The sequence below is a fragment of the Cygnus atratus genome, chromosome 5 (assembly GCF_013377495.2).
Source record: "Cygnus atratus isolate AKBS03 ecotype Queensland, Australia chromosome 5, CAtr_DNAZoo_HiC_assembly, whole genome shotgun sequence".
Lineage (NCBI taxonomy): Eukaryota > Metazoa > Chordata > Aves > Anseriformes > Anatidae > Cygnus > Cygnus atratus.
In genome coordinates this window covers 60,272,082-60,341,983 of record NC_066366.1, presented here as the reverse complement: position 1 = coordinate 60,341,983, position 69,902 = coordinate 60,272,082, and the positions used below count along the sequence as shown (strand labels likewise).

Sequence of the window (69,902 nt, the reverse complement as noted above, 5' to 3'; positions counted from 1 at the left end):
GGGGGCTTTTCCTGGTCTGTGGTGGGTCTGGGCTGGTTGTGAAGCTAAAAAAGCTGGCTTTACTGAAGTCCTTGAGGTCCTTCTACAGTTTAGGGAGACTGTGCTGGGCTGTGTGGGACAGGGATGTTTGTTTCAAGGTGTCTCAGGATCTGTATGAGGTAACCCCTCTGGAGATGGTTCACTGAGATGGGAGATGGAGGAGGAGCAGAGACAGCTTCAGTGATGTGGATCCCAGCCCCATGGCCACCAGATGCAACACATCCTGTCATGAGCCATCGTGAGTACTGGACCCTCCAGTCTCCTAACCCCACTGTACCCTTTCTATCACACACTTGCTCTTGGTTTTAGGTGAGTTACCAGCCCTGAGTGGGTTGCAACCCTTTGGGCTATGGGAAATATGTGAGTTGAAACCTTATTCCCTGTGATGTTCTCTTTATGAGAAGTTTCTTTGTGAGCTTAAGTTGGGCAGTGCTGTCAGAAATGCTTATTCCCACAGACAAATTTGAGCACCTGAGCCCTGTTCAGAAGAAATTTGCCCGGACTGGTGTACGTAGAGTTTCTGCACAGAGAAAGAACTATATTTCACAGGGCTCTGGCCCCTTAAACTATGCCAAATATGCATCTCCTGGCCTGACTTCCCAAGACGTTACTCTGTCCCAGTGTTGCAAGGATTGCTGGGTGTCTATGAATGGGCAGCTCACATCCCTCAGACGCAGATTTCCTGTAGCTTTTAAGTCACCGGTGCCATGAGCAGAGCAAAGAGTGGCCTCATACAAGGATCTTTTTGTGGAAGGTCATACCTCCACAGAGCCTGGTAGTGGCACACACATCACGATTTGCCAGCTAGTCACAATTTGCCAGGCAGAGGCATCCTCAGCCCCTGGTGATTCAACATTTTATTGCATCGAGGAGCAGCTGTGGTCAGATTTGGAAAAGACAAGACTGTCTTGCTGTCAAGTGCGAACCCCAAGAATCTCCAGAGTGCTACAAGGCTGAGTAGGGAAGTCATGGGATTTTCTTTGGACCACCACTGCTTCCGCATGGGCCTTGATGGATGGCACATTTGCTAAGCTCTTTTCTCGCAGTGCCAGGGCCTTTTGCTGGAGCTCTCCAGGCTCATCCTCCCAATGATGTCTGTACCCCCCTGTCACCAAGTCAGTGACATGCCACCCATACAAACTGCCAATGCTTCTTCAGGATTAGGCTGGTCTTCAAGGGCTTGGATTTAAACCCCAGGCAAGTCCATGGAGAAATTCCTGATTGTTTCAGCTTTGGATCTGGTGCCAGGTTCTCAGCACTGCACTGGGTATGAGCCAGGATCCTGCTGGAGGCAATATCTAATGCAGCACCATGTCACCACTTTGGATTCCCTGTCTCCAGCTTTTAAAACCCAGAAATAAGTATTTCACTCATCTCCCTATGGTTATTCAAGAACACTGGATGGGAAGACACTTCCCCATATCCCTGAGGCCAATCCCCTGCTCCCTCTGGCAACCATGCTGCCCAAATCCTTGCATAAACCTCAGTTTTGGTGATAATTAAACTGTTTGGCTCTTTAAACCATGGCTGGTCTCTTATGCATGTTGCATCCTTTTTCTGACTAGTATGCTCGTGTGTTGTAGAGCCTTTTCTAGCTGAGCTTGGCTGCTGTCATTAGCAGCTCACACCTTCTACTCCCACCCCATCTGTGCCTGGCACTATTTTCATGCATAATACATTGATCATCTGCAGCATGTTGGGGGGGAAAATCATCACTTCAAGTCACTTGTCTGAATTCAAGCCACATCTGAGCTATATCCTTTGCTGAATCTTATCTCTATGGTCTGATATAGGGGGGGAGAACAACAAGCAGAAGATCTCAGGCTCCTCCTGGCTGTAAAGACTCCAAAGGAAATACTGCTTGGGCTTGTCAGCCTCTGAGAACCCCATGGGCCACAGTCAAACCTGGTGGAGATCCACAGAGCTCTGATGCGCCCCTGCAGCATTGCCAGCTGACACTAGGCAGGGGATATGGGATGAATCTGTTTGCATGTCTTGGCTTTCTGCAACGCAAAGGCTCAGGCTCTCTACTGCAAACTGCCTGCAAATGCTTGCTTATTTTCAAGCATACAACTCTTGACTTACACCAGCTTTGCTGGGAAGTGCGCTGGTGTTTCATTCTGGAAGACAGATCTTCAAAGGGTAATGCACACTTAACAAACTTGATTTTGGAGTCTCTCAGGAAGGCTTTGAAAACAAAAGCTCAAATTCCAGAGTAAGTAGAAAGTCCTTGGTTCCTCGTGGTGAAAGCTTCCTACCAGAATTATTCCCAGAGGCAGTATAGACTTTGCATTTTGCCTCATCTAAATGCATTAGGAGAAGTATTAAATTTCACATGTGCTGCATGTTGATGTAATTCTCCTGACACGTCTGTTTGCACCATTATGAAATAAGGGATTTCCTTTCCCTTTCTTTCCACATTTGCCCCGCTCTCCAGGGATCTCCAGGATATGATCCATTGGCATATGAGGATTACGCCTTTTACACAGAGGACTTAAAAAAAGCTTTGTCATTGTGCTAACAGAGGTCTCAGGACAGCAGCCCGTGTTAGCAGTGCTTGGCTGGACTGACAACCTTCGGCTGGAAGAGATCCACTTATCTTCTGTGTCGCGGACCCCAAGCACCCCCACCCCGCTCCAGCTTCACTCTGTGCACTTGTCAGGATGAGCACTTGGGTGAGGGAGGATCTCGAGCACCTTTTCATGTGGAAACACCGTGAAAAAGAGGTGGCCTACAAGAGCTGAGGAACCTGGCAGCTCTGCAGCCTGCCCGGGGTGACCAGCCAGGGCTCAGCACCGGGGCAGAGCTGCAGCGCTGGTGACTTTGTTCTGTCTTTGCTCCGTGACAGGGATGATGCAAATGCCTGTTTTGTGTGGAATTTGGGGCCTTTTTTTCCTTCCCAATATCTTCTGAATTTGTTTAAATATTGGGGGCTGCAAGGAGGGGGCAGAGTTAAGGGGAAGAAGAGTTAGAGGTGGGATTTTTAAAGCCTTTTTTATTTCCTACTAGGTAAATATAGATTACTAAAAGAGTGGCAGAAAATGAACTTGCCAGACCAAGGGCAATAGAACAGAAGATTAATTTCTTGATCAGATAACACTGACCTTACCACACAGACTGAAAAGCATGCTGCCTTACACCACTCGGGCATCTGGTCAGGGCCTTTGTGCTCAGATCCCTTACCCAGGGCTGACTGGTGTGTTCCTCAGCTCCCCAGGTATATGGCACACAGCAATGTGCACTGCTGAAATGAATATACACATTGGTGGAAAAGGTGCTGGAGGGTGTGCCTTGCTTTTGCCTTCAGGTACAGTTGTTGGCAAAGAACCTTTTATTCTTATATGCTGAAAAAGACCAAGACCAAACAATATTTTATATACACATACACATACATATATAAAAATTATATAAATATATAAGCATATAAATATGATGAGCATGCATCTATATGCACACAAGCACACAACACGCTCTACGTCAATATAAAGTGCATGTAAAATGCTTGCATGCATGGCTACAAACTACCTTCTTTGTATTTTTTCTGTAAATTGAGCACTTTTTCCAGGTGAATTAGAAACCTTCCTGCGTGTCTGTCTGTCTGTCTGAGGCAGGAGAGCAGGGACTGCAGGAGAGTTTCTGGAAGTCAAAGCCTGCAAGTGAGTTTTCTGCACTGTTAACGTTGTGCCTCTCTCTTGCTTGGGTTGATGCTGACATCTGGAGGCTGTGCCGCAGCAGTGTGTGCACACGTATTTATGGCTTTTTGCACATCTTTATGGCTGCGTGCAGTTATTTCCACGTGGCATTTTGTTCATTTTCATGGCCATGCCATGTAAGAAGCACCATTTAGCTATCCTGCTATGCGAGGGTGATTTGACCGCAGAGCATTCCTAATCATCTGGATATATTTGCTGAAGTCCTGTTGCTGATTTGGGTAGTGTTTAGCATGTGTATACCGGTTCCCTGCATTAGTAACATCTGCTCGTGACCTGGACAGCAAACACGATCCCAGGCTCGAATACAACAGGTCTGGATGCAAGGCAAACCTTGATCTGACCCAGTTAAAGAGTTGGGAAAAAGTGAGGCAGTATTGCAGATGACGGAAAATGGACTTATTGTTTCAGCTGACAGATATTTGGAGCATCACTGATGTCCACAGGGGGGGTTCACCTACAGTGCAGGCTGTCTTACAGTGCTGACCCCCAAAATGAGCCCATATCCATAATCCCACATGGAAGAGTGTTCTGCTTTTCCTTCTCCTGTGCCACCTCCCTGTGCCACGCTGTCACCATGTGTGATGGATGGGCCTGGTGCTGGGGTGAAAAATGTTTCTGGAACTCACTTCTCTGGTTTTGGTATCTCTGAGGGTTTTTAGTGTGAGGTTGCCTTTCTCTGCTTTTACCCATGATCTACTTTAATTGAGAAAACTGTGCCAATGCAAGGCTTTTCACATGGAAATTTCCAGTCATATTTTTTTAGCTTCCCAGAAATGTTGGAAGGGACCTCAAGAGATCATTGGGTCCAACCCCCCTGCCAAAGCATGTTCCCTAGAGCAGGTTGCCCAGGTCGGCATCCATACGGGCAAATGGTAGACCTTGCTACTAGGCAAGGCTTCTCTAGGAGCTGCCCACACATTTCACGAACCGTGGTGAGCTCTGCTTCATTCATTCTTCATCCCATCACCAACTTGAGGGCCGGAAGGGAGAAAGAAAAAAAGGGGGGAGGGAATAGACCTATTGAAAAAAAAAAATTAACTTATTAGAATTTTATATTGGCAATTGGGAAACTTTTCAAGTTCAGCAGAGATGGACATTTCATCTCTCATCGATTTCTATCTACTTTTGGACAATATATATGCCCTGATTCCAGCATTTGCATTGCAACAGATTTCCACAACAGAGATACTGAATAAAGCATCTCTATTTTATGAATAGGCAAACTTCTTGAATGGGGGAAATTGACATCTAGGAGGAGAAACAGAGGAAGATGCCTGTACTTGGCTTCCTGCAGCTTTTCCATTCTGAGCCAGCATGTATTATATTTTGAGACGAATGCCTGGACTTCTGAAGTTGAGAATAGACAGGTCTCTGCTCAAGTTTCATCCTTGATTTCCAGTGAATGTCTGATGCCATTTTAAATTTAAGACCTTAGCCTTGTTTTTAAGGCATTCAATGAGTCATTTAAATGAACAGGAATGGTGAATTCTGGGGGATTTTCAGCAAAAATTCTGACACATTCTTCTCCGATTTTGATGCATGATTTTCTCCGTGCCTTGCTATGATAAACAATCATCTTTGAGAAGCTGGATTTACCTCAAGCCACATTTGTTCTTTGAGAATATCAGTGTCTTTCTGGCTAATCCCTCTCAAGGAAGCCATTAACTTAAATTGTAAGCTGTACCTCCCTTCATTTTTCAATGACGCATCCTTGTTGTTATTATCCTTCTGCTTATCAGTATATCTCTCTTTCTGGGGATGTATTATTTCGTGCTTCGGCATCTCACCACAAAAGTACAGCTATGATTTCCAGCCACATATGTGAGAATAATTGAAAGAGAAATTGTGAAAGTATTTATTCAGGAGACGTGTCTCCTAAATCATGTTGAACCAGCAATTAAATGGATTCAATAATTGCCCTAACTTTAACTCAGCAAAACGAGCCTTTCCAAACCTCTGGTGGAGAGTTACCCTAATCAAGTCCAGAATGCCTCATGATAGAAATGGCTGGATTTTCTAAGCAGCTTTGGCACTGCTTGAGTTCATGTCCCACGGTGGAGGTGAGGTTGGCTGCAGGGCAGCAAGGGCATGGACAGGCACTCTGGTTATCCACCAAACTTGTTACCCCCCAAAATAATTAAATTTTGACTTTGCTAGCATTGAACAAGCAATGTTGCCCCAGGCCAGCCCTCCTCCATAGATTTAGGGGATCCCAGGGTTCCCCTTCCCTTACAACATTAGGGCTGGTGTAAAACCTCGCGGGACATCTACAAGGCCAGTTTGAATCCAGCTGGAATGGTACAATGGGATTTGGCTCATGCCAAAAATCTGATTTTTTTTTTGTTTCTTTGGGTGAGATTGAGAGGGATGGAGAACAGGCCTCTGGAGAGTGATGAGTTATGTTTGTTGAACCAGTTCTGAGCTGGATGCAGAGCCTTTTGGGCTTGAGTCAGGCAAGAACGCACATCTCCAAGTATGACGGAGTGGAAAACAGTGTGTGTGTGGCCCAAGTTTAGTAATTTCTGTAAAAAAAAAAGATCCCACTGGCTATATGATGTTACATTAGCCAAGCTGTTCCATTGCTTTGAGTTGTCTTTCTGCTTCCAGAAAAAGATAAAAATTAATCTCTCCAAATGAACCGGCTATTAATTGAAGGAGACCTCAGAAGCTCCCTAAACAATCCCATACACTAATTAAAGACAGATCAAAGTGCAGTTTCTCTTATTCTCTCTAGAGGCAAATGAATTTCTCAGGGGCTTCTTTCTGAAAGAAAAATCGTTTCTCGTGGCATTTCCTTGGTTTTGAATGCAGAAATGCGCACTGTTTGCTAGCTGGCAGCAAAGCCGTGGGTGATGTATGAGGAGCAGCCCAGCCTGTATGGTAATGCAGTAACATGCTGCTGCTGTTTAATCCAAGATAATATATTTCATGATCCTACTCCCGGAGTTTTCCAGCAACTGGTTAAATGTATGAGAAAGAGTTTGGCCTGCCTTGGAAGCATTCCCGCTTTGTAAACAAGCTGCAGTGGGAGAGCTGGAGGTTGCGGTGGAGGCTGCTCCGTGCAAACTGTGTTTCCCCATGCGGCACAGCAGGGCTGGGTGGCAGCGAGGGCTTTTCAGCAGCTCCCGGGAAAGGCTCCAAGATGCGCAGACCCGCCGATGGAAAAGTCCCTCTAGAAGGTCACTGCTAGCACAGCGGGGAGCTCAGGCTGGGTTTGACTCCTGTTTTCTGTGCCTTGGGTGAGGGGAACGTGCAGAAGAGCCAGAGCTTGGCTTACACTCCTGAATTAAAAGTCTCAGGATCATTTTGAATCTCTGGCTTTGGAGAAGAAGCTCTGTTCTAACTTTGCTCTCAGTTCAGGATTATCTTACTTAACCTCAGCAACTATAAGACCACTGCCTAGGTCCAATTTATTAATAAGCAATCCTGGGACACTTGATTCTGGTTGAGAGAGCACCAGACCAGGTGTCAGCGAAAGACTTCCTGCCTGAACTGAGGTGATACACTTAATTTTCTCTGGGCCCCTTACTATATGCACAGAAAGCAACAGCTCCTTCATTTAAGGGTGATGTGAGGACAAGATCTGCCGTGGTTGTGCAGTGCTTGAAGGATGATAATGCTGGAAAAGGCTGCTTGCTTCGGCCCAGAGAGATTTGTTGCCATGCCTAAGCCTTTCTGGAGACAACTTTATTGTTCAGCATAAACATGAGGAACAATATCACATCCAAAAACATTCTTCTCCCACCCTGGCTTGCAGCTTTCCTGGACTTCCCTCTCCTTCCTGAGCAGAGAGTACCACACACCCTTTGGTGCTGGTTTCTTTCTCCATGTATCTGCAGTTTCTTCCTCTACTCCTTCTGGGGCACCGTGGCCTGTCCCCAGGGCTGCTGCAGAACAGGCCAGCATGTCCTGGCCCTCGTATTGACACCAGCACCTTCACCTTTGCTGGTTTTTACTGGACCAATCCCTTCCCCTGTGGGACAGGTGGGTGAATGGGTGCGCCAGGCCTGCAGCGAATGTGTGTGGTGGGAGCCGGTGTGTCAGGTGTGTGTGAGGGTGCCTGTCATGATGGATTGTTGACAGAAAGCTGTCACATCCCCCACCGACCCCTGGGTAGAAGGCAGGAACACCAGCCAAACCGGCTCAGGTTGCACATCCCTGCCTCTCTTTTGAGACCGAGCACGTTTTAGTCCCTAGTGAGCTCAGGAACTGTATCAAAGGCAGGATGGCTTCCTGCGGTTCACACTGACCAACTGCTGCCCTGGAACTTGCACCGGCCAGGGCTGCCCCAGCGACGCCAACCAGACTGCACAGGAGGAGGTGGAGTAAAACTGCCCGAAGTCGGCAGAAATACAGAGGAAGGGGGTCTGTGGTACACAGCCACGAGAGGGCACAAGAAGCAAAGCTGAGACCCTTCCTCAAAAGGCCTTGCTGCAGCTATGGGAATTTAAGAGCCAGCTTGCTTTCTTAGGGAGGCCATCTGAATATCTCCCGAGATATTCAGATATCTGAATAGGCCATCTGAATATCTCCTAAGATATTCTGTGATTTTTATGCCTGTGGCTGTGCTTTGTCCATATGCAGGCCCGCATCCACAGCTGAAGGGACACCTCAGTGTATGGTGTATGGCCCCACGATGGCAGTGCCTAGCTCGTGTTTTCCACATCCGCTGGCCCTCATAAGTGTGCTCTGGCCCTTCCTGAATTCCCTCAACAAGCATCCTTGATTGCTCTGCATTGCAGGACATCACCAGCTTGTTTCAGGGATGCTTGTGTTATTTGTCATGACAGGGAGCAAGCAGGACAGTGAGTAAAAGTTGAAGAAAACCCTTCAGAAGGTTGTTAACTTTGAGATACTTCTTGGGGCATGGTTCTCTCATTGCTCTTCTTTCTCCCCAGCAACAGAGACAGCAAATGGATGTGTTGCTGGCACACAGGCCCCACCTGGCACCTTGGGGCTGAGGACATGAAACACCAGGAACCGTACTAGAAGGGACTACGAGAGGCCATGTAAAATTGCCATCACAGCTCAAGGCAGGACCACCTCTCTCTAAACCAGCCCTCACAGTATCCCTGTTAGGTTGGGGATGGGGTTAATGGTCCCTCTGGGAAGGGCTGGGAAAAGACAGCAGAAAAAAAAAAAAAAAAAAAGATGCCTGGAAAATAATAATGTGAGGCAAGGCTTGGTGAGAGGTGAACATGGAGAGGTGACAAGATCCCTGCCTGGGAGCATCTGCTTGCTTTTTCTCCCCAGCTCTGGTGTCACCCTGTGATAGCAATGGGGTCACAATTAGCACAGGAGCTGCTGTGTGGTGTGACATCCATGCCACCCTGCCCTGATTTCATGTGGTTCTTGTTCCTGCTGCCTCAGAAAGGCTTCCTGAGAAGGAGAGATGTTAGATGAGAAGTTAGCCTTGAGGGCAACACTGGGAAATAATTTGTGGAGGGAAAGAAAGTACATATTTGGTCAGGTCTACATGCCAGGTCTTGAACCAGCAGATCTGTTTTGGCAAGAAGTGTGGTTTTGTTTGACTGAAAAAGTTATGAGTTCAACTTCAAGGCTGATTGCATCTTTATGGCCTAAAATTGCTTTACAGCTGTAATTTATTCTCCCTTTTGTACAAGAATAGCTCTGGCAAGGGTTGGTTTTGCTGTAACTAACACCCGGAGGGTGAGCCGAGAACAATTATTCACTGTCTGACAAAACAGAAACTCGAGGATATCACGAAAACCTGTCAAGCCACAGGTTCAGCAACGACAAAAGGAGGCACTTCGTGTACTGAACCTAGGGACTGCCTTGGGAGGGTCCTGAGGGTTCTGATGTGAGTTCAGCATTTGGGCAGGTTCCTGGACTTTGAATTACAGAGATCCCACCTCTCGCACCAGCTCCTGGAAGAGGGATGGCACTCTGGGGCCAGAGGATGGCAGAGCTGCCTCCTTTTTACCTTACTTTGAAGGGTGTGCTAAAAGGCATGGCCAGAGACAGGACTGATTTTCATTGGAACCATATACATCCACGAGACTCTTCACCTCTGTGGCTGTGTCTACCACAGCAGCTTTGCAAACAATTCACGATGGGTTTTTTCTGTACTCTTGACACACACAAGGCATGTGAATGGTAGATCAAGCTTTTAAATGCTAGGGTCTTCACCCAGGGATAGCCTGCATGCCAGGTGGTACATCTGAAAAACCATGCTCAAATTTGATGTCATTTTGTACCTGGTGGAAGGTAAGGATGCATTGTTTAGACAGTAGTTGCACTTGGAAAGCTACTTTAGCACAGTGCAATAGGATTGTTTTTAAATGACGTTATAGGAGCTATGCCATACAAACATAGCAGCAGAAAAGCTCTGCTGCAGTGAGGACTCCTCCATTCAAACAACTCTCTGATCATGTAAAATCCTTATAAAATGAAATAATTTTAAAATGTAAATATATATTTCTTTATAAACGCTATCAGAAAAGTTTTTCAAAGCCACAGGGACAGAAGTTGGAATCATCTTTATTCATCTTCATATAAAACAGGAAGAGGTAGAATGAATAATTTCTAATACAGCTAACCTTTTTCTAACCCTGTTCATTAGATGCCTCTAGTGTCTCTGAACTGAGCCCAGGTCTTGTCCTTCAAACATGTCTTTCAGATCATGTCAGTTTATCCAATATCATGGTTCGAATCAGGCACCTATTCAGTTATATGCTTGTATTTCTGCCTCCAACCTAGCGCTATGCAATGACTCAGAAAAGTTTGTGCATGTCAGTTCCTGGAAGAGACGTGATTTTTTGCAAGCAGAAAAATCCAAACACAAACAGCTAGCTCTGCCATGACCCTCCTCTGCATTTTTATGAAGGTTCCTTAAAAAAGCCTTGCAAAATGAGAGCACTTGTCACGTTTTAGCACAGTATGGCTGCAAACTGAAGAGCAACTTTCTTACCATTAATACTGTGTGTCTGTGTAACTGTAAGTCTTGGGTTTGGTAAGGTCACATTTCAGCAAGAGGTAAGAGAAATTTTATTTCCATGGGAATTTCTTTAGAATAATGCACTAGTGATTTTCCACCGAAGACTTCAATCTCCATATATTATGGCAATATTTTTGGCTATATGTAAAAAACATTGTTCTTATTTTTTTGTTTGTTCAGAACCTGATGCTAATGACTCCATTGTCTGTGCATCCCCTCCAGCACATGGTGGTATTACTTCTTCTTCTGGTAAAAAATGAGCAGGCCAGCATCTTCTTGGTTGGCTTGCTTCATTGTCCTTACTCACCTTTACAATTTGGTGGAGATCCTTGACAATTATTTTTTCAGTATCTTCTAGAACTGTTGTCAATAAATTAAATAGGAGAGCAATCCAGGCAAGGCCAAAAAGAATCCAAATGGCCACAAGTGTTCGGTAGTAGGAAAAATAAATCCTGCCAGGTTGTTTACCTGAAGGTAGGGGGAGAGAAAGAAGAAAATTAGTAAGTTAAAATTGCTTTGCCTGTGTAAAATGGGCAAGCCTAATGAATCCATCAGTGTCTTTTACATTGAGTACTTTAAGGTGGCTTTTTCATTGTGGTGAAGTCTCTCACCTCCCCAAAAATACTGCAGGTCAGAGGAAAACATGCTTTAAGATCAGGCTGAGCCAGTGTCTTGTGCAACAGATTTTTGTCAGCACACATATGCTGGTCTGTCAAAAAGATATACTGGGGCCAGGGTGGATTAACAACAGAGCAGGTTATTGTGATTCTGTTTATTTCTATAAAATATGATTATGACATTATATGATAATAAATAACTGTTTTAAATTATAGGTATCCTTAATTGAAATTGCAACTCCTAGTTTACTTTTGAATGGCTTCAAGAGCTTCCTCCATTAAAAAAGTAGGTGACTGATGAGAACTCGCCATCACGTGCCAAGACCACAAGTTTTGGTGTTGGAAACTAGTCAACTGAAGCTTATTTCATGCAGCCCAAACCTCTTAGCTGCACTCAGTATTGCACACCTGCTTTACTGCATGGGTCATTTGATTTGTTTCCTTAAATATCAGCAACCCACCAACTACATTCAGAGAGTATTTGCTCCTACTCCATCTAGTCCCACACAACTTTATTAGCATGGTATGGCCCTGGCATCTACATGAAAACTTGGTAATATTGCTTAGTGAGCGTTGCAAGTCACTGTTAGTAGTGAATCCATGCAGCAGATAACACAGCAACATGCATGGACACGGAGGTCACCACAGATCTGGTGGAGTGTTTCCCATTATGAAGCTGCCCAGGAGTCAGGATGCTGGAAATTCACTTCAGATTCTGCAGTGCTTTGCATTACATAAATCAATTTGCAGGATTTTTGGTTTTTCCTCATGCAAGAGCTTTGGAAGTGGGGCAGCAGTGGGTTGGCTTGTCCTCATGGACAGATATCGAACAGCTGGTTTTATTTTTTCTGCTGGGGCTGAGTTGGCATAGAAGTTGCCAGAGTTTCTGCAAAGCAACTCCTTTTGTGCTCTTATCTGAAACTCATGACATGAGTTTAGGACTTCAACACTGTTTCCAAAGCAACTAGTAATATCTTTGTAATGTTAACAAAGTCCAGTCAAAGTCCAGCCAAAACTGGACTTCAATAGGGTATAAAGTGGGTTTACAGCCCAGAGGGAGTTTCACACTAGAGGTATTACCTATGTGTACGTGTACTCTAAAGGACTGAACTTAGACTCTGTCATCTTCTTAGGATATTGTCTTCCTTCCCCACACAAAACAGGCTTTATCTCATGCTTGAAGTACAAGAGCTGCAATACAGTTTTGAATTACTAAAATGCAAATAAACTCAGACCTGTTCTGTTCCACTTGGCTAGCACAAAATCACTTGTCATTTGTAATCAATTCTAAATACATAATAGTCAGAACATTCACTCTGCTTGTTTTGTTGAGAAGGTGTGAGGCATTAAACTTCTCATTTTATTACCGTTGTTTAACACCAAAAGAGATAAACACTGCAGGAAAAAATACTGCAGCTCCAGTTAAGTCACCCTGATGAAGATGAAATCCCAGAGCCAGGAGGCCTGTCTAATTCTGAACTTTTAGCTGTGTTTGTACAATAACACGGCTGCAGAGGAGGAAGTACTACGGAAGTAGTTGTTTTAAAGTTGTAATTTGCTTTAGTTACTGTAAAACGTGCTCAAGTATTAGCTCAGAGCTTCCTTCTCATACTACTGCTGACGAAAATCTTGTATTGGCGAGATGCCAGCAGGACAAGTTGTTGTAGAGAAATCTTTGAGTATCCTTGGAGTCCATGTGTTCAATTGCTTCTTCCATGGACACTGATTTGACTCCTGGTTTTCACTGTAGAGTTGGAAGCAGCTCCAGAAGCTGATTCCATAGAGAGTGTATTTTGGTCAGCAGTGTTTTGAAGTGCTTCAGAAGTTTGAACACTTCTGAACACACAAGTGTTTTGAGAAGCACTCCAGCTTGCTAGAGTGTAGCTCAAATGGTTGAACATCAGGGGAACTACTAAGCTTCAATTTGTGAAGACAGAGAGCATCCAGTCATGCATAATGAGACTAAAGAAGGCCACTTTTGAAGTGATATATGTATTTAAGCCACATTTCTCACAGAGTGAGTACATTTCCCCATTTTCCCATGACTATGATTGCCACCTCTTAGATTTGTGTAAAATCATGTCTTCTGAAACATGACTACTAATTTCTTTACTGTACACTTAGAAACACAAGTCTAAGCTAAAGCAGGAATATGTGTCTTACTGTGTCTGACACAAACTATTCTCTTTTGGTATATACAAATTCCTAGGCTCCTTGAATTTTCCCCTTCCCTCCCCCAAATATTTGGCTTCTTTGCACCCCAAAGCACCCCATTTCATTATATTTAGACAATTCCATGCTTTCATCAGCTTATGTAATCCCGGAGAGAAAAGTATTTCCTCCAGAACTGTATAAGGCAAAGACTGGTCAAAGACCCAGATGGAAGATTTTTCTCTACATTGGTGTAGACATTCTCTGCATTGGTGGCCCATGCAGTCAACTCACAGTAATTACAGTTGCAACCCTGGCACTTTGCTGCGTCTCCTCTCTGAAATCAACCTTACCTACTACATAATCTCCAAAGCCAATGGTGCTGAGGGTGATAAATGCAAAGTAAATTCCTTCGCTGTAGGACCAACCCTCTGTTATCTGGAAGAAGAGTGACGGCAAGCACAGAAACACTAGGATCCCGGTGGCCAAAAAGAACAAAAGGGTCAGAAATTTGATCTTCTTCTGAAAAAGAAACCAATTCAATTATCATCATGATTCAACATGCTAGCAGGTCATATATAATTATGGGTATTCATAATGGGTAGCTATCTAGGAACACATACTGTAATCACTGGGGTGATGAAGGTTTTGTACCGAGTGTTTTCGCTCTCAAAAAACCCTCGCCTTGACCTGAGGCAGGGGGAAGCCACACATATGGGTTTTGCATGTTCACAGTAACCCTGGGAGATGTGGTCTTTTCTTCTGATTCTATCAACGTTCAATGACGAAATGGGAAAGCACTTTCACAATGACTTTTACCAGAATTAAGCTGTTTCCATTTTTCACCAAACTGCTTCACTTATACTTAGTTTTCAAGTATTCAGGTATGGCACTCAAAGAACATTTGAAATTGCATAGGGAAATAGATACTTAAAAAAATAGTTTACATCATTTCCAACAACGCTGTCTCCAAGAGTTTGATTGTTGACTTTTGATTTGTTGACTATTTCTCGTTACAATAGTGTCACAACTTAACTCCTACCCAGTGGTAAATGACCACATGAAGATCCTTAACAAATGAGCTCCTGATGAAGAAGTGGTTGGACTGTGACTTTTGAACCATCCTACCACCAAGCGGCTATGAAGAAGCTTGGCTGAAGAAAAAGACTAATTGTACAGTAAGATTTCTCAAACAGATGCACATATAGTTTATGTACAGAATTTTACAAGTCCAGGTTGTCTGGAAATGAATGGCAACTGCTGGAAAATTTTTCATGCCTTCAAGCATTGTGCTTGTTCTAGAGTCAATCTGATTAAGCCTTACGTTCTATTTAAGTCTTAAGACATAAGGAGATATTTAACAATTTGATTGGGGTTGTCTATAGCATTTATACCTTGTCCTGAAAGAGAATTACAGTAGGAGACACAAAAAAGCTATTCTCACTTCCTCAGAAGTGATGAGAGAATGGAAGGAGCTCCAAATAACCTGGAGCATAACCAGACAAGAGACATCCTGTCTTTATCCTCTTACAAGTGCCTCCTCATCTTTCAGCAGCTGGGTTCAAATGAGCCTGAAGTTTCCTTTCTGTCAAAGTGAAGGGAGGAGAGGGATTAAAGGACTGCATAATGAATACGGAGGGGTGACGTGCTAGGCATTGAGTCAATATGTACTGAAACCCCTTCAGCTCACCTCCTTTTTACAGCTTTACAGCTTGTCTCTCTTTCCCTAAAGATAGGATGCTTAATCATCTACAGCGGTACTGGCAATAAAGAAAGGCAGGTACTTCCCTAGAGCTAGTTCCTGGGATAAGTGTCTAGAGAAGTGGGATGAGGCACCCACTCTCTCCATTGATTGCTGAAGTGGACTAGATGTTATGTCATTTATACAGAATCATAGAATCAAAGAATCACAGAATATCCTGAGCTGGAAGGGACCCACAAGGATCATCAAGTCCAACTCCTGGCTCCCTAAGGACTACTCCAAAAATAAGACCATGTGTCTGAGAGTGTCCAAACGCTTCTTGAACTCGGTGCTGTGACCATTTCCGTGGGGAGCCTGTCCCAGTGCCTGACTACTCTCTCGGTGAAGAACCTTTTCCTGACATCCAGCCTGAACCACCAATGATTTGGAGTAAAAGGCATATGCCAAATATACATGGTTTGGCATACAGGTAAATTTGCTTATATGGATAGGCAAAACACATCCCATCTGAATACCTACTCTATGATTGCCTTGTTGGTTTAGCTCTCCAGGGGAAGAACATCTCTTCCCCTTTCCTAACACAATGCTTAACACAGCATGTAAACAAAAGTAATAAAGGATAATGCCAAGGTATATCTAGAAACTAGCATATAACTGTGCCTGAGAAAGTAAAACCAATTACCTTTCTCATTCCTTTCTCGTACAGGAATTTCCCCAGCTTTTTACACAGCAGCGAGAGCATCTTACCAACACGGTGCAGAAAAACAATATTCAGAGGGATTCCAAAGAGAGCAAAAAAGACACAGAAGATCTGGCCCCCAGCAGTTTTAGGACGCAGTGTGCCATAGCCTATGAAAAAAGATGGGTTGGGGGGATATTTCAAAGAGCTGGAGTAATCCATGGTCACATTCACACCTACCCCAGCCTGGCTTTCCTTTGACCCCAGAAGATGTGGCTAGCACTTTTCAGCCCATGTGTGCTCACTTTTCTCTGGTCAAACCAGAAAGCAGATGAAGTGATTCACCCTGCATATTCTGGGGGATGCAGAGAGTGCTGTGTGCTCCCAGCCTAGACTTAATGGGAAAGAAAGCATAATCTGAAAGCAGTTATGGAAAACACATTCTGTCCTGTGACAAATACATGGAAAGACAGAAACCAGAAAGCTGGGGACCTGGAAGATATCAAGGCTGGAGTCCCAGGCTGCTTGCCATGCCACAATCACACAATCTGGCTTCTTGTTGATATGCCTGTGTGTTAGCGACCTCCGTGGCTAAATGCCAGTAGGTTGGTATGTCCAGATACTGGCTCCAGCCCTGGAGATAGCGTAGGGTGCATTAGAATAGCTTGTTCTAATTCGCCCAGACCTTACTGGTGGCTGATTTATTCATACCACAGATATATTTGTCTTAAAATCCTATTAAAAGAGGATTTATATAAGTAGTGGAATAATGGCTGCAGATCTCCAAACATGTCCTTTAATGGACTGGAGACTTTGCTCTTCTTAGACCCCGTGAGGTATATCTTTAAGTGCAAGAGGCCTGTACTTTGTGTATGTCCTTATTTTATCACTGACCCTGAGAAAAAGCACTTTCCCTAGCACAGTTTATCTCAAGGCATCCATTACTTGGAAGATGCAATGTTTTCTTCTGGGGAAAAGACAAACAAAACAACTGAGTGATTTATTGACTGTTGGGCCCCTAGGTGCTTGAGCTGTCTTATGCTCCCTGTCACACAACTATTGCATTTTCATTACAGCAAAACCTGATGAAGGTGGGTGGAAGTTGTTCACTAACAGAATTCTGCAGCAAGGGTGCAGAGAAACAGGCAAGTTGTAGTCAACCTTTCCTCCTCATCAGGGAAACAAATTTGATGCAACCAATCTGTTGGGTGGAGAAATGCCGTAATGAAAAAACTACAACACTGGTGGCGGCAAGGAATGGACTGGCTAGTAGCAGTGTGCTGACAAACTAGTTTCCCTGAGATGTTTGTCATGGATGTGAAGGGTCAGAGGCCATTCAAAGTGCACAGCACTTTTCTGTAATAAAAGGACCTCTTTGACAGTGATGGGCTCTGAGTCCTGCACTGCTGTGGAGCAAGAAATCAATACGAAGATGTGATTTTTAATTCAAGTTCATTGGTGGTATTTGGACGATGTGATCAAAAGAGGAAAGTGATCCTTCATTCTCCACTCCAAATCCTCCTAGAGACTTTTCCTGTGTTGCACTGAAAGGGTTCCAGCAGACCAGTGGAGACTGCTGGAAAGAATTTTACTCAGGGCTCTACGTTTTCTTTCTTCTGCAGCAGGAGGTCTCCACAGCACATATAGCACCTACACACTTGCCATGATGCTGGGACACCACTGGTGCCCCTGTGACATGTCACATTCACTAATCACTAGCACAGCTGTGCCTAGCGTGTAGTGGGAATGAGTCCTCAGCTTCTGAAAACATATATTTAACTCTCACTGCGTGACAGTGTGAAGCAGTAGAAAACTGTGGATTTCATGCTCAAATTTGGCAGGCCTTCACTCTTTGGGATGTGTATTTGAGGGAAAGGGAGAGGCAGGCAGGGGCAAGCAGCCCATGAAATGGTCAGAACAGCTTGAAGGAGCAGTCTGAAAGTCTCAGCATTTGCCTTCTCCCCTTCCCATTTCTTCCCCGTGGTGTATTGTTAATCCAATACATGCACTAAGAGCTCATCAGAGGTTATTGAGATGGTGTCCAATTCCCAGCAGAGTTCGCTTATTTCCTACCATTCTTACAGCACTCTCAGGTTTAAAGCCTGTTTGACCCTAGGATAAAGATCAGGAAAGTCAAATTTATCTTTCCCACAACTGACATCAGAGCCAAGATTTTACAAGACAGCTCAAAAAGAAGAAACAAGTGAGAAACAAGAGCGTGAAAGGCCATTGGTATTTCAAAACCCAAAATAATGCACAAAAAGTTGTGCACTGGTGAGGTCTCAGGATCATATTGGTTGCTGCTTCCCATCCATGACAATAAAGGGCTGGATTTTCTATCCTTGAAAGTATTATTTGTTTACTTCCTAATAACCAGACATAAGTGTCACACACATGAACACATACATTCATAAACATGGAAAGCATAAATCCTACCTATTGTGGAGACCACTGTGCCTGCAAAGAAGAAGGAGTTACTGAAATCCCAGTTGCTGTTTTCAGTCTGTGATTCATTTCCAACAGGGTATACTCCATTCTGAATGGCTTCAGTCAGGTTCTGGAAGGGAAGGCATTTTTAAAAAATTTTTATTTTTTAATCAACTTGACTGCTTTCCTCAAGTTTTTGCTGAAAGAATAGTATGGATTTAGCCAGCTCCTGATCCTTTCCTGTGAACAGTACTCACCTGCCCTCGGCAATGCTTTAACAACGTTCACACCTTTACCACCAAGGTTAGCTGGCAGTCAGCCAGTGTTTTTGAAGGTTAGTATTTCACCCTATTGTTATGCTAAGTGCTCTCATGGGTGTTAGGACAACTTGTCTGCTTGGGTGTGAGGTTCACCTCTAAAGTCCTCGATTCTTTCAGGTTAAGTACCTTGGAGAAAAAAGATCCTACAGAAGGCTAGGACATGGCAGAACAAGGCAGCCCACTGTTTTAAGTGATGGGGTGCCTGATTGCTGGTTTTGAGCTTTCCCTTGAGATGGCAGTGGTGGAACCAGGATCTAATCACCTATCTGTATGCAGGCACACTGAGCACTGACTCTGATGCCCCCTGTAAGGCATCAGTGAGTTACAGCACAGCACATGACACATACACGAAATGTAATTTTAAGGCCGTAGCCTCATTAGAGTACAAATTTAAATCCAGAGAAAGTCATTGGTTTGCAAAGCATTAATTGTGGTGCAATCACAATCAGAATCCAGCCTGATATGTACGCCTTTCTACTAACTGCATGCATGAGCTGCATGCACAATATTTACAATGCAGCCTTTGAGATGAGGTTAGATGAACATCTGTTAGAAGTGGTTTGGGCTGAGTTGAGACTGCCTCAGGGCAGGGTGTTGACTAGGTGTTTCTCCCAAGATCTTTCAGCCCCATCATCTATAATTCTGTGCACTATCAGACTTCTTCCTTTTTCTATGGCTTTAATTCTAAGTGATGCTGACTTTTTTAAGCATATTAAAAAAAAAAAAACCAACAACAAGAAAAACAAAAACCAAAACAACACCAGTATTCAGCCAACCCTGGTTTTAGCAAACAGAGGACATTTAACTGGACATCTGGAATGCAAGCTTGTTACTACAGAAAGAGCTGAGATAAAATCCAAGGCTGAGCCCTAGCAGAGGCAAGGCACTAACTGGAATAAACTAGCCTAAAAAAGACTAGCATAAATCTTTTCATAGCCCTTGCACAAGGATTTCATTGTCTTGAAAAAGTTCCTTTTTTTTCTTCTCTTTCACCCATTTTCCCCCTCAAAAAATAAAAATAAAAAAATTCACATTGAAGAGGGTTCATGCATATGTGAACTGTGGGCTGGTCCACTGGTTGCGTTATGAGAAATACTGGTTCTCCCCCTCATCTCCTTATCCTGAAAACAGGGCCGTTAAGTGCTCTATTTGCGTGTAATATTAATTAATTTCCCATGCAGATATGCTTACAAGGCTATTTGCATTTCCCATCTTCTCTGCAATGTAGCAGCTATAGCTAGAAAATACCTAAGATGGATGGAGAACCCCGGTCACTGTCAGCTTCCCATGCCATGACCAGAAACTCCTTTCTTTTGGCTCAGCTGCCTGCCTAACTTCTGCAGCATCTTCAAGAAATAAACCCTGACTATGCCACACTCCTTGCAGTGATTTGGGCTTCTCTTTTTTTTTTCCCCCAGCAGATTATTTCAGACCTCAATGTATTGTTCCTTTGTGCTATCTTTGGCACTGCTGTGTGTGGCAACCATTCCCACTAATTTCAGACAGCCTCATTTTTCCTGCCATGCCACCCGCTGTAGACGAGCATAGCCCCACTGAAAGCTGCATCGGCAGGAGGCAAGAACCCGAAGAATGGGGCCATTGTGAGCAATGGGATGTTAACAGCTAACACACAATGTTTTGTCACGCCACACAAACTATATTCACCATCAGCAAGATCTGCCTCCTCAGACTGGGGAATGGCTTTGGGGTTTGCAAAAATCATCCAAATGAAGGCACCAGTAGGAAACACAGAGAAAGTTATCTGTGTAGCAAGGCTGAGTAGGAAATAACATCTGTCAGGGAAATCAGTTGTTATTTCCCACACATTTGTTTTACCATCTGATGGGAGAAAGGGGTTCTGCAGGGCTGGCACTCACCTTCATAAACTGCTCCATCTCTGCCACTGTGAGGTGGGGGAAATTCTGCAGAAATGCCTCCTTCATCTGGGCGGCTGCCATTTTCTGCTGCTTTTCAGCGGTCCTCTCCAGCGCCTGGAACACGGCTGCACCCACCAGCAAGTAGACGAAGTAGCCGGCAACCAGCAAGCCTGTCTGCAGCTTGCCACTGCACATGGCCCTCAGCGGGATACGGCAAGGGATGGGGAGCGAAAGGTGGCGATTAGTAAATCCCTGGCGTTCCTGGGGAGCCTCCCCCAGGCAGGAAGAGCCCTCCCAGCTGGGGTTTCCGCTGGGATCCTGAGCTGATGGGGACAGTGATTTGTCAAATACATTCATGGGGAAGTTGGGAAAAAACAAACAAACAAAAAAAAACTAATATACAAAGCAAAACAAAATACAACAACAACAACAAAAAAATGCCACTAACTTTCCACTCTCTGGGCTGTGTGCTGTGTAGGGATTTCCTCTTGTCTGTGAAACTCTGCCTTGCTGAATTCTCAGGAAAAATGGGTCAGGATGTGAGGGGCTGGCGGGTGGCCATCTCCTCCTGCTCAAGAAGCATTCACCAGAGGCTCTGGGGACAGGTGAGGACAGCCTGCAAAGGGCCCATAGAGAAGCTTGCTTGGAAAAACAGCGCTTCCCTTCCTCTGCCTCCCACTAACCCCTAGACCTGGACCCTGGGGCAAGCCCCGTTGATCCCAGAAGCCAGTTCTTGCTCTGTGTTCAGGGGCAGTTCTCCTGGGACCCACTCACCCACTTGCAGCCCAGGGCAAGGTCGTACAGACATGCAAAGAGCAAACTGGGAGGACCAGACACTGTGCTTGAGGGCAGGACTGCCGCCTGGAAGGACCAGCCGAGGTTTGGGGGGAACGGGGGAACGGGCCAACAGCGAAATGATGAAAAGCAGTGAGGACCAACGCAGAGGCATGCCCCTAGGCAAGTAGAACCCCTTGCAAGGATACAGGCTGATGAACTGCAGAGCAGCTCAGAGGAAAAGACCCGCCAAGGCGACCGACTGCAGGGCAGGCGTGTTGCGCAGCGCAGCGGGAGATGGCGGCGGCGAGGGGCGGCTCCTGCAGCGAGGCAATCCCAGGGGGTGGAGGGAGCTGCCGGCAGCCCCCCGGGAGCAGCTGACAAGGCTGGGGCCAGGCCAGCAGCAGCTGCCCCCCCCCATACAAAAGCAGAGCGTGTCAAGCAGGCGGCTTTCACAGCAGCTGCTGTAGGGAGAGTGGGAAGCGCGTTGCCGGTCACCATCTTCTGTTCCGGGAGCCTCTGACTGAAACAAAAATGGCGCCTGCCTGCCCCGCCGGGCTGAGGCTGAAACCCAAACGGAGGGGCTGCAACTTCCCCGGCAGATGCCTACACCCAAACAAGCCCCTTCATAGAATCATTAATTTGGAAAAGCCCTCCAGGATCATCTGCTCCAACCATCATCCCCCTGCCACCAATGTCACCCACTAAACCATGTCCCTAAGCACCAGGCCCAAGCTCTCCTTGAACACCCCCAGGGACGGTGACGCCACCACCTCCCTGGGCAACCCATCCCAACGCCTGACTGCTCTTGCTGAGAAGAAATGTCTCCTCATTTCCAGCCTGAACCTCCCCTGGCACAACCTGAGGCCGTTCCCTCTAGTCCTATCTCTAGTTACCTGTGAGAAGAGGCTGACCCCCAGCTCCCCACACCTTCCTTTCAGGAAGTTGCAGAGAGCAATGAGGCCTGCCCTGAGCCTCCTCTTCACCAGGCCAAACAACCCCAGTTCCCTCAGCTGCTTCTCATAGGACTTGTGCTCCAGGCCCTTCACCAGCATCGTAGCCCTTCTCTGGACAAGCTCCAGGGCCTCCATGTCCTTCTTGTACTGAGGGGCCCAAAGCTGAACACAGTACTCGAGGTGCGGCCTCACCAGACAGAGTACAGGGGGATGATCACCTCCCTGGTCCTGCTGGCTGCACTATTCCTGATACAAGCCAGGATGCCGTTTGCCTTCTTGGCCACCTGGGCACACTGCTGGCTCATGTTCAGGCGAGCATCAACCAGCACCCTCAGGTCCTTTTCCTCTGCACAGCTTTCAAGTCACTCTCCCCGAAGCCTGTAGTGTTGCATGGAGTTGTTGTGACCAAAGTGCAGGACCCGGCACTTAGCCATTTTGAACCTCATCCCAATGGCCTCTGCCTATTGATCCAACATGTCCAGGCCCCTCTGCAGGGCCTTTGTACCCTCCAGCAGATCAACACTTCCCCCCAACTTTGTGTCATCTGCAGACTTACTGAGAGTGCACTCAATTCCTTCATCCAAATCAATAATAAAGATATTAAAGAGGATGCGCCCCAACACTGACCCCTGGGGAACAGTACTCATGACTGGTCACCAGCTGGATTTAGCTCCATTCACCACCACTCTCTGGGCCCTTGCCCCTTAAGTGCCCCTACACAACAGATATGATGCTTTTGGGCTGAAAAACAGGAGTGTGTAAGTAACGGTAAGGAGTTAGGAAAGGGCAGCTATAAAAAGTTGGCCTAGTCGACCATCTGCATCAGAACCAGTGCCACAAAAAAGGTACAAAGGGTGTTAGTAACGGGAGACTCCCTGCTGAGAGGCACTGAGGCACCCATTTGCCACTCAGAAATCTCTCCAAAGAGGTTTGCTGCCTGACTGGGGCCTACATTCATGATAATACAAGAAAGCTACAAAGTGATGTGACCAGCTAAAGAGCCTCTATACCAACACACATCAAGGAAAACAAGTGGGAGGAGCTGGACACCACAGTGCAATTAGAAAACCTTATTACTATCACAAAAATGTGGGACAAATCACACAACTTGAACACTGGAATAGGGAGCTACAAGCTTTTCAGAAGAGATAGGGAAGGAAGGACAGGCATGTTGCCCTCTGTGTTGGGGAATAGACTGATTGTGAAGAGATTCCTCTGAGAAATACCTACAGACAGGTTGAGAGCTTGTGGATAAAAGTTAAGGATCAGACGAGTAAATGACACCTTGTGGTTGGGATCTACTACAGTCCACCTGAAGGGGAGCCTGTTGATGAGGCCTTGCTTCAACTACAAGAAGCATCAGGCTTGCAAGCTCTCATTGTGATGGGGGACTTCTGCCACCCAGATGACTGCTGGAAAAGCTACACAGCAGGCTGTAAGCAATGAAGGAGACTCCTAGAGTGCACTGAGGATAACTTCCTGGTCCAGATATTAGACAAACCAACCAGAGGAGAAGCATTACTGGACCTTGTGCTCACCAGTGCAGATGAACTCATTGAAGAGGTTAAGATCAGAGGCAGTCTGGGCTGCAGTGACCACACTGTGGTTGAGTTTGTAATTTCAAGGAATATGGGCCTGGCAAAGAGCAAAGTCAGGACCCTGAACCTTAGAAGTGTGGACTTCCAGCTGTTTAAAGAACTAGTGGGCAAAATCCCCTGGAACACAATCCTTAGGGACAAAGGAGCTGAACAGAGCTGGCAGTCTTTAAGGACACTTTTCTTAGAGCTCAAAAACTCCATCCCCATGTGTAAGAAAGTGAGCAGGGAAGGCAGGAAACTGGCATGGCAGAGCAAGGACCTGCTGGTCAGACTGAGGTGCAAGAAGGAAATGCACAGCCAGTGGAAGCAAGGACATGTGGCCTGGGAAGAGTACGGGGATGCTGTCCAGATGTGCAGGGAGGGGATCAGGAAAGCCAAAGCACAGATATAACTGAGCTTGGTAAGGGATGCCAAGAATAACAAGAACGGATTCTGTAGGTGCATTGGCTAGAAAAGAAAGGCTAAGGAGAGTACACCCCCTCCGATAAACAAGAAGGGAGAAGTAGCGACAGACATGGAGAAGCCTGAGGAACTCAACAAGTTCTTTGTCTCAGTCTTCACTGCCAGTCAGGCTTCCCAAATCTCTCGAGTCCCTGAACCTCTAGGTGGGAGCTGGCGCAGCAAAGTCCATCCCACTGTAAGCTAACAGGTTCAAGAACACCTGATGAAATTGAACAGGTACAAGTCTATGGGGCCTGATGACCTTCATCCCAGGGTCCTGAAGGAACTGGCTGAGGGTGTTGCCAAGCCTCTCTCCATCATATTTGAAAAGTTATGGTGGTTTTGAAGTTCTTTCCACATTTTAAGGCATACCTGACATGGCCTGCCCATTTGTCTCTCAAGTGGCAGGAACAGTAGATTACCCAACAGTCTGCATTTCTTAATTAATTCCTAGTCTTTATTTTTATTTTCTGACATGACCAGATGACAAGTATGGAAGAGTCTTTGCTTGCAGACAATCACTAATGCTGCTGATTATGAGGCTGCCTGGATTGTTTCCCTAATCATTCCCTGGAGTGTTTCCCATGAAACACTTGGCTCTCTTAGGAGAGGAGTCCACTCAGTGGCTAAAAATCTCTGCCTTTCCAAGAGGCTGATGACTCATTCCCCGTGTGCGTGAACGTACCAAGAGACCCGCTCCAAAGCTCATACTCATTGGTCTGGGCTTGGAGTATGACTTCTCCCTACTTCACCACTGTCAGGACTTCTTAGTTAACTTGTGGCTTCTATGAAGCTTTGATATATCTCCTATGCATTGAACGCACACCAATCTCCCATCTCCCCACCAATCTAAGAGATCTCCAATGGAATCTAATAAACCCTCTGTGTGCTGTTTAAATGCTTTAAGTCTTCTCTTATGGGGATTCTCAGACTAAGGTCCCCCAGATGGTCTTCTGTCTCTGGTTTAAGAATTATGAGTTGTCCATGACTTGCTGTGTTCGAGAGAACATCTTGAAAGACAGACTTAGTTTCTCAGGAAGAAATGCTTGGCCATACCACCGCTTGCTACCTACAGTAATGTAGCCTCTACTGATTTCAGAAGAATGGTTCCCATTTGTTGGAAACTCGCCTGTGTATGTGTCAGAGCTTGTTCCAATCATCTTCGATGAGAGGTTTGTTGTGGTTGAGAGGAATTTGTAGAATGGGAGAGCAGAGTCCTTGAATGAATATTCTGACTTTGGAACACATACCAGACCGATCTGAGCTTGGCTGTACCGTGGCCATTCATAGACACTCGTGTTAACTTGCTTGACCTTAGATTTTCCATCATTTTCATTTGCTTTGTGCACAATTTCTGTTAGTTCAACAGATGTCTGATTTTAATCATAAGAAAACACTGAAACAAATCAGCCTTTGACAAAGCATTTAAATGTGCCATCTATTCTGCTCTTCAAGCCCTTGTGTTCTTACCAAGTTTGAAAATAGAAGCAAATGCAGAGACTCTGAGATTAGCTTTGCAGAGCTGGTGTTATCAAGAAATGGCAGATGGCTCCACTCTGTCAAGTGCAGGTTGTCCTTTCACACATAAATCTGTTTTAACTCAGAGGAAAACAGGAAAACTATGAAGGAAGGTAAATAGCTTTGCAAAACCTCAAAAGTGTAAAGATTTTCTTTTAAGTTACTGGAAAAGGGTTTGTAGGAACAGGATGTGTCACATTTCCTTTCACTTCTTTTGAAACTACAGTGTCGAAGGTGTGTTTCTTCCTCAGATCTCAACTAATTCTAAACAAATAAGGGCACCTGTGGCTTTACCTTTCAGACTCCCAGCTGCTAGATTAAACAAATCCCTTTGCATGTGCAAATGCAATATTTCCTCGTCTACAGACCTGCAGGTAACACAGAGGGATTCTTTCCTCAGTACATCTGAAGGGAAAATAGAAGGAAAAACATGAGACTCATGGAAGGTGCTGAGAATTTTGACATTGAATTTGGTTGCAGTTGTTTAAGCAGGGTGAGTAAGGAAGGTGTCAGGAAACCATGTCTTTCTCATGCTCTCTTTGAAGAGTGTATACAATAAGCTGGCTTTCCTTGTAGCCCCATCCCTAAAACAGCAGGTTTACTATTTGTGCATGCATCCCAAAAAGCCCCTGACCTCAAGAAAGTATTCCAAAGACCGGTGACATTTGTTTTCCTCTAGTTCTGGAGCAGGGAACGTACATCAGCTTTGTTTCTTCGTACCTGCCTGTGATTGTTTAATAGTCACTACAGATTGTCCTGACATGAGAGGAGTGTCCCATCACACAACATCTTGTTCGTGCTTGGGTAGAAACTTACAGAGCAAAAAAGGGAGGGAAACCACAGTACCTGCTCACAGCTGGGATCTTCAAGTATAAAGGGCTTTGAGGGAGAAAGAAAGGGGCAATCCTTCAGCCAAGGGCTGATGCTGGCACCTCACACCTGTTTCATAAGTTGAGTAATAACCTGGCTAGATAGCTGGGAAGGTAAATGGGGACAGTCTATCTGATGAAGAAGCTACCATTATCCCTGTGCACTGGGAGATCATAAATACATCCTGCCTAGATGCTAGTTAATACAATCCTCCTCAATGCTAGTTCATCAAAACAAGTTGCAGGTGAGGCAGCTTTTCTCTTATATCCCCCAAGTCATTGGGCTGGGATTAGGATGCAAAGGCTGTGCATGGCTTGGGTGTAGCTTTCTGGCAAGGACCTGCAGAAGAACCTAGGTATTATGGTACCATGGACACTTGTGCTGGGGTGCAGTGAGGGCCAGCAGCTCCCTGAGGGACTGGGAGCTGGGAGCTGAGTGCGCTAACACCCATCCCACCGCTCCCAGCCAGGGAGCAGGGGAGCCGTGGAGATCCTTGACGGGTTCAGCCATGCCTGCAGATTGTAAAGCAGCTTCACAGTGACAAGGAATGAATTCAAGTCAGGAGGTCAATCTACATCCCAGAGTCATGTCCAGGGACAGTCAGACTGGGCCATGGAGAAAGGGAGAGACCAAGGATGGGCTGGGACATTGGTCTGCCGGTGGACCTGGCTCAGCAGGGCTGCAGGTAGCTGAACTCTGACAACCTGCAGCATTGCTGGGGAAGGGACTGACAGCCATGGGTTGAACTGAAATGGGGTTAGGCTGAATGGGCTCCTGGGCCATGGGCAGGGTGAGAGGAAGCCCCAGAGGGGCTGGCCAGGGCCCTGGTAATCATGGAGGCAGCATGTCTGGTAAGGTAGTTAATGCCTTTTGTTCCAAAGCCAGGACAGACCAATGACGCAGTTATGGGACCAGGGAAAGAGCAGTGATGCAACTTCTCACATCTGCACTATTTACCAAGACCATTGCAGGGAAATCCATGCAGTGAGATCCAGTGGTAATGGAGGGCAGAGAGCATTTCCTGTCCATGACAATGCGCTGGGACAAGGCTTCCTTATTCCAGTCCTGCTCTCGCTCCCTCCTGCTCCCATCATACGCACAGTACAAACATATCACTTTTCTACATATGGCATTAGCTATCTTGCTGCATCCTCATGCATTCTCTGTCCTTAGGCTCATTATAGTCTGAAATTTAACTCCAGGTTAACAGAAAATGTTATCAGTTGCCATGGAAATGCCTTGCCATGTGATTGTGGTTGTACTTCCTGTTGTGCTCAGGACTATTAGATTAGACTATTAGATGACCCTCATTTTTACACTTTCTTACAGTTCTCCTATAAATATCTGTTACTCATAAATGTGGACAGAACATTCAGTCTCCTCATGTGAGTCATTTTGTTTATTATTCTGTGATCTTATGCCAGGCTATTATACACTTATTCTAAAGCTTTCTTCAACAGAGATCGTCAGACTTCCTAGCTTGCTATTTAGGACCTGCAAAGCCAAATTCCTGTGGATAACTGTCAACTGGCAAGGAAATGGGCTGATTTCCACGAGTGAAGAAAATGCTGCAGCTGGTCACTTGTCTTTGCGCTGGCTGTCACTGAGCTAAAAGCTCTAGTCACTGAGCTGTCACTGAGCTGTAGTACGCAGCAGCTAAGGGCTGCTGTGCCAGGCAGTCCAGCATGGGAAACTGCCCAACTGTGGGGTGACTCCTGATGACAGTGATGGGCAACTGCAAATAGGACCTCTTTTTGTTGGGTGATATATATGCCATCACTAATAGCTCATCTGGGGGCCTGGCTCACTGTTTGTTTGTCATATACATTATTCATGTGACAGAGTTTTCTGCAAGCTTATCTGTGCTTTCATCTTCAAAGAAAAGACTCCCCCACCATAAGGAGTGCTCCTCCAGCGGTCTTTTGGCAATGCTTTCACATTGCAGCTCCCCATGAAGGCCTCCAGAGCAATATTAACACAAGGTCTTTCACCAAGGTCACCACAAGGTCACCACAAGGTCACCAAGGCCATTGGATCCTCATTGTCAGTCAGAGAATCATAGCAAATTTGGTTTGGAAGAGACTTCTGGAGGTGTCTAGTTCAGCCCTCTAGTCAAAGCAAGGCTAACATCAAAGTATGGTCATGTTGTTCAGTGTATTGTCCAGATGAACTCTTAGTGTTGCCAAGGATGGAGATTCCCCAGCCTCTCTTGTCACCTCTTCCAGAGCTCATCTGCTGTCATGGCCTATTTCCCTTGGTGCAACATGTGACTTTTGCCTCTCATTCTTTCACTGTGCACCTCTGAGAAAAGTCAGTTTCTGGGTAGTGGAAGACAGCAATTAGCCCTCCCTCGGCCTTCTCTCTTGGAGAGACAATAGTGCTGGACAGCTGTACTATGGCCCTGTACATGGGTGCCATGCAGCATCAACACAGCTGCAGCACTGGGCTGTCGCCAAGGCAGGGCACCCACCCCATCGAGCTGACTACACACAAAGCAGCTTCCCTGCACAGGATAACCTACAGGATCCTCTCCAGACATTGTGCTGTCCTTAACCACCCCTGCACCTACCTCCACCTCTTGGCATTCTTGCTCACTGCCTACAGACTCACAGCTGCAACCTGGCCATTACTCAGTGAAGTGTGTCAGGCATGGATGGATCTCTACTGTCTGCAGTACCTCTTTCATTGTGAGCTTTTCTTACTATTGGAAACTTGCTACCTGAATATCGCTCATGGTTACAGACTTTTGGCATTTAAAGGTCTTCACAAGTGCAAAGAAAAGCTGACAGCAACCTTCCTCCTTATGCTGCCTGCTCCTGCCAGCTGTCCTACTGTGGCATCTTGGGACTCCCCAGGGCATAGTTCTGGACTGTATTACCATCCTAAGAGGAATCTTGTCTTTGTAGTATGACAGCCAAGGGATTCAAGGAAGGGTGACAATGGGCAGCAAGCTGCTAGTGCTGCTAGGCAGGTCCTGCAGGGTGCTCCTGGGTTGGCCCCAGTGGTGGCTTTACCCTGTGTGGCAGCTGAACTCCACCACGACCACTCTCTCATTCCCCCTCCTCAAAGGAACAGGGGAGAAAAAATACGATGGAAAGGGCTCAAGGGTTGAGATAAGGACAGGAGGAGGTGGAGAGGTTAAGGGCTATCAGGGAGTGTGAGCAGGAGATAGACTGGTGGAGTAAATCCCTGCCATGCCTGAAAGAAAGGCACGGGGGTGAGATACCCCAAATACCAGCCCTGAGACTGGAACAGGTTGCCCAGAGAGGTTGTGGATGCCCAATTCCTGGAGGCATTCAAGGCCAGGCTGGATGTGGCTCTGGGCAGTCTGCTCTAGTGGTTAGCAACCCTGCCCAGAGCAGGGGGGTTGAAACTAGATGATCTTTAAGGTCCTTTTCAACCCAGGCCATTCTATGATGATATGATGATTTTGGAAACCTGATCTCTCATCTGATGATAATCACTGATCATTCCACTGATAATCTGTAGATCTGAGCTTGCTCTTTGAAGGTGGAGGGATGTGGATATCTAAATGAGAACATCATGGATACATTCCAATTAAAAATTTCACATGGAAGATCTCACTCAAGTAACATATTTCACCTTTTGCCTTCATATACCAAAATCCTGATGAGCTTTAGCTTTTTGAACAAGCAAAGAGCACAACACAATGTTATTGTGATCATTTCGCAGCAAACTTTTTTTGTGCTGGGAAGGTTTGTACACAGAAGGAAAATCAGTGGTGTGGAACACACAAAGAGAACATCCGACCTTATGCACAACCTGGCCACAGAGCTGCGCTGTGGCAGAGATGAAGTTCTTCCGGCACATAGCCGCGAATGCCCAGCAGGACAGTTTCCACCTCAGATGCATGCAGCTCTGTGCCCGTATCCTGGTGGGCAACGATTTTACCACCTATATGTTGAAGACAGTTGTCATGCACCTGCTGACCACCATCCCTTTGGAAAGCTGGCGCAGGAGGGATTTTTTGCAGCGGATGGACGACATCATGCAGTACCTGCACTGCTGCATAGTGGAGAAACGCCTGGACCACTTCTTCTTAGGAAACGAGGGAATGCCTGAGGAGATCATCTTGCCCCCAGACTTCCAAACGTCCAGACCACCCAACCTCTTCCAGCACATGGCACAGGAGCCAACTGTCCACGCCCGGGCGCTGCGTGAATTCCAGGAGCTGCGAGATCGGCTCACGAGACTGCTGACCTTTGGGAACTGAAAGAGGCCTTCATGCACAGAGCTCTGAGGGGTGCTCTGCTGACAGCAGGCAATGACCTCCCACCACAGAAATAAAGGAAAGGGGAGAACGCAGGACACGGAAAAGGATGGGAAAACTCTGTACAGCAAAACACTGCCAAGTGTGGCAAGGTCCTCATATGGACGGTCTGCCCAGTGCAGACCCAGTGATGACTACAGTGGCTACAAATATGACTGTTCGCCACGTGCGGCAGAGCTGAGCACACTGGACACAGAGACGCTGCTGCTCAGTTGGCAGTGGGAGTTGCTCCTGTACGTTTTCTCTCTCCCACTTGGGGGAGGCAGATCCCGTGCTGCTGAAGAGGCTGCTGCAGGGAGGCTTGAAGCAGAGACTTGTCTTAGCAGCAGGACAGTGACCATCCGGCCTCCTGGGGCATGTCCATTCACTCTGGGAGCTTTGACCTCTGCAAAAATGCCAATATATTGCCTGCTTGAACCAATGCTTTGAGAGATGAAATTCTTCTTGAGAACACCCCTTGGGGCTTCCACAGGCCGTGCAAAGGGAGCCTGAGGAGCTCCATCTGGCCACGTGCCTCCGCATTCGTGGGACGCTAGGGCCTGGGCTGCCCAGGGCAGCTGGGAGTCGCTATGCCAAGGTGGGGACCGAGGGCGGGGTGGGGGGGTCCTGTGACGGGGCGGGGGCGCAGGTGACATCAGAGGACGTGTCACAATGGGGGGACTGCTTTTAAGGCAGCCGCAGGCAGCGCTGCTGCATTTTGGCCTGAGCCATCGGTGAGTGCAGTACCAGGGGGAAGACTGGGATGGGCCAGGGCTGGGGCACAAACGCCTGCCCTCCGAGGGCTTGCTAAGCCTGCAGCCAGGGCCCAGCCGCTCAGGGCAGGGCTCGCAGCTGTCACCGCCAGCACTGCCCACAGTCCCTGCTGCCTCCCAGCTCCCTCGCCCCCTCTCCTACCTGACCCCAGGGGCCTGCGGCTCCTGCCGTAGCTCCCTCAGCCGCCATCCAGCTCCCACCCAGCCCCACTGACCTGCTTCTCTCTCACCTCTTTCAGACCATGGTTTTGGCAACTTTCTTCGTCCTGACGTTCCTGGGCTTAATCCAGAGCCCAGCGGAGGTCAGCGATGAATTGGATGACGCTACAAATGAGCGCATGCGGCAGTATGCGGAGGAGCTGCAAGAACGCATGATGCAGCTCCTGTTCAAAATTGAGGAGGGGGAGAAGGAGCAGAGCTGGGCGCACATGGGAGCCCTGCTCTTATCTGCATTGCAGAATTGGCAGTTCTGGGCCTGTGCTGGTGTTACTCTCCTCTCCTTTTGGCTATTTTTTCTGCTTCATAAAAAGCTCGAGGAGCTTGACGACAGCAGCGACGAGGAGAGCTCCAGCAACGATGAGGACAGGGGAGGACAAGCACCAGCAATCAATGATGCATTGGATGCAGGCAGTTTTATTGCACAGAGCATCCAATGGCGACAGCTAAACCTGACCACCAAATGCCAGCTTGTGGAGGATCTGGTGCACGGCTTTTTCTTTGTATTTGAGTGGATCTTGGCAGACACTTTCTTTCCAGTGCTGCATTCACCCATTGGAGTGGGCAGTGCCTTTGAAGGCTGGAGTCCCCGTGAGGATGATACTGTCTACCGCTTCCTTGCGCCCATGACGGCTCCTCGTGGGCACTCCTTCCACCTGGAGCAGAACTCCATATGGCAGCTGCCATCAAGGAATTCTCGCATTCGTGTGAAGCTGGAGTGCACGTGCGTGAGGGAGCAGGACTTTGCGAACATGCTGTGCTTCCTTCACCAGCCTGAGGAGCAGCTGAGAAGAAATCCGGAGCCCAGCCTCCTACAAACTCTGTGCACTGGCTCCTACCTGGATGTGCGTAAAACCTCCTACTGGTTCCAGCAACTGGTGAAATCAACCTGGAAATCTCTGCCTCAGTCAGGTGCATGGCAGGTAAATGTGCTGACATCCAGCCGCTCTTGCAGGCTTCATTTGATTGATGACACTGAATCAACCCTGTTCGTTGAGATAATGTTTGGGGTACAACAAGGCGATTCAGACATTTTTCTGAGCAGCGAGAACACTGAGGCTATCTTTACCCCGGACACAATATGGCCACAGAGCTGCGCTGTGGCAGAGATGAAGTTCTTCCGGCACATAGCCGCAAATGCCCAGCAGGACAGTTTCCACCTCAGATGCATGCAGCTCTGTGCCCGTATCCTGGTGGGCAACGATTTTACCACCTATATGTTGAAGACAGTTGTCATGCACCTGCTGACCACCATCCCTTTGGAAAGCTGGCACAGGAGGGATTTTTTGAAGCGGATGGACGACATCATGCAGTACCTGCACTGCTGCATACTGCAGAAACGCCTGGACCACTTCTTCTTAGGAAACGAGGGAATGCCTGAGGAGATCATCTTGCCCCTAGATTTCCAAACGTCCAGACCACCCAACCTCTTCTGGCGCATGGCAAAGGATGGGACTACCTACTCCCAGGCGATGCATGAATTCCGTGAGCTGCAAGATCGGCTCACAAGAATGCTGACCTTTGGGAACTGAAAGAGGCCTTCATGCACAGAGCTCTGAGGAGTGCTCTGCTGACAGCAGGCAATGACCTCCCACCACAGAAAGAAGAGGGGAGAACGCAGGACACAGAAAAGGATGGGAAAACTCTGTGCAGCAACCCACTGCCAAGTGCGGCAAGGTCCTTGTATGGACAGTCTACCAAGCGTAGTAACCAGTGATGACTACGGTGGCTACAAAGATAACTGTTTGCCACGTGCTGCAGAGCTGAACACGCTGGACACGGAGAAGATGCTGCTCAGTTGGCAGTGGGAGTTGCTCGTCCGTGTTCTCTCCACAGCCAAACCACCCTTGGGGGAGGCAGATCCCGTGCTGCTGAAGAGGCTGCTGCAGGGAGGCTTGAAGCAGAGACTTGTCTTAGCAGCAGGACAGTGACCATCCGGCCTCCTGGGACATGTCCATTCACTCTGGGAGCTTTGACCTCTGCAAAAATGCCAATATATTGCCTGCTTGAACCAATGCTTTGAGAGATGAAATTCTTCTTGAGAACACCCCTTGGGGCTTCCACAGGCCGTGCAAAGGGAGCCTGAGGAGCTCCATCTGGCCACGTGCCTCCGCATTCGTGGGACGCTAGGGCCTGGGCTGCCCAGGGCAGCTGGGAGTCGCTATGCCAAGGTGGGGACCGAGGGCGGGGTGGGGGGATCCTGTGACGGGGCGGGGGCGCAGGTGACATCAGAGGACGTGTCACAATGGGGGGACTGCTTTTAAGGCAGCCGCAGGCAGCGCTGCTGCATTTTGGCCTGAGCCATCGGTGAGTGCAGTACCAGGGGGAAGACTGGGATGGGCCAGGGCTGGGGCACAAACGCCTGCCCTCCGAGGGCTTGCTAAGCCTGCAGCCAGGGCCCAGCCGCTCAGGGCAGGGCTCGCAGCTGTCACCGCCAGCACTGCCCACAGTCCCTGCTGCCTCCCAGCTCCCTCGCCCCCTCTCCTACCTGACCCCAGGGGCCTGCGGCTCCTGCCGTAGCTCCCTCAGCCGCCATCCAGCTCCCACCCAGCCCCACTGACCTGCTTCTCTCTCACCTCTTTCAGACCATGGTTTTGGCAACTTTCTTCGTCCTGACGTTCCTGGGCTTAATCCAGAGCCCAGCGGAGGTCAGCGATGAATTGGATGACGCTACAAATGAGCGCATGCGGCAGTATGCGGAGGAGCTGCAAGAACGCATGATGCAGCTCCTGTTCAAAATTGAGGAGGGGGAGAAGGAGCAGAGCTGGGCGCACATGGGAGCCCTGCTCTTATCTGCATTGCAGAATTGGCAGTTCTGGGCCTGTGCTGGTGTTACTCTCCTCTCCTTTTGGCTATTTTTTCTGCTTCATAAAAAGCTCGAGGAGCTTGACGACAGCAGCGACGAGGAGAGCTCCAGCAACGATGAGGACAGGGGAGGACAAGCACCAGCAATCAATGATGCATTGGATGCAGGCAGTTTTATTGCACAGAGCATCCAATGGCGACAGCTAAACCTGACCACCAAATGCCAGCTTGTGGAGGATCTGGTGCACGGCTTTTTCTTTGTATTTGAGTGGATCTTGGCAGACACTTTCTTTCCAGTGCTGCATTCACCCATTGGAGTGGGCAGTGCCTTTGAAGGCTGGAGTCCCCGTGAGGATGATACTGTCTACCGCTTCCTTGCGCCCATGACGGCTCCTCGTGGGCACTCCTTCCACCTGGAGCAGAACTCCATATGGCAGCTGCCATCAAGGAATTCTCGCATTCGTGTGAAGCTGGAGTGCACGTGCGTGAGGGAGCAGGACTTTGCGAACATGCTGTGCTTCCTTCACCAGCCTGAGGAGCAGCTGAGAAGAAATCCGGAGCCCAGCCTCCTACAAACTCTGTGCACTGGCTCCTACCTGGATGTGCGTAAAACCTCCTACTGGTTCCAGCAACTGGTGAAATCAACCTGGAAATCTCTGCCTCAGTCAGGTGCATGGCAGGTAAATGTGCTGACATCCAGCCGCTCTTGCAGGCTTCATTTGATTGATGACACTGAATCAACCCTGTTCGTTGAGATAATGTTTGGGGTACAACAAGGCGATTCAGACATTTTTCTGAGCAGCGAGAACACTGAGGCTATCTTTACCCCGGACACAATATGGCCACAGAGCTGCGCTGTGGCAGAGATGAAGTTCTTCCGGCACATAGCCGCAAATGCCCAGCAGGACAGTTTCCACCTCAGATGCATGCAGCTCTGTGCCCGTATCCTGGTGGGCAACGATTTTACCACCTATATGTTGAAGACAGTTGTCATGCACCTGCTGACCACCATCCCTTTGGAAAGCTGGCACAGGAGGGATTTTTTGAAGCGGATGGACGACATCATGCAGTACCTGCACTGCTGCATACTGCAGAAACGCCTGGACCACTTCTTCTTAGGAAACGAGGGAATGCCTGAGGAGATCATCTTGCCCCTAGATTTCCAAACGTCCAGACCACCCAACCTCTTCTGGCGCATGGCAAAGGATGGGACTACCTACTCCCAGGCGATGCATGAATTCCGTGAGCTGCAAGATCGGCTCACAAGAATGCTGACCTTTGGGAACTGAAAGAGGCCTTCATGCACAGAGCTCTGAGGAGTGCTCTGCTGACAGCAGGCAATGACCTCCCACCACAGAAAGAAGAGGGGAGAACGCAGGACACAGAAAAGGATGGGAAAACTCTGTGCAGCAACCCACTGCCAAGTGCGGCAAGGTCCTTGTATGGACAGTCTACCAAGCGTAGTAACCAGTGATGACTACGGTGGCTACAAAGATAACTGTTTGCCACGTGCTGCAGAGCTGAACACGCTGGACACGGAGAAGATGCTGCTCAGTTGGCAGTGGGAATTGCTCGTCCGTGTTCTCTCCACAGCCAAACCACCCTTGGGGGAGGCAGATCCCGTGCTGCTGAAGAGGCCGCTGCAGGGAGGCTTGAAGCAGAGACTTCTTTACCAGCTGGACAGCGACCATCTGGCTCTTGCCCAGTGTCCACTCACTCCGGGAGCTTGGCCTCTACAAAAATGCTAATATATTGCTTGCTTGAACAAACGTTTTGTCCGTGAGTGTCTGTACCACACTTGGTCGGGAAAGGCGGGCATGAGGTGCTGACAGTTGGGCTGCCACAGCATCGGGGAGCATTTTGCTGAGGAGCTGATTCCGTGGGCTCCGACTGCACTCCTTCTGGAGCTAAAGCTCTGCTGTCTGTCCTTGTTCCTCTTTTGTCCTTGTTGCTCTTTTGTCTGTCCTTGTTCCTCTTTTGCGCCGTCCAATCTTGAGAGTGTGGGAAATGCCTTCAATCATGGGGTTGGGCCCGCTTTCAGGGTTGATTTGAGCTTGTGTTACCATTCAGCCTTTTGGGGTGATCCAGCTCCTGGAAAACCAATCACAGTTTTATTATGGGTTTAAAAAGGTTCTTATGTTATTTTTCTCAGGACAACCTGATCTTAGCGCGGGAGAAGTCCGGTCGAGGCCCTCTCACTTGGCGGTCAATACCCATAGGGGTTGCCTCCCTCGGTAGACCATACACACCGCAGTGGAAGGTCCTACCCGGGTCTTGCCTTCTCCCTTTTCTCCCTTCAGACTTGTCCTCTTTATCCGGTGCCCTTAATTCATGCAGAACCTCATTGCCAGAATATTAGTTCCTCTTTAGTCTCAGTTTCAGTTCCCCAGGAGTGGACTCAACCCTCCAGGCTTCGGTAGCTATTGGTCCTTTTATTCTGGATGCGTGGGTCCAACCCCTTTCTGCTGTTCTCACAGCTGTTTCAGTAGTAAGTAAAACAAGGTACGGTCCCTCCCATCGCGGGTTCAATGATTCTTCTCTCCAGGTTTTTATTAAGACCTTGTCTCCTGGTTGTATCTTATGAATAGCAAATCCTAAAGGTGGTGTTTGAGTCATCATCCCAATTTCTCTTAGCTCCTGTAATCTCCTTCCAATGGTAATTATATATTTCTGGATACTATGATCCTCAACTACATTGTTTACTAGGGGCATCCCTTGAGAATAAGGCATGCCATATAATATTTCATATGGTGATAATCCAGTCTCACTGTGTGGTTTAGTTCTTATGTTTAAAAGTGCCAATGGTAAGCATTTCGTCCAGGGCAGCTGTGTCTCGATCATTAACTTAGCCAATTGTTGTTTTATTGTTTGATTCATCCTTTCTACTTTCCCTGAGCTTTGTGGGTGCCACGGAGTGTGGTATTCCCACTGAATACCTAATGATTGACATAACAATTTCATTATTTTAGAAGTAAAGTGTGTGCCCTGATCAGAATCAATGTACTGGATTATCCCATATCTAGGTATTAAATGTTCTAATAAAATTTTTACCACCATTTGTGCCGTAGCTCGTGCTACAGGATAAGCTTCTACCCATTGTGTTAAATGGTCTGCTATTACCAATACATATTTTATCCTACCTACCTTGGGCAATTCAGTGAAATCAACTTGTACTTTCTCAAAAGGTCTATAAGCTGTTTTTCTCAGTTGGTAATTCCAATCATTTTTCCCAATTTAAATTTCAAGCATTGCAAAAAACCACGCCTTTTCCTGTTGGCCAGTTGCTCCTATTACATTTACAGACTAATTAACAGAGAGAAAGAAGCTCCCGTAACCAACAAAAATTCATGCCTCTGTCTTCGTTTCCTAGCTTTATTTCAACTAGTGGACCTGCTAGGGTAGATGCCCCAGGTCCCCGTCATTCCTGACTGTTGTAAGTTTGTCCTGCAGCCTAAGACAATTTATTTTTTTTTTGATATCAGGGGCCGGTTGCCCTGGAAAGAGGCTAGCCAATTGCCTCTGTTTGTTTTCTGAAGCCAGGTCCAAATTTTTTGTCTGTTTTAGTTTTTATTTATTTATTTATTTATTTATTTCAAAGTTGGTCCAAAAATTCAAAAATTCCATAGGGGTTTCTTTTGGACCTTGTTGGAACAGATTCTCAATTGCCAATTTAACCACATTTTGGTATTTACATAATTTTCGGGGTGATTAGGGTCTCAGTGGGGGCGTTGGTCAGGGGAATGCAATCGTTGACAGTTCCCTGAGCGGTCCCATCGGCAATCTGAACTCACACATGAACTCAGGTTGTTTTAAGAGTTAGCTGCTTTTCTGTTTCCATGACAACTCTCTCGGACCCATCACGGTCCCTCTGCCCCAGAGGGCTCACACCTGTGATTTAGAGATCTCAGCCTCGGGTTGAGGCGGAACTATTAGCATTCCTACATCCTCTTTCCCTGCTCATTCAGCTTCAAACGGCTCTGTTAAATACTACATGCCACACAACCTTTAACACCTTCAACAACCCTTTTAACACTTCCTTTATCTTTCTCCAGCCTGTACTTTTCTAATGCCAACACCAAAGGCTCAGTCAGGGGCCAACTTAATTCCATACCTTTTCCCTCCAAGATGCTGAAACAACGTATCAGTATACAACATTTCATCCTATTTTCCTTCTCTCCTCAAAAACAACATTAATTGCAAGAAGCTTGCCGAGGCGATCGGCTCCGGGGCACGTTCTGCAGCGGAGCGGGGGATCGGGACAGGCAGGGCTTTTTTTCCGACGTCGAGGCCGCTCGAGGGAGCCGCCAGGACCCGGCAGCCCTCGTGAGGGAGGCTGACGAGGCGGCTGACGAGGCGTAGGCGGAGCCGGCAGCGCCCCCTCCCCGGCCGTTCAAGAGCAGCTGCTAGGGAGCGCGAGCGACCAGGCCGGGCAAACAGGGCGGGGCGCGTCAGAAGGGCGCGGCAGTTGGCGCGGCAGTTTGCGCAGGCAGGGCGGAGAGGGCAGAGTTTCCCCCCGCCCATAAGAACAACACCTTTAACGGCTGTCGACCGCTAGCTAGGCTGCAATGGTCTACACCAGGCGGAGCGCTCTCTCTAGAAAGTCTGTGTCCACCCAGACTGGCCGCCTGCTCAACAATGCGGCAGTTCAGGTCTCTGGGTGCAGGGAGTGTCTGAGCCTGTTGCTGCCATCTGAGGGAGGCAGAGGCTCCGTGTGTGTGAGGTGCGAGCAGGTGGATGACCTGGTCTGCCTGGTGGCAGAACTCAAAGAGCAGGTGGATAGGTTGAGGGCTATCAGGGAGTGTGAGCGGGAGATAGACTGGTGGAGCGACTCCCTGCAGGGCTTGAAGGAGAGGTACCGGGGCGAGACACCCCAAATGGGGGTGGACCCCCTGCCCTGTCGCTGTCGGGCAGAGGGAGGGGACCTAGGAGTTGAGGAGGAATGGAGACAGGTCCCTGCTCGACCTCGCAGGCAACGCACCCCCCCACCGGCCCCTCCTTCCCAGGTGCCCTTACATAACAGATTTGAGGCCCTGGAGCTTGAGAGGCCGGTGGGTGAGGACGAGGTAGAAAGTCTACCCAGGAGGATGCCTACGGCGAGGAAGCTGACTCCACGCCTCAAGACAGCCTCCACCAAGAAAGACAGAAGGGTGATGATCGTTGTAGGTGACTCCCTTCTCAGGGGAACAGAGGGCCCTATTTCTCGACCTGACCCTACCCGTAGGGAAGTCTGCTGCCTCCCTGGGGCCAGGGTCAGGGATGTTGCCAGGAAGCTTCCCAACCTGGTTCGCCCCTCTGACTACTACCCTCTTTTGATAGTCCAGGCTGGCAGTGATGATATTGAAGAGAGAAGCCTGAAGGCTATCAAAAGGGACTTTAGGGGACTGGGACGGTCAGTGGGTGGAGCGGGAGTACAGGTGGTGTTTTCGTCCATCCCTGCAGTGGCAGGGAGGGGTACCGAGAGGACACGGAAAGCCCACCTGATTAACACGTGGCTCAGAGGCTGGTGCCAATACAGAAATTTGGGGTTTTTTGACCATGGGGCGCTTTACTCAGCACCCGGCCTGGTGACCGCAGACGGGTCCCTATCTCCAAGGGGAAAACGGATCCTAGCCCAGGAGCTGGCAGGGCTCGTTGAGAGGGCTTTAAACTAGGAAAGAAGGGGGACGGGGCTGAAATAAGTCTTGTTGGAGCTGTACCAGGGGGAACAATGACAAGGCTAGGGGAGAAGGCAATGGCCCGACTGAAGTGCATCTACACTAATGCACGCAGCATGGGTAACAAACAAGAGGAGCTGGAAGCCATCGTGCAGCAGGAAGGCTATGACTTGGTTGCCATCACGGAAACGTGGTGGGACCACTCTCATGACTGGAGTGCTGCAATGCCTGGCTATAGGCTCTTCAGAAGGGACAGGCAGCACAGAAGGGGTGGTGGTGTGGCTCTCTATATTAGAGAGTGTTTTGATGTTGAGGAACTTGAGGCTGGGAATGATAAGGTTGAGTCTCTTTGGGTTAGGATCAGAGGGAAGGCCAACAAGGCAAGCATCCTGGTGGGGGTCTGTTATAGACCGCCGAACCAGGATGAGGAGACGGATGAGGAGTTCTACAGGCAGCTGGCAGAAGCCGCGAAATCGTCAGCGCTTGTTCTTGTGGGGGACTTCAACTTCCCAGACATCCTGGAAGCACAACACAGCCCAGAGAAAGCAGTCTAAGAGGTTTCTGGAGAGCGTGGAAGATAGCTTCCTGACGCAGCTGGTTAGTGAGCCTACCGGGGGAGGTGCCCCGCTAGACCTTCTGTTCACAAACAGTGACAGACTGGTGGGAGATGTGGTGGTTGAGAGCTGTCTTGGGCAGAGTGACCACGAAATGGTTCAGTTCTCTATTCTTGGTGAAGTCAGGAAGGGGACCAGTAAAACCTCTGTCTTGGACTTCCGGAGGGCTGACTTTGAGCTGTTCAGGACACTGGTTGGCAGAGTCCCTTGGGAGGAGGTTCTGAAGGGCAGAGGAGTCCAGGAAGGCTGGGCACTCTTCAAGAAGGAAATCTTAATGGCTCAGGAGCGGTCTGTCCCCACGTGCCCAAAGATGAGCCGGCGCGGAACTAGACCGGCCTGGCTGAACAGAGAGTTGTGGCCCGAGCTTAGGAGAAAAAGGAGGGTTTATAATCTTTGGAAAAGAGGGCGGGCTACTCAAGAGGACTATAAGGATGTTGCGAGGCTGTGCAGGGATAAAATTAGAAAGGCCAAAGCTCATCTGGAGCTCAATCTGGCTACTGCCATTAAAGATAACAAAAAAAGTTTTTACAAATACATCAACACAAAAAGGAGGACTAAGTAGAATCTCCATCCTTTACTGGATGCGGGGGGAAACTTAGTTACAAAAGATGAGGAAAAGGCTGAGGTACTCAATGCCTTCTTTGCCTCAGTCTTTAGCGGCAAGACCAGTTGTTCTCTGGATACCTGGTACCCTGAGCTGGTGGAAGGGGATGGGGAGCAGGATGTGGCCCTCGCTATCCACGAGGAAATGGTTGGCGACCTGCTACAGCACTCGGATGTACGCAAGTCGATGGGGCCGGATGGGATCCACCCGAGGGTACTGAGAGAACTGGTGGAGGAGCTGGCCAAGCCGCTTTCCATCATTTATTGGCAGTCCTGGCTATCAGGAGAGGTCCCAGTCGACTGGCGGCTAGCAAATGTGACGCCCATCTACAAGAAGGGCCGGAGGGTAGACCCGGGGAACTATAGGCCTGTTAGTTTGACCTCAGTGCCAGGGAAGCTCATGGAGCAGATTATCTTGAATGTCGTCACGAGGCACTTGAAGGGCAACCAGGCGATCAGGCCCAGTCAGCATGGGTTTATGAAAGGTAGGTCCTGCTTGACGAACCTGATCTCCTTCTACGACCAAGTGATGCGCCTGGTGGATGAGGGGAAGGCTGCGGATGTGATCTACCTTGACTTCAGTAAGGCTTTTGACACTGTTTCCCACAACATTCTCCTCAAGAAGCTGGCTGCTCGCGGCTTGGACTGGCGTACGCTTCGTTGGGTTAAAAACTGGCTGGATGGCCAGGCCCAAAGAGTTGTGGTGAATGGAGTCAAATCCAGCTGGAGGCCGGTTACTAGTGGAGTCCCCCAGGGCTCAGTGCTGGGGCCGGTCCTCTTTAATATCTTTATCGATGACCTGGACAAGGGGATCGAGTGCACCCTCAGTAAGTTTGCAGATGACACTAAGTTAGGTGCGTGTGTCGATCTGCCCGAGGGAAGGAAGGCTCTGCAGGAGGATCTGGATAGGCTGGACCGATGGGCTGAGGTCAACTGTATGAAGTTCAACAAGGCCAAGTGCCGGGTCCTGCACCTGGGGTGCAACAACCCCAAGCAGCGCTACAGGCTGGGAGATGAGTGGTTCAACAGCTGCCTGGCCGAGAAGGACCTGGGAATACTGGTTGATAGGCAACTGAATATGAGCCAGCAGTGTGCTCAGGTGGCCAAGAAGGCCAACAGCATCCTGGCTTGTATAAGAAGCAGCGTGGCCAGCAAGTCTAGGGAGGTGATTGTCCCCCTGTACTCGGCTCTGGTGAGGCCGCACCTCGAGTACTGTGTTCAGTTTTGGGCCCCTCGCTACAAGAAGGACATGGAGGTGCTCGAGAGAGTCCAGAGAAGGGCGACAAGGCTGGTGTGGGGTCTGGAGAACAAGTCTTACGAGGAGCGGCTGAGGGAGCTGGGGTTGTTTAGCCTGGAGAAGAGGAGGCTCAGGGGAGACCTCATCGCTCTCTATAGGTACCTTAAAGGAGGCTGTAGAGAGGTGGGGGTTGGTCTATTCTCCCACGTGCCTGGTGACAGGACGAGGGGGAATGGGCTCAAGTTGCGCCAGGGGAGGTTTAGGTTGGATATTAGGAAGAACTTCTTTACCAAAAGGGTTGTTAGGCATTGGAATGGGCTGCCCAGGGAAGTGGTTGAGTCGCCATCCCTGGAGGTCTTTAAAAGACGTTTAGGTGTAGTCCTTAGTGATATGGTTTAGTGGAGGTTTTGTTAGTGTTAGGACAGAGGTTGGACTAGATGATCTTGGAGGTCTCTTCCAACCTAGACGATTCTGTGATTCTGTGTAACTGTTATAGTTGATTGATCCATAAAGTGGCCATTTAGTTTATATAGTGGCCACAATTGATTGCAATACTTAGTGGAAGTCCTCTTGCTTTCTGTGCCCCCATTTCTAACAATATCCTTCCAATGTGCCAATATGCACCCAAGGAGGCTTTCTTTTGGACGTCTTTGTTTTGGATATTACCCATTTCCTTGATTTCCCATTCCCTTTTATTTACTTATATTAGTTACTGTCCCTTGTTTCAATTTCCACGCAAACCTTTTTATTGCAGGTTTTTACTGTCTTTTCCTAATCTTCTTCCCAAATGTCCCAATTCTCTGGGATTAAACTCTTCTTTCCACATACAAGCTTTACTATTTCAGATTATTAATGAGCCCCGTTCCAATCATAAATCCACAGGACTTTGGAAAAACACCTGAAGCACTCAGCCTTCCGTCTTCTAGACAAACAATAACACCTTTTCCACAAAATTTACATTTCAACAAGACCGAATTTCAAGCCGAATGCTAATTTTTCTCATGCACTTTGTTAGTAAGCCTACACAAAACAAGGAATCACTCCTGTGTATCCGTCAAGATGGGGGTTTAAAAGGTATTGAGGCCTAAGTAAATTCGCTCTCCCCCTTCTTACCAAATTCCCAGGGCTCAGGCCCGAACCACCAAAGAAGTGACTCTCCATTCTACCGCTTTGAAAATCAGTCAGCCCCCCTCCCCCAATACTTGGGAAACTGACCAAACACCGCCATGAGTATGCCAAAACTTTTAAACTGTTACTTAGATAATGCTCCCACCTTCCTCCTTGTCACACTCAAAACTTTTAAGAACAAAATAGGATTACAAGATGCACCGCCGGGGGTGGATTGTTAGGATATAGAGGTAGTAAATTATCTAATGGCTCCCATTTATCATCTTTTTCTTTTTCCTGTTTTTCTTCTCCTTCTTCAAACTTCTCATCTGCTTTTAGTGTAAATATTGAGGCTGGAAAAGGACGTGAAGTCCTGATCCATAATTCTGCATAATCACTTTCCTCCTGGCTAAAAGGTTGCTTTGAATTAACATGTATATTTAAGGCCTGGCAAATCCAGTCTACAAAGGATCCAAAAACGGGCCAAAAGACATGTGATCTTAAAGGCTTCTTTGGCCATTCTATTATACAATACTGGATCATTTTTAATTTACTTTTTCCTTTTCTGGGGCCCCTATAGTTCCAATTTCTAATCATTATCCCTGATGGACTTTCCGGTGATATGTCTGGTAATTTGCTTCCTTTTCTCTGGTCCCGGGTCTTCGATTTTGTCTGACCCATCTAGGAATTTTACTGTGGCAATTTCTACAGCCCTTGGTTGCCTTAGTGAGAGTGTCTAGCAGGGGGTTTAGGACCTATCACCCACCCACGAATCCTACAGGAATCGCTTCGGTCCTTCACCGGCCAAGTCCCTCGCGGGAGATTGGAACCGCGGTTAGAAGACCTCCACAATCGCTTCGGAACTAAGTTCCGTCTCAGTCACACTCTCACACACACACAGGCAACCGAATCCCACCCAACCGAACAGTATCCGCCTTAAATACTTAACGACTCCGTCGTCTTCGTTCAGATCTTCACGTGCAGAATTACGGGCAAAATATAGTGCTGCAGCCAGCAAAGGGAGCTCATAAAAAAATCTAAATCTTTGCTTGCCCTTATTCAGGTTCAAGATGCCATTAGTCCTGACCTGACTCGAAAAGAAGCCACCAAATGGTGGGGGCACCCCTCCTAGATCAAGTCAGAATTCAGGAACCAAGACCATCCCGGACGAGCCCCCAGTCGTTACAAATGACTGAGTCCCAAATAGGATTGCAATCAAAGTTTACAATTTATTAAACGAATAGAGGCAAGCAAACAGCGCTGGGTGTGCCAGGAGTCTCTGCTCCACCAAGATGCACACCTGTTACATAAGGCGGCTGGTTTTTATGCTCCTAGGCTAATAGATATTCATTACTACTTCTAGAAGAGGCAGGGTTATTATAATTGGTTTCCGGAATCCGAAACCCTCCCAGGGGCGCCTGCGTATCAGTCTCTGGTGGTCTCTCGGGGGTCGCTCAGGCTGAAGGCTGGTTGTCTTCCTCCCAGGCTTTGTCCTTCAGTCGTCCTTCAGCTCCCCATTCCTCCTTATTTGGTAGCCTCTGGGCGGGATTTCAGAAACTTGCGCCACATCCCGTGCAGTAGCCAGCAGTTTTCTCTAAAAACCCCCTTTGTTCTCTTATCACCTAGACCCGGGCCTCAATGTTAACCCTTCAAAGCCCTTATTGACACGAATTGCTGGACCATTCCTTACACTTGTGTCCTTTCTTTAACTGAGTTTCTCCCAGATCTGTCTCCCAGATCTGTCTGTTGTCTTTTCTCCTGCATGGACAGATGCAAGGACCTTCTTCTGTCCATCGATTTAAAAATTTAAGAACATAGCATACTTTAGCTATCCTTCCCTGGGGGTCAGACCCCTACCCCCCCCTTTTTTGTTTTAGAAGCATAGCTTTAGGGTACCATGGGCCTGTTCAATAATTGCTTGACCCGTGGGGAGAATGAGGTATACCCGTCAGATGTTGAATACCCCACTGCTGAAAAAAAAAAAAGTGGGATGCATGGGCCCCATATCCTGGCCCCCTATCTGTTTTAATCATTTTTGGAACTCCTAATTTCACAAAAGCTGACAGAAGATGTTTACACACATCCTTTGCCTTTTCTCCTGCATGAACAGATGTAAAAATACAATCAGAAGAGGTATCAATTGAAACATAAACATAGCAAAGTTTTCCGAATTCTGGCAAGTGTTTAACAAACAATACTTTAAATCTATTACTATTAATGTCCATGACTGGGGGAGCATAGCTGGAGATGGCAATCCCGGTTGAAGTGCTCCCATATCTTCCATGACTTCATTAATTTTTCTCAGATCATATAACAGTCTCCATTTTCCATTCCTTTTCTTGATTACAAACACCGGAGAGTTCCAGGGCTAGTCATGGGAACAATATATCTCGCTTTAAGTTGTTAAGCAACTCAGCCTTCGGGCCCTATGTATCCTATTCCTCCCGGATCGAAAGGAAACAGATCTGGCTCCTTTTCAGGGCCTATAGAGCCTGGATCAAAAGGAATGTCCAGGTCACCACAGGGCATAACAGCAAAGGCCTGCGTTGGCTGTAGCAGCGGAGGGGCCGATGGCATAGCAGGCGGATCAGTAAATGAGCCCGCAGCTCCCTCGCTATCTGGCCACACGTCCCTGATTGTGGTCCCACATGGCTCTTTAAGACCTCAGATATTGCTTGCCAGGTGCCGAGCAATCCCGCCGCAACCTTGTTGTTTTCAGTAGCAGAGTCCCACACCTTGACCTCAATTTGGTCCCATGTTTCAGGATCATAAACTGCTGATTCGTAATAAAGGGAATAAGCTGTAAGGTTACCAGGACATTTTTTGTTTCTAAGGTCATGTGATTCCCCATAGCGCACAACTGCTTACCTTCGGCCAGTGAGGGGCAGTTGTGTGCGCAGGTCCGCTTCTCTCAGCTTCAGCTTCTTTTCAGCTCCAGTGCGCATATTTCCAGCGACTTTCAATACAAGCTTCTTTGAGCGGTTTGCTGAGTTTGGCCGAACCTATCTTCATGAGGCGATCAACGTCCCTGTTCCTGTCCTGGTGCCTGTTCTGCTAGCCTGTCCCTATTCATTCCTTTTTTGGTTTCATCCCTGTTTGGGCACCATTTGTGGGACATGCAAAGGGATTCTGGGGAGCACCATCTGGCCACGTGCCTCCGCATTCGTGGGATGCTAGGGCCTGGGCTGCCCAGGGCAGCTGGGAGTCGCTATGCCAAGGTGGGGACCGAGGGCGGGGCGGGAGGGTCCTGTGACGGGGCGGGGGCGCAGGTGACATCAGAGGACGTGTCACAATGGGGGGACTGCTTTTAAGGCAGCCGCAGGCAGCGCTGCTGCATTTTGGCCTGAGCCATCGGTGAGTGCAGTACCAGGGGGAAGACTGGGATGGGCCAGGGCTGGGGCACAAACGCCTGCCCTCCGAGGGCTTGCTAAGCCTGCAGCCAGGGCCCAGCCGCTCAGGGCAGGGCTCGCGGCTGTCACCGCCAGTACTGGCCACAGTCCCTGCTGCCTCCCAGCTCCCTCACCCCCTCTCCTACCTGACCCCAGGGGCCTGCGGCTCCTGCCGTAGCTCCCTCAGCCGCCAGCCAGCTCCCACCCAGCCCCACTGACCTGCTTCTCTCTCACCTCTTTCAGACCATGGTTTTGGCAACTTTCTTCGTCCTGACGTTCCTGGGCTTAATCCAGAGCCCGGCGAAGGTTGGCTACGAATTAGATGAAGCTACAAACGACTACATGTGGCAGCGTGTGGAGGAGCTTCAAGAATGTATGATGCAGCTCCTGTTGGAAATTGAGGAGGGGGAGAAGGAGCAGAGCTGGGCGCATGTTGGAGCCCTGCTCTTATCTGCGTTGCAGCACTGGCAGTTCTGGGCCTGTGTTGGTGTTGCCCTCCTGTTCTTTTGGAACTTGTGGCTGCTCCTTAGAGATATCCCAGAACATGAAAGCAGCAGTGAGGAGGAGAGCTCCAGCAGCGAAGAAGAGGAGGAAGAAAGAGTACCACCACTCCCCAATGATGCAAGAGATCTGCCTGAATTTGTAGCTCAGCGCATCTACTGGCCACTCCCGGATCCGACCATCAGATGCCCACTGGTGGAGGAGGTTGTGGGAGACCTCCTGCATGTCATTGACTCAGTCATTCTAAATACTTTCTTTCCGAAGCTGCAACGAGCCATCGGAGTGGGCAGTGCCTTTGAAGGTTGGAATCCTCATGGGAATGAGGCTGTCTATTGCCTACTTGTGCCCATGACGGCCCCGCGTGGGCACTCCTTCCACCTGGAGCTGGGCAATGAGGACGATATACTGGCGAGGAACTCCTCTATCTGTGTGGAGCTGGAGTGCACGTGCGCACGGCAGCAGGACTTTGGGGACATGCTGTGCTTCCTCCACCATTCTGAGGATGAGCTGAAAAATCAGGACCCGAGCCTCCTAGACACCCTCTGCACCGATTCCTACCTAGATGCGGAGAAGACTGCAAGGTGGTTCCAGAACTTTGTGAAAACAGCCTGGGTGGTTATCCCTCAGTCGCAGGTTTACAATGTAAATGTGCTGCCCTCCACCCGCACGTGCAAGCTCCAGCTGACAAATGCTGCCAGGAGAAACCTCACCATTGAGATAATATTTGGGGTGCAGCAAGAAGATTCAGACATCTTCATGAGCAGCCAGATGAGAAGGGGCACCTCTGTCCCCCGCACAACATGGCCACAGAGCTGTATTGTTGCAGAGAGGAAGTTCTTCCAGCACTGTGGCCAGAGAAGCCGTGTTCAACCGCATACACCTCAAGTGCCTGCAGATTTGCGCCAGTATGGTTGGTGGGCACATGCTTTCCCACCTACATCATCAAGACTATTGTCATGCACCTCCTCACCACCATTCCCCTGGAAGTGTGGCACGAGACGGATTTTTCTGCTTCGGCTGGATGATATCATTCGGTACCTGCGCTTGCTGTGTGGAAGAGAAATGCCTCAACCACTTCTTCTTTGGCAATGAGATGGTGCCCAATGTGATTGTCCTGCCACCAGCCTCCAATCATCCGGCCCGGTCAACCTCTTCCAGCCACCCTGAAGCGAAACCCGTATGCCAAAAGTGAGGCACTGCAGAATTTCAAGGTGGTGCGAGATCGGCTCAAAAGACTGCTGATCTATGGACATGAAAGAGACCTTGCTGCCACAGCGAGAGCGCTCTGCTGATGGCAGACGATGAACTGCTAGCACTCTGTGGGGAGCGGACCTCATGCAGCTCCAGAGGCTGCTTCATGGATGCTTGAACGCAGAGACTCCTGATACCAACTGGGCTTGGTTCCCATTATTTGGGGACTGTGGGAGCTTCCCCTTGTTTGCTTAACATGCTCCCCACTGGCTATGCTACTGTTCATCTGCCTGCACAATCACTTTTTGACTACGGCAAGGTTAGTGGAACTTTCCACTGCAAAAAGCACTTCTATTGCAAAAACAAAACACGTTGTTTCTCAACGTGGGCAGAAAACAGCCAAGTGGTTTCCAGGAAACTGGTGACAGAAGCCTTGGGGATGGCTACACCTCGAGTTCATCCTAACTCCAGCTATGGTGCTGCCCTCCACCTGCTTCTGTCCAAAGCTCAGGCTGACCAGTGTCTTCAAGAAACCCTCTCCATTTTAGATTGATGCTTGGGGGTACAAGCAAGACAAACTCGGACCCCTTCGTGGGCTTCGAGTAAGGCAGAGCGCATGGTTAGCAGCAGGCACGAGGTGGCCACAGAGCTGCGCTGTGCCAGAGATGCAGTTCTTGAGTACACATGGTACGCATGCTTAGCCCAGCAACACCTGTCCACCTCGGACATCCAGCTCTGTGTCTGTATCCTGTTAGGCACCACCTTTGCGGTAGGTACCCATATGTTCGAAGGACAGCAAGCACGCACCTCCTGACCACAATCACCTTGGCAAGCATGCACAGGAGGGATTTCCAGCCCCAATCCAGTATTGATGATTGTGGTGGCTACAAAGATGACTGACAGACAACGCCTGGAGCTTTTTAGCCACAGGCCCCAGAGCTGAGGAGACACTGGGCTTGCACGGAGTTTAAGATTTGCTGCAGTTGGGCAGTCTGGGAATTGCTCGTCTGGCGTGTGTCTCTCCATGCAGCCAAAACCACCCTTGGGGGGAGGCACACCCCATGCAGCTGAAGAGGCCGGCTGCAGGGAGGCTTGAAGGGCATACTGAGACTTCTTTACCAGAGCTGGAACAGCGATGCATCTGGCTGCATTGGCCCAGTGTCCACTGACACTCAACCACTCACAGGAGCTTGGCCTCTAGGACAAAAATGGCTAATATATTGTCTTGCTTGAAGCAAAACGTTTTGTCCGTGAGTGTCTGTAGTACCCACACTTTGGTCAGCGAAAGGCGGGGGGGGCTACCATGAGGTGGCTGACAGCCGGGCTGCCACAGCATCGGGGAGGCATTTTGAGCTGAACGGAGCTGATCCAATAATCTTCATTCTTCATCTCCCAGTAACAAAGGCATTAATCTAAGGTGCATTTTCTGAGGCATTAACAAAAGCCTTAGAAAATGATCGATAAGCAATTAATTGAAGATGTAAACGGAAAGGTGTTACCTACAGGTTTAACACAAATAACTGATGGGAGATATTGTGATACCATATGATATTGGATGGTAATTGGAAACATAAGAAAGCATGCTGGGGAGCTGAAATATTATAACAGTTTTTAAGTAGAAAATGGATAGGACCTCATTTGTATACCATGTTCAGACAGGCATAAAACAATATGTAAACCTCAGACAGGAATCAAATCCCAAAGGGAACAATAGGGAAGGGAAATGTTCCTGGGAAACAGTGGCAAATTGATTTTTCAAACTCCCAAGAAAAGGGGGGTTTAGATGCCTATTGGTACTAACAGACACCTTTTCCAGATGGCCAGGAGCATTCCCATGTAGAACTAACAAAGCCAGAGAAGTGTCCAAAGTATTGTTGAATGAAATTATACCGAGATTTGGTGTACCCTCAGTAATGTCATCTGACAGGGGACCACACTTCACTGCAGAACTGACCCAACAAGTCAGCAAAGTGCTGGGGATTGATTGGCACCAACAACACACTCCGTATAGGCCACAGGCAAGTGGCCAAGTGAAAAAAATGAATCATTTGATAAAACAACAGATTGTAAAATCTGTCAAGAAACCAATATGTATTGGTAAAAACTAAGCCCCTTTGAGATATTGTATGGCAGGCCTTACCAAATGCCATACAAAGGAGAAGATCTAACACAAGTAGGAAACCAATATTTGCAACAACATATTACAGTTTTGGGCAAGCAACTAGAACAAATCAATAAGAACGTTTTAGGCACTAGACCTTTTATTTGTCTCCCAAGGGGGGGTTGCACTTTAATAAATATTAGTTGCTGTATGTATGTAAATGAGGCAGGACGAATTGAGACTGATCTCAAAAAATATATATTTAGGTATTTGGAAAAGACCAAGATCTTACATAAGGTAGTTCAAGATGACACCTCATGGGGTTTTGAGAATTATGGAACAAAACGACCTCTTGGTTACCCAACTTTTCTTGGCTTAAGCAATTGTTTAGAGGAATTTGATCTTCCTTTTACTAGTATTCTTAACTTCACCTGTGTTTTGGTACAGTGTGCATTTTTTGGTGCTGTATGAAAGGACTAGATGATTATGAAACCTGGAAGTGTAACCAAAACAAGCACCAAGTAGAAACTGGTAAGAATTTTATGAAAACTTTGGAATCAAGAAGGCTGTTCTAGGCAAAAGAATTTGCTTAGGATAAAGAAAAGGGGGGACTTGAGACAGGGAACAAGATAAAGGACCCCAGAGTATGCCGGACGACCACCCCAAGGACTCCAGTACGCATGCGAATAGGGGCGGGAACCTACATTAATGATTCTTCGGAGACCTGATGAATACGCTAGAGACGCATGGGAAATGAAATGAATATTGTATTTTGCATCCCCTAATATAAGCACACTGCCAGTAACCCTTGGTGCGCAAAGCTAGGTGGAGTTATCCCCCTTGCGACCCAAGGTGGCATGTGTGCGCAGTGCCAAATAAACATAAAATACTGCTTTATTAACCAACGTACTCCGAGGTTATTACGGAGGTCTGATTATCCAGCAAATCAATGGCTGTGGCAATCATCCTCTCTCTGCTGGTTCTGAAGAGCCTTATCCGCACCCTACACGATAGGGCAAACACTTGAGAGGTCTTCTGTGGCCTCTTCTTCATTTTTTCAACAAATGGGCTTGTGTTTGCTGCTAAGAATGGTCTTATAATCACATCACTTTTGTTTTGCACATGCAAAAATGGCTATTTATAACGACAACAGTTTCCCATGAGGGCTTGGGCATTACCTGCGCGCCCATTGCAACACCCAAGCAATCCTCAGACCGTCCGTAGTCGACTATCAAGTACTACTTGACTGCTCACCCTCAAGACTCTGTGGCGGCCTCTGGGGCCCTGTCAGGAATGTGCTCAACCAGCCTCCCTCTCAGGGTCACTGTGTTAATTTGGCTGTCGAGGAATATGCCCTTCTCACATCATGGTCATTCGGTGCTTGTCAGGAACATCCCTGTCCACCTCAGGGCCCTTGGTGCCTGTCCAGGAATGTCACCTGCTCCACTCAGGGCCATGCAATACAGCCTGGCCTGAGCCATAAAACGTGAGGTGAGTGCAGTAGCAGCAGGTGGGAAGGCTGGGCATGGGCCAGGGCTGGGGCACAAAACGCCTGCACCACCGCTGAGGGGCTTTGTTGCTAGAGCCTGCAAGCCATGGGCCTCAGCCTCTCAGGGCAGGGCTCGTCTGTGTCACTGTGTGCTACCTACCTAATTAGCCCAGTATGTTACTGGCCACAGTCACCTGTATCGTGTGACCATGGCCCAGCTCCCTCGGTTCCCATCTCGTCCTGTTGACCCCTAGATCCAGGGGCCTGCGGTTCCTGCCGCAGCTCCCTGCAGCCGCCAGCCAGCTCTACCAAACAGTGTGAGCCCACTGACACCGCTTCTCTCTCACCTCTTTCAAACCATGGTTCTGTCAATAATCTTTCACCCTGACGGTTGTTGGGGATTTAATCTATAACCTGGAGAATGTGAATGATGAACAAGGTGCAGCCCACGTGCCAAATGCATGCTGCAGAACAGTGTACATGAGGAGATGCAAGAGGGCGCATGACGCAGCACATTTTTTTTTTTTTTTTTTTATTTTTTTTTTTTTGCTCGTTGGAAATTGAGGAGGGGGAGAAGGAGCAGAGCTGGGCGCACAATTGTTGGCAGAGCCTTGCTCTCTTAATCTGCGTTGCAAGGCACTGAGCAGTTCTGGGCCTGTGTTTGTGTTGCCCTCCTGTTCTTTTTGGAACTTGTGGCTGTCATGCTCCTTAGAGATATCCCAGAACATGAAAGCAGCAGTGAGGAGGAGAGCTCCAGCAGTGAAGAAGAGGAGGAAGAGAAAGAAAGAGTACCGTACCACTCCAGATTGTAATGATGCAAGAGATCTGCCTGAATTTGTAGCTCAAAGCGCATCTACTACTGGACGCCTATCCCTCAAGGATCCGACCATCAGATGCCACTGGTGGTAGGAGGTTGTGGGAGACCCAACCTGCATGTCATTGACTCAGTCATTCTAAATACTTTCTTTCCGAAGCTGCAAAATCGCCGATGAGCCATCGGAGTCTGGGCCAGTGCCTTTGAAGGTTGGAATTCCTCATGGGAATGAGGCTGTCTACTACTGCCTAGCTTGTGCCCATGACGGCCCCTAATCGCGTGTGGCACGTCCTTCCACCTGGAGCTGGGCAATGAGGACGAATATATCTGGCGAGGAACCTCCTCTATCTGTGTGGTATAGCTGGAGTGCACGTGCGCAATTTAGACGGCAGCAGGACTTTGGGGACATTCTGTGCTTCCTCCACCATTCTGAGGAAAGTGAGCTGAAAAATCAGGACCCGAAGCGTGTAGTCCTAGACACCCTCTGCACCGATTCCTACCTAGATGCGGAGAAGACTGGCAAGGTGGTTCCAGAACTTTGTGAAAAAACAGCCTGGGTGGTTATCCCTCAGTTGATCATGCAGGTTTACAATGTAAATGTGCTTGCCCGGCAGTCACCCGCACTGTGCAAGCTCCAGCTGACAAATGCTGCCAGGAGAAACCTCACCATTGAGATAATATTTGGGGTGCAGCAAGGCGGAGATTCTGAGCAGCCAGAGGGCATGGCCATCTTTACCCCCAGCATGTTAGGTGCCAACTTTGCCCACCCATGCCTTGAAGACAGCTGTCACGCACTTCCTGACCACCATCCCCTTGGCAAGCATGCACAGGAGGGATTTCCAGCCCCACAGCCAGCAATGATTGTGGTGGCTACAAAGACGACTGACAGACATCCTGCTTGCCACAGTCAAACAGGCCCAAAGCTGTGCATGCTGGACATGGAGGAAGATGCTGCTCAGTTGCTCAGTGGAGCTTGCGAGTTGGTACCAGTGGGACGTAGCGGTGGGGACCGAGGGTGGGGCGGGGGGGTCCTGTGACGGGGCAGAGAGGCGCAGGTGACAATCAGAGGACGTGTCCAGATGGGGGGACTGCTTTTAAGGCAGTAGCCGCAGGCCAGCGCTGCTGCATTTTGGCCTGAGCCTGATCGGTGAGTGCAGTACCAGGGGGAAGACTGGGATGGGCCAGGGCTGGGGCCTGCCCTCCGAGGGCTTGCTAAGCCTGCAGCCAGGGCCCAGCCGCTCAGGGCAGGGCTCGCGGCTGTCACCGCCAGTTATTACTGGCCACATCCCTGCTGCCTCCCAGCTCCCTCACCCCCTCTCCTACCTGACCCCAGGGGCCTGCGGCTCCTGCCGTAGCTCCCTCAGCCGCCAGCCAGCTCCCACCCAGCCCCACTGACCTGCTTCTCTCTCACCTCTTTCAAGACCATGCAGTTTTTGGCAACTTTCTTCGTCCTGACGTTCCTGGGCTTAATCCAGAGCCCAGCGGAGGTCAGCGATGAATTGGATGACGCTACAAATGAGCGCATGCGGCAGTATGCGGAGGAGCTGCAAGAACGCATGATGCAGCTCCTGTTCGAAATTGAGGAGGGGGAGAAGGAGCAGAGCTGGGCGCACATGGGAGCCCTGCTCTTATCTGCATTGCAGAATTGGCAGTTCTGGGCCTATGTTGGTGTTGCTCTCCTGTACTTTTGGAGCTTGTGCCGGCTCCTTAGACATATCCCAGAATATGAAAGCAGCAGTGAGGAGGAGAGCTCCAGCAGTGATGAGCAGCAGAATAATGAGAGAAATCGTGTTGAAGGAAGGGATGAAGGGAGGATTTTTGCAGAGAGAATCCAGTGGCCAGTGCAGAACATCCAAGTCAACTGTCGAGTGATACAGTCAATGGTGGGAGACCTCATCCATTTCACCCAACGGTCCCTGACGAACACCTTCTATCCGGTGCTGCATTCACCCATTGGAGTGGGTAGTACCTTTGAAGGCTGGAGTCCCCGAGACAACGACACTGTCGTCTATCACCTGCTCGTGCCCATGACGGCTCCTCGTGGGCACTCCTTCCACCTGGAGCTGGGGAATGAAGAGGAGCTGCCATCAAGGAACTCCTGTATTCGCGTGGAGCTGGAGTGCACATGCGTGAGGGAGCAGGACTTTGGGAACATGGTGTGCTTCCTTCACCAACCTGAGGAGGAGCTGAGAAGAAATGCGGAGCCCAGCCTCCTACAGACACTGTGCACTGGCTCCTACCTGGATGTGCATAAAACCTCCTACTGGTTCCAGCAATCGATGAAAAGAGCTTATAAATTTTTGCCCGAGTCGGCCAGAAGTCACATTGGTGTGCTGCCATCCAGACGCTCCTGCAGGCTTCGTATGATTGATATCTTTGATAGAACCCTGTTCGTTGAGATAATGTTTGGGGTGCAACAAGACGATTCAGCCGTTTTCCTGAGCAGCCAGAAGACAGAGGCTATCTTCACCCCCGATACGACGTGGCCACAGAGCTGCGCTGTGGCAGAGATGAAGTTCTTCCAGTACATAAAAGCGCATGCCCAGCAGGACAGTTTCCACCTCAGATGCATGCAGCTCTGTGCCCGTATCCTGGTGGGCAATGATTTTACCACCTATATGTTGAAGACAGTTGTCATGCACCTGCTGACCACCATCCCTTTGGAAAGCTGGCGCAGGAGGGATTTTTTGCAGCGGATGGACGACATCATGCAGTACCTGCACTGCTGCATAGTGGAGAAACGCCTGGACCACTTCTTCTTTGGAAACGAGGGAATGCCTGAGGAGATCATCTTGCCCCCAGATTTCCAAACGTCCAGACCACCCAACCTCTTCCAGCACATGGCACAGGAGCCAACTGTCCACGCCCGGGCGCTGCGTGAATTCCAGGAGCTGCGAGATCGGCTCACGAGACTGCTGACCTTTGGGAACTGAAAGAGGCCTTCATGCACAGAGCTCTGAGGAGTGCTCTGCTGACAGCAGGCAATGACCTCCCACCACAGAAAGAAGAGGGGAGAACGCAGGACACAGAAAAGGATGGGAAAACTCTGTGCAGCAACCCACTGCCAAGTGCGGCAAGGTCCTTGTATAGACAGTCTACCAAGCGTAGTAACCAGTGATGACTACGGTGGCTACAAAGATAACTGTTTGCCACGTGCTGCAGAGCTGAACACGCTGGACACGGAGAAGATGCTGCTCAGTTGGCAGTGGGAATTGCTCGTCCGTGTTCTCTCCACAGCCAAACCACCCTTGGGGGAGGCAGACCCCATGCAGCTGAAGCGGCCGCTGCAGGGAGGCTTGAAGCAGAGACTTCTTTACCAGCTGGACAGCGACCATCTGGCTCTTGCCCAGTGTCCACTCACTCCGGGAGCTTGGCCTCTACAAAAATGCTAATATATTGCTTGCTTGAACAAACGTTTTGTCCGTGAGTGTCTGTACCACACTTGGTCGGGAAAGGCGGGCATGAGGTGCTGACAGTTGGGCTGCCACAGCATCGGGGAGCATTTTGCTGAGGAGCTGATTCCGTGGGCTCCGACTGCACTCCTTCTGGAGCTAAAGCTCTGCTGTCTGTCCTTGTTCCTCTTTTGTCCTTGTTGCTCTTTTGTCTGTCCTTGTTCCTCTTTTGCGCCGTCCAATCTTGAGAGTGTGGGAAATGCCTTCAATCATGGGGTTGGGCCCGCTTTCAGGGTTGATTTGAGCTTGTGTTACCATTCAGCCTTTTGGGGTGATCCAGCTCCTGGAAAACCAATCACAGTTTTATTATGGGTTTAAAAAGGTTCTTATGTTATTTTTCTCAGGACAACCTGATCTTAGCGCGGGAGAAGTCCGGTCGAGGCCCTCTCACTTGGCGGTCAATACCCATAGGGGTTGCCTCCCTCGGTAGACCATACACACCGCAGTGGAAGGTCCTACCCGGGTCTTGCCTTCTCCCTTTTCTCCCTTCAGACTTGTCCTCTTTATCCGGTGCCCTTAATTCATGCAGAACCTCATTGCCAGAATATTAGTTCCTCTTTAGTCTCAGTTTCAGTTCCCCAGGAGTGGACTCAACCCTCCAGGCTTCGGTAGCTATTGGTCCTTTTATTCTGGATGCGTGGGTCCAACCCCTTTCTGCTGTTCTCACAGCTGTTTCAGTAGTAAGTAAAACAAGGTACGGTCCCTCCCATCGCGGGTTCAATGATTCTTCTCTCCAGGTTTTTATTAAGACCTTGTCTCCTGGTTGTATCTTATGAATAGCAAATCCTAAAGGTGGTGTTTGAGTCATCATCCCAATTTCTCTTAGCTCCTGTAATCTCCTTCCAATGGTAATTATATATTTCTGGATACTATGATCCTCAACTACATTGTTTACTAGGGGCATCCCTTGAGAATAAGGCATGCCATATAATATTTCATATGGTGATAATCCAGTCTCACTGTGTGGTTTAGTTCTTATGTTTAAAAGTGCCAATGGTAAGCATTTCGTCCAGGGCAGCTGTGTCTCGATCATTAACTTAGCCAATTGTTGTTTTATTGTTTGATTCATCCTTTCTACTTTCCCTGAGCTTTGTGGGTGCCACGGAGTGTGGTATTCCCACTGAATACCTAATGATTGACATAACAATTTCATTATTTTAGAAGTAAAGTGTGTGCCCTGATCAGAATCAATGTACTGGATTATCCCATATCTAGGTATTAAATGTTCTAATAAAATTTTTACCACCATTTGTGCCGTAGCTCGTGCTACAGGATAAGCTTCTACCCATTGTGTTAAATGGTCTGCTATTACCAATACATATTTTATCCTACCTACCTTGGGCAATTCAGTGAAATCAACTTGTACTTTCTCAAAAGGTCTATAAGCTGTTTTTCTCAGTTGGTAATTCCAATCATTTTTCCCAATTTAAATTTCAAGCATTGCAAAAAAACACGCCTTTTCCTGTTGGCCAGTTGCTCCTATTACATTTACAGACTAATTAACAGAGAGAAAGAAGCTCCCGTAACCAACAAAAATTCATGCCTCTGTCTTCGTTTCCTAGCTTTATTTCAACTAGTGGACCTGCTAGGGTAGATGCCCCAGGTCCCCGTCATTCCTGACTGTTGTAAGTTTGTCCTGCAGCCTAAGACAATTTTTTTTTTTTTTTGATATCAGGGGCCGGTTGCCCTGGAAAGAGGCTAGCCAATTGCCTCTGTTTGTTTTCTGAAGCCAGGTCCAAATTTTTTGTCTGTTTTAGTTTTTATTTATTTATTTATTTATTTATTTCAAAGTTGGTCCAAAAATTCAAAAATTCCATAGGGGTTTCTTTTGGACCTTGTTGGAACAGATTCTCAATTGCCAATTTAACCACATTTTGGTATTTACATAATTTTCGGGGTGATTAGGGTCTCAGTGGGGGCGTTGGTCAGGGGAATGCAATCGTTGACAGTTCCCTGAGCGGTCCCATCGGCAATCTGAACTCACACATGAACTCAGGTTGTTTTAAGAGTTAGCTGCTTTTCTGTTTCCATGACAACTCTCTCGGACCCATCACGGTCCCTCTGCCCCAGAGGGCTCACACCTGTGATTTAGAGATCTCAGCCTCGGGTTGAGGCGGAACTATTAGCATTCCTACATCCTCTTTCCCTGCTCATTCAGCTTCAAACGGCTCTGTTAAATACTACATGCCACACAACCTTTAACACCTTCAACAACCCTTTTAACACTTCCTTTATCTTTCTCCAGCCTGTACTTTTCTAATGCCAACACCAAAGGCTCAGTCAGGGGCCAACTTAATTCCATACCTTTTCCCTCCACGATGCTGAAACAACGTATCAGTATACAACATCTCATCCTATTTTCCTTCTCTCCTCAAAAACATTAATTGCAAGAAGCTTGCCGAGGCGATCGGCTCCGGGGCACGTTCTGCAGCGGAGCGGGGGATCGGGACAGGCAGGGCTTTTTTTCCGACGTCGAGGCCGCTCGAGGGAGCCGCCAGGACCCGGCAGCCCTCGTGAGGGAGGCTGACGAGGCGGCTGACGAGGCGTAGGCGGAGCCGGCAGCGCCCCCTCCCCGGCCGTTCAAGAGCAGCTGCTAGGGAGCGCGAGCGACCAGGACGGGCAAACAGGGCGGGGCGCGTCAGAAGGGCGGGGCGCGGCAGTTGGCGCGGCAGTTTGCGCAGGCAGGGCGGAGAGGGCAGAGTTTCCCCCCGCCCATAAGAACAACACCTTTAACGGCTGTCGACCGCTAGCTAGGCTGCAATGGTCTACACCAGGCAGAGCGCTCTCTCTAGAAAGTCTGTGTCCACCCAGACTGGCCGCCTGCTCAACAATGCGGCAGTTCAGGTCTCTGGGTGCAGGGAGTGTCTGAGCCTGTTGCTGCCATCTGAGGGAGGCAGAGGCTCCGTGTGTGTGAGGTGCGAGCAGGTGGATGACCTGGTCCGCCTGGTGGCAGAACTCAAAGAGGAGGTGGATAGGTTGAGGGCTATCAGGGAGTGTGAGCGGGAGATAGACTGGTGGAGCGACTCCCTGCAGGGCTTGAAGGAGAGGTACCGGGGCGAGACACCCCAAATGGGGGTGGACCCCCTGCCCTGTCGCTGTCGGGCAGAGGGAGGGGACCTAGGAGTTGAGGAGGAATGGAGACAGGTCCCTGCTCGACCTCGCAGGCAACGCACCCCCCCACCGGCCCCTCCTTCCCAGGTGCCCTTACATAACAGATTTGAGGCCCTGGAGCTTGAGAGGCCGGTGGGTGAGGACGAGGTAGAAAGTCTACCCAGGAGGATGCCTACGGCGAGGAAGCTGACTCCACGCCTCAAGACAGCCTCCACCAAGAAAGACAGAAGGGTGATGATCGTTGTAGGTGACTCCCTTCTCAGGGGAACAGAGGGCCCTATTTCTCGACCTGACCCTACCCGTAGGGAAGTCTGCTGCCTCCCTGGGGCCAGGGTCAGGGATGTTGCCAGGAAGCTTCCCAACCTGGTTCGCCCCTCTGACTACTACCCTCTTTTGATAGTCCAGGCTGGCAGTGATGATATTGAAGAGAGAAGCCTGAAGGCTATCAAAAGGGACTTTAGGGGACTGGGACGGTCAGTGGGTGGAGCGGGAGTACAGGTGGTGTTTTCGTCCATCCCTGCAGTGGCAGGGAGGGGTACCGAGAGGACACGGAAAGCCCACCTGGTTAACACGTGGCTCAGAGGCTGGTGCCAATACAGAAATTTGGGGTTTTTTGACCATGGGGCGCTTTACTCAGCACCCGGCCTGGTGACCGCAGACGGGTCCCTATCTCCAAGGGGAAAACGGATCCTAGCCCAGGAGCTGGCAGGGCTCGTTGAGAGGGCTTTAAACTAGGAAAGAAGGGGGACGGGGCTGAAATAAGTCTTGTTGGAGCTGTACCAGGGGGAACAATGACAAGGCTAGGGGAGAAGGCAATGGCCCGACTGAAGTGCATCTACACTAATGCACGCAGCATGGGCAACAAACAAGAGGAGCTGGAAGCCATCGTGCAGCAGGAAGGCTATGACTTGGTTGCCATCACGGAAACGTGGTGGGACCACTCTCATGACTGGAGTGCTGCAATGCCTGGCTATAGGCTCTTCAGAAGGGACAGGCAGCACAGAAGGGGTGGTGGTGTGGCTCTCTATATTAGAGAGTGTTTTGATGTTGAGGAACTTGAGGCTGGGAATGATAAGGTTGAGTCTCTTTGGGTTAGGATCAGAGGGAAGGCCAACAAGGCAAGCATCCTGGTGGGGGTCTGTTATAGACCGCCGAACCAGGATGAGGAGACGGATGAGGAGTTCTACAGGCAGCTGGCAGAAGCCGCGAAATCGTCAGCGCTTGTTCTTGTGGGGGACTTCAACTTCCCAGACATCCTGGAAGCACAACACAGCCCAGAGAAAGCAGTCTAAGAGGTTTCTGGAGAGCGTGGAAGATAGCTTCCTGACGCAGCTGGTTAGTGAGCCTACCGGGGGAGGTGCCCCGCTAGACCTTCTGTTCACAAACAGTGACAGACTGGTGGGAGATGTGGTGGTTGAGAGCTGTCTTGGGCAGAGTGACCACGAAATGGTTCAGTTCTCTATTCTTGGTGAAGTCAGGAAGGGGACCAGTAAAACCTCTGTCTTGGACTTCCGGAGGGCTGACTTTGAGCTGTTCAGGACACTGGTTGGCAGAGTCCCTTGGGAGGAGGTTCTGAAGGGCAGAGGAGTCCAGGAAGGCTGGGCACTCTTCAAGAAGGAAATCTTAATGGCTCAGGAGCGGTCTGTCCCCACGTGCCCAAAGATGAGCCGGCGCGGAACTAGACCGGCCTGGCTGAACAGAGAGTTGTGGCTCGAGCTTAGGAGAAAAAGGAGGGTTTATAATCTTTGGAAAAGAGGGCGGGCTACTCAAGAGGACTATAAGGATGTTGCGAGGCTGTGCAGGGATAAAATTAGAAAGGCCAAAGCTCATCTGGAGCTCAATCTGGCTACTGCCATTAAAGATAACAAAAAAAAGTTTTTACAAATACATCAACACAAAAAGGAGGACTAAGTAGAATCTCCATCCTTTACTGGATGCGGGGGGAAACTTAGTTACAAAAGATGAGGAAAAGGCTGAGGTACTCAATGCCTTCTTTGCCTCAGTCTTTAGCGGCAAGACCAGTTGTTCTCTGGATACCTGGTACCCTGAGCTGGTGGAAGGGGATGGGGAGCAGGATGTGGCCCTCGCTATCCACGAGGAAATGGTTGGCGACCTGCTACAGCACTTGGATGTACGCAAGTCGATGGGGCCGGATGGGATCCACCCGAGGGTACTGAGAGAACTGGTGGAGGAGCTGGCCAAGCCGCTTTCCATCATTTATTGGCAGTCCTGGCTATCAGGAGAGGTCCCAGTCGACTGGCGGCTAGCAAATGTGACGCCCATCTACAAGAAGGGCCGGAGGGTAGACCCGGGGAACTATAGGCCTGTTAGTTTGACCTCAGTGCCAGGGAAGCTCATGGAGCAGATTATCTTGAATGTCGTCACGAGGCACTTGAAGGGCAACCAGGCGATCAGGCCCAGTCAGCATGGGTTTATGAAAGGTAGGTCCTGCTTGACGAACCTGATCTCCTTCTACGACCAAGTGATGCGCCTGGTGGATGAGGGGAAGGCTGCGGATGTGATCTACCTTGACTTCAGTAAGGCTTTTGACACTGTTTCCCACAACATTCTCCTCAAGAAGCTGGCTGCTCGCGGCTTGGACTGGCGTACGCTTCGTTGGGTTAAAAACTGGCTGGATGGCCAGGCCCAAAGAGTTGTGGTGAATGGAGTCAAATCCAGCTGGAGGCCGGTTACTAGTGGAGTCCCCCAGGGCTCAGTGCTGGGGCCGGTCCTCTTTAATATCTTTATCGATGACCTGGACGAGGGGATCGAGTGCACCCTCAGTAAGTTTGCAGATGACACTAAGTTAGGTGCGTGTGTCGATCTGCCCGAGGGAAGGAAGGCTCTGCAGGAGGATCTGGATAGGCTGGAGCGATGGGCTGAGGTCAACTGTATGAAGTTCAACAAGGCCGAGTGCCGGGTCCTGCACCTGGGGCGCAACAACCCCAAGCAGCGCTACAGGCTGGGAGATGAGTGGTTCAACAGCTGCCTGGCCGAGAAGGACCTGGGAATACTGGTTGATAGGCAGCTGAATATGAGCCAGCAGTGTGCTCAGGTGGCCAAGAAGGCCAACAGCATCCTGGCTTGTATAAGAAGCAGCGTGGCCAGCAAGTCTAGGGAGGTGATTGTCCCCCTGTACTTGGCTCTGGTGAGGCCGCACCTCGAGTACTGTGTTCAGTTTTGGGCCCCTCGCTACAAGAAGGACATGGAGGTGCTCGAGAGAGTCCAGAGAAGGGCGACAAGGCTGGTGTGGGGTCTGGAGAACAAGTCTTACGAGGAGCGGCTGAGGGAGCTGGGGTTGTTTAGCCTGGAGAAGAGGAGGCTCAGGGGAGACCTCATCGCTCTCTATAGGTACCTTAAAGGAGGCTGTAGAGAGGTGGGGGTTGGTCTATTCTCCCACGTGCCTGGTGACAGGACGAGGGGGAATGGGCTCAAGTTGCGCCAGGGGAGGTTTAGGTTGGATATTAGGAAGAACTTCTTTACCAAAAGGGTTGTTAGGCATTGGAATGGGCTGCCCAGGGAAGTGGTTGAGTCGCCATCCCTGGAGGTCTTTAAAAGACGTTTAGGTGTAGTCCTTAGTGATATGGTTTAGTGGAGGTTTTGTTAGTGTTAGGACAGAGGTTGGACTAGATGATCTTGGAGGTCTCTTCCAACCTAGACGATTCTGTGATTCTGTGTAACTGTTATAGTTGATTGATCCATAAAGTGGCCATTTAGTTTATATAGTGGCCACAATTGATTGCAATACTTAGTGGAAGTCCTCTTGCTTTCTGTGCCCCCATTTCTAACAATATCCTTCCAATGTGCCAATATGCACCCAAGGAGGCTTTCTTTTGGACGTCTTTGTTTTGGATATTACCCATTTCCTTGATTTCCCATTCCCTTTTATTTACTTATATTAGTTACTGTCCCTTGTTTCAACTTCCACGCAAACCTTTTTATTGCAGGTTTTTACTGTCTTTTCCTAATCTTCTTCCCAAATGTCCCAATTCTCTGGGATTAAACTCTTCTTTCCACATACAAACTTTACTATTTCAGATTATTAATGAGCCCCGTTCCAATCATAAATCCACAGGACTTTGGAAAAACACCTGAAGCACTCAGCCTTCCGTCTTCTAGACAAACAATAACACCTTTTCCACAAAATTTACATTTCAACAAGACCGAATTTCAAGCCGAATGCTAATTTTTCTCATGCACTTTGTTAGTAAGCCTACACAAAACAAGGAATCACTCCTGTGTATCCGTCAAGATGGGGGTTTAAAAGGTATTGAGGCCTAAGTAAATTCGCTCTCCCCCTTCTTACCAAATTCCCAGGGCTCAGGCCCGAACCACCAAAGAAGTGACTCTCCATTCTACCGCTTTGAAAATCAGTCAGCCCCCCTCCCCCAATACTTGGGAAACTGACCAAACACCGCCATGAGTATGCCAAAACTTTTAAACTGTTACTTAGATAATGCTCCCACCTTCCTCCTTGTCACACTCAAAACTTTTAAGAACAAAATAGGATTACAAGATGCACCGCCGGGGGTGGATTGTTAGGATATAGAGGTAGTAAATTATCTAATGGCTCCCATTTATCATCTTTTTCTTTTTCCTGTTTTTCTTCTCCTTCTTCAAACTTCTCATCTGCTTTTAGTGTAAATATTGAGGCTGGAAAAGGACGTGAAGTCCTGATCCATAATTCTGCATAATCACTTTCCTCCTGGCTAAAAGGTTGCTTTGAATTAACATGTATATTTAAGGCCTGGCAAATCCAGTCTACAAAGGATCCAAAAACGGGCCAAAAGACATGTGATCTTAAAGGCTTCTTTGGCCATTCTATTATACAATACTGGATCATTTTTAATTTACTTTTTCCTTTTCTGGGGCCCCTATAGTTCCAATTTCTAATCATTATCCCTGATGGACTTTCCGGTGATATGTCTGGTAATTTGCTTCCTTTTCTCTGGTCCCGGGTCTTCGTTTTTGTCTGACCCATCTAGGAATTTTACTGTGGCAATTTCTACAGCCCTTGGTTGCCTTAGTGAGAGTGTCTAGCAGGGGGTTTAGGACCTATCACCCACCCACGAATCCTACAGGAATCGCTTCGGTCCTTCACCGGCCAAGTCCCTCGCGGGAGATTGGAACCGCGGTTAGAAGACCTCCACAATCGCTTCGGAACTAAGTTCCGTCTCAGTCACACTCTCACACACACACGGGCAACCGAATCCCACCCAACCGAACAGTATCCGCCTTAAATACTTACGACTCCGTCGTCTTCGTTCAGATCTTCACGTGCAGAATTACGGGCAAAATATAGTGCTGCAGCCAGCAAAGGGAGCTCATAAAAAAATCTAAATCTTTGCTTGCCCTTATTCAGGTTCAAGATGCCATTAGTCCTGACCTGACTCGAAAAGAAGCCACCAAATGGTGGGGGCACCCCTCCTAGATCAAGTCAGAATTCAGGAACCAAGACCATCCCGGACGAGCCCCCAGTCGTTATAAATGACTGAGTCCCAAATAGGATTGCAATCAAAGTTTACAATTTATTAAACGAATAGAGGCAAGCAAACAGCGCTGGGTGTGCCAGGAGTCTCTGCTCCACCAAGATGCACACCTGTTACATAAGGCGGCTGGTTTTTATGCTCCTAGGCTAATAGATATTCATTACTACTTCTAGAAGAGGCAGGGTTATTATAATTGGTTTCCGGAATCCGAAACCCTCCCAGGGGCGCCTGCGTATCAGTCTCTGGTGGTCTCTCGGGGGTCGCTCAGGCTGAAGGCTGGTTGTCTTCCTCCCAGGCTTTGTCCTTCAGTCGTCCTTCAGCTCCCCATTCCTCCTTATTTGGTAGCCTCTGGGCGGGATTTCAGAAACTTGCGCCACATCCCGTGCAGTAGCCAGCAGTTTTCTCTAAAAACCCCCTTTGTTCTCTTATCACCTAGACCCGGGCCTCAATGTTAACCCTTCAAAGCCCTTATTGACATGAATTGCTGGACCATTCCTTACACTTGTGTCCTTTCTTTAACTGAGTTTCTCCCAGATCTGTCTCCCAGATCTGTCTGTTGTCTTTTCTCCTGCATGGACAGATGCAAGGACCTTCTTCTGTCCATCGATTTAAAAATTTAAGAACATAGCATACTTTAGCTATCCTTCCCTGGGGGTCAGACCCCTACCCCCCCCTTTTTTGTTTTAGAAGCATAGCTTTAGGGTACCATGGGCCTGTTCAATAATTGCTTGACCCGTGGGGAGAATGAGGTATACCCGTCAGATGTTGAATACCCCACTGCTGAAAAAAAAAAGTGGGATGCATGGGCCCCATATCCTGGCCCCCTATCTGTTTTAATCATTTTTGGAACTCCTAATTTCACAAAAGCTGACAGAAGATGTTTACACACATCCTTTGCCTTTTCTCCTGCATGAACAGATGTAAAAATACAATCAGAAGAGGTATCAATTGAAACATAAACATAGCAAAGTTTTCCGAATTCTGGCAAGTGTTTAACAAACAATACTTTAAATCTATTACTATTAATGTCCATGACTGGGGGAGCATAGCTGGAGATGGCAATCCCGGTTGAAGTGCTCCCATATCTTCCATGACTTCATTAATTTTTCTCAGATCATATAACAGTCTCCATTTTCCATTCCTTTTCTTGATTACAAACACCGGAGAGTTCCAGGGCTAGTCATGGGAACAATATATCTCGCTTTAAGTTGTTAAGCAACTCAGCCTTCGGGCCCTATGTATCCTATTCCTCCCGGATCGAAAGGAAACAGATCTGGCTCCTTTTCAGGGCCTATAGAGCCTGGATCAAAAGGAATGTCCAGGTCACCACAGGGCATAACAGCAAAGGCCTGCGTTGGCTGTAGCAGCGGAGGGGCCGATGGCATAGCAGGCGGATCAGTAAATGAGCCCGCAGCTCCCTCGCTATCTGGCCATACGTCCCTGATTGTGGTCCCACATGGCTCTTTAAGACCTCAGATATTGCTCGCCAGGTGCCGAGCAATCCCGCCGCAACCTTGTTGTTTTCAGTAGCAGAGTCCCACACCTTGACCTCAATTTGGTCCCATGTTTCAGGATCATAAACTGCTGATTCGTAATAAAGGGAATAAGCTGTAAGGTTACCAGGACATTTTTTGTTTCTAAGGTCATGTGATTCCCCATAGCGCACAACTGCTTACCTTCGGCCAGTGAGGGGCAGTTGTGTGCGCAGGTCCGCTTCTCTCAGCTTCAGCTTCTTTTCAGCTCCAGTGCGCATATTTCCAGCGACTTTCAATACAAGCTTCTTTGAGCGGTTTGCTGAGTTTGGCCGAACCTATCTTCATGAGGCGATCAACGTCCCTGTTCCTGTCCTGGTGCCTGTTCTGCTAGCCTGTCCCTATTCATTCCTTTTTTGGTTTCATCCCTGTTTGGGCACCATTTGTGGGACATGCAAAGGGATTCTGGGGAGCACCATCTGGCCACGTGCCTCCGCATTCGTGGGATGCTAGGGCCTGGGCTGCCCAGGGCAGCTGGGAGTCGCTATGCCAAGGTGGGGACCGAGGGCGGGGCGGGAGGGTCCTGTGACGGGGCGGGGGCGCAGGTGACATCAGAGGACGTGTCACAATGGGGGGACTGCTTTTAAGGCAGCCGCAGGCAGCGCTGCTGCATTTTGGCCTGAGCCATCGGTGAGTGCAGTACCAGGGGGAAGACTGGGATGGGCCAGGGCTGGGGCACAAACGCCTGCCCTCCGAGGGCTTGCTAAGCCTGCAGCCAGGGCCCAGCCGCTCAGGGCAGGGCTCGCGGCTGTCACCGCCAGTACTGGCCACAGTCCCTGCTGCCTCCCAGCTCCCTCACCCCCTCTCCTACCTGACCCCAGGGGCCTGCGGCTCCTGCCGTAGCTCCCTCAGCCGCCAGCCAGCTCCCACCCAGCCCCACTGACCTGCTTCTCTCTCACCTCTTTCAGACCATGGTTTTGGCAACTTTCTTCGTCCTGACGTTCCTGGGCTTAATCCATAGCCCGGCGAAGGTTGGCTACGAATTAGATGAAGCTACAAACGACTACATGTGGCAGCGTGTGGAGGAGCTTCAAGAATGTATGATGCAGCTCCTGTTGGAAATTGAGGAGGGGGAGAAGGAGCAGAGCTGGGCGCATGTTGGAGCCCTGCTCTTATCTGCGTTGCAGCACTGGCAGTTCTGGGCCTGTGTTGGTGTTGCCCTCCTGTTCTTTTGGAACTTGTGGCTGCTCCTTAGAGATATCCCAGAACATGAAAGCAGCAGTGAGGAGGAGAGCTCCAGCAGCGAAGAAGAGGAGGAAGAAAGAGTACCACCACTCCCCAATGATGCAAGAGATCTGCCTGAATTTGTAGCTCAGCGCATCTACTGGCCACTCCCGGATCCGACCATCAGATGCCCACTGGTGGAGGAGGTTGTGGGAGACCTCCTGCATGTCATTGACTCAGTCATTCTAAATACTTTCTTTCCGAAGCTGCAACGAGCCATCGGAGTGGGCAGTGCCTTTGAAGGTTGGAATCCTCATGGGAATGAGACTGTCTATTGCCTACTTGTGCCCATGACGGCCCCGCGTGGGCACTCCTTCCACCTGGAGCTGGGCAATGAGGACGATATACTGGCGAGGAACTCCTCTATCTGTGTGGAGCTGGAGTGCACGTGCGCACGGCAGCAGGACTTTGGGGACATGCTGTGCTTCCTCCACCATTCTGAGGATGAGCTGAAAAATCAGGACCCGAGCCTCCTAGACACCCTCTGCACCGATTCCTACCTAGATGCGGAGAAGACTGCAAGGTGGTTCCAGAACTTTGTGAAAACAGCCTGGGTGGTTATCCCTCAGTCGCAGGTTTACAATGTAAATGTGCTGCCCTCCACCCGCACGTGCAAGCTCCAGCTGACAAATGCTGCCAGGAGAAACCTCACCATTGAGATAATATTTGGGGTGCAGCAAGAAGATTCAGACATCTTCCTGAGCAGCCAGATGAGAAGGGGCACCTCTGTCCCCAGCACAACATGGCCACAGAGCTGTACTGTTGCAGAGAGGAAGTTCTTCCAGCACGTGGCCAGAGAAGCCGTGTTCAACCGCATACACCTCAAGTGCCTGCAGATTTGCGCCCGTATGGTGGTGGGCACATGCTTTCCCACCTACATCATCAAGACTATTGTCATGCACCTCCTCACCACCATCCCCTTGGAAGTGTGGCACGAGACGGATTTTCTGCTTCGGCTGGATGATATCATTCGGTACCTGCGCTGCTGTGTGGAAGAGAAATGCCTCAACCACTTCTTCTTTGGCAATGAGATGGTGCCCAATGTGATTGTCCTGCCACCAGCCTTCCAATCATCCGGCCCGGTCAACCTCTTCCAGCACCTGAAGCGAAACCCGTATGCCAAAGTTGAGGCACTGCAGAATTTCAAGGTGGTGCGAGATCGGCTCAAAAGACTGCTGATCTATGGACATGAAAGAGACCTTCGTGCACAGCGAGAGCGCTCTGCTGATGGCAGACGATGAACTGCTAGCACTCTGTGGGGAGCCGGACCTCATGCAGCTCCAGAGGCTGCTTCATGGATGCTTGACGCAGAGACTCCTGATACCAACTGGGCTTGGTTCTTGGACTGTCCATTTCATTGGGAGCTTTGGCCTCTGCAAAGATTCCAATAAAAGTCTTGCTTGAACAAACACTTTGTCTGTGAGTGTCCTCCTTGAGCCACTGGGGCTCAAGGATTCCATCTGCCTGGCTTCCCTTCCCTCTAATTCCAGACTATTGGCTCCAGTGTCCCAGCACCAGAGCAGCCAGGTGACAAGCTACTCACATGGAAAATGACTGAAATCTTTTCACACATCTCGTAGCTCATGCTGGTATAGGTTTCAGGTAGTTACTGATGTTTTTTCGACATCTTCATCTTTGTCCTCCTGTTCCTCTGATAACCCAGCCTCATCTTCTCCATACCTACTCTTAT

General features: G+C 48.8%; 5 protein-coding genes, 1 long non-coding RNA gene and 1 pseudogene across 6 annotated transcripts in view; 6 read left to right on the top strand and 1 right to left on the bottom strand.

Annotated features, from left to right (window-relative positions):
- The window catches only part of LOC126913316 (uncharacterized), a 4,477-nt gene extending 118 nt beyond the window's left edge, over nucleotides 1-4,359 (top strand). The window contains exons 2-3 of the long non-coding RNA XR_007708327.1: nucleotides 138-277; nucleotides 2,477-4,359. This is a non-coding gene — a long non-coding RNA (uncharacterized LOC126913316). The remainder of the gene's footprint in view (nucleotides 1-137; nucleotides 278-2,476) is intronic.
- Nucleotides 4,360-10,621: 6,262 nt separating this feature from the next.
- On the bottom strand, nucleotides 10,622-21,122 carry LOC118250277 (potassium channel subfamily K member 16-like). Its single transcript, XM_035551265.2, has 6 exons — nucleotides 20,932-21,122; nucleotides 20,484-20,806; nucleotides 18,296-18,416; nucleotides 15,861-16,029; nucleotides 13,832-14,013; nucleotides 10,622-11,178 (listed from the first exon to the last, which is right to left on the bottom strand). The coding sequence occupies exons 2-6, from the start codon at nucleotides 20,676-20,678 to the stop codon at nucleotides 10,871-10,873; spliced, it is 975 nt and encodes a 324-aa protein (XP_035407158.1). The 5' UTR covers nucleotides 20,679-20,806; nucleotides 20,932-21,122; the 3' UTR covers nucleotides 10,622-10,870.
- Nucleotides 21,123-31,925: 10,803 nt separating this feature from the next.
- On the top strand, nucleotides 31,926-33,431 carry LOC118250403 (inositol 1,4,5-trisphosphate receptor-interacting protein-like 1). The gene has a single exon (XM_035551466.1). The coding sequence runs from the start codon at nucleotides 31,926-31,928 to the stop codon at nucleotides 33,429-33,431; it is 1,506 nt and encodes a 501-aa protein (XP_035407359.1).
- Nucleotides 33,432-34,487: 1,056 nt separating this feature from the next.
- On the top strand, nucleotides 34,488-35,993 carry LOC118250405 (inositol 1,4,5-trisphosphate receptor-interacting protein-like 1). Its single transcript, XM_035551467.1, has one exon. The coding sequence runs from the start codon at nucleotides 34,488-34,490 to the stop codon at nucleotides 35,991-35,993; it is 1,506 nt and encodes a 501-aa protein (XP_035407360.1).
- Nucleotides 35,994-47,554: 11,561 nt separating this feature from the next.
- Nucleotides 47,555-49,101, top strand: LOC118250406 (inositol 1,4,5-trisphosphate receptor-interacting protein-like 1; annotated as a pseudogene).
- Nucleotides 49,102-54,828: 5,727 nt separating this feature from the next.
- LOC118250408 (inositol 1,4,5-trisphosphate receptor-interacting protein-like 1) lies at nucleotides 54,829-56,337 on the top strand. The gene has a single exon (XM_050711141.1). The coding sequence runs from the start codon at nucleotides 54,829-54,831 to the stop codon at nucleotides 56,335-56,337; it is 1,509 nt and encodes a 502-aa protein (XP_050567098.1).
- Nucleotides 56,338-67,899: 11,562 nt separating this feature from the next.
- On the top strand, nucleotides 67,900-69,453 carry LOC118250409 (inositol 1,4,5-trisphosphate receptor-interacting protein-like 1). Its single transcript, XM_035551472.1, has one exon. It carries the CDS (start codon nucleotides 67,900-67,902, stop codon nucleotides 69,451-69,453), a length of 1,554 nt encoding a protein of 517 aa, XP_035407365.1.
- The last annotated feature ends 449 nt before the right edge of the window (nucleotides 69,454-69,902 follow it).

Coding starts and splice junctions, on each gene's coding strand:
- LOC118250403 (XM_035551466.1), top strand. CDS start 31,926: ATGGTTTTGGCAACTTTCTTCGTCCTGACGTTCCTGGGCTTAATCCAG.
- LOC118250277 (XM_035551265.2), bottom strand. CDS start 20,678: ATGTGCAGTGGCAAGCTGCAGACAGGCTTGCTGGTTGCCGGCTACTTC. Junction 16,030..18,295: donor CACAGTGGTCTCCACAATAG/GTAGGATTTATG, acceptor CTTTTTTCATAG/GCTATGGCACACTGCGTCCT. Junction 14,014..15,860: donor GAGAAAGGAATGAGAAAGGT/AATTGGTTTTAC, acceptor ATAATTGAATTG/GTTTCTTTTTCAGAAGAAGA.
- LOC118250405 (XM_035551467.1), top strand. CDS start 34,488: ATGGTTTTGGCAACTTTCTTCGTCCTGACGTTCCTGGGCTTAATCCAG.
- LOC118250408 (XM_050711141.1), top strand. CDS start 54,829: ATGCAGTTTTTGGCAACTTTCTTCGTCCTGACGTTCCTGGGCTTAATC.
- LOC118250409 (XM_035551472.1), top strand. CDS start 67,900: ATGGTTTTGGCAACTTTCTTCGTCCTGACGTTCCTGGGCTTAATCCAT.